At 43.7% G+C, this 71,505-nt stretch overlaps 6 protein-coding genes across 6 annotated transcripts; 5 read left to right on the top strand and 1 right to left on the bottom strand.

Annotated features, from left to right (window-relative positions):
* Positions 1-436: 436 nt before the first annotated feature.
* On the top strand, positions 437-1,399 carry LOC142004892 (olfactory receptor 10A4-like). The gene has a single exon (XM_074982571.1). The coding sequence runs from the start codon at positions 437-439 to the stop codon at positions 1,397-1,399; it is 963 nt and encodes a 320-aa protein (XP_074838672.1).
* A 12,463-nt stretch (positions 1,400-13,862) lies between these two features.
* Positions 13,863-14,822, top strand: LOC142005010 (olfactory receptor 10A4-like). The gene has a single exon (XM_074982688.1). The coding sequence runs from the start codon at positions 13,863-13,865 to the stop codon at positions 14,820-14,822; it is 960 nt and encodes a 319-aa protein (XP_074838789.1).
* Positions 14,823-23,361: 8,539 nt separating this feature from the next.
* Positions 23,362-24,321, top strand: LOC142004891 (olfactory receptor 10A4-like). Its single transcript, XM_074982570.1, has one exon. The coding sequence runs from the start codon at positions 23,362-23,364 to the stop codon at positions 24,319-24,321; it is 960 nt and encodes a 319-aa protein (XP_074838671.1).
* A 255-nt stretch (positions 24,322-24,576) lies between these two features.
* LOC142004890 (olfactory receptor 10A4-like) lies at positions 24,577-33,400 on the top strand. Its single transcript, XM_074982569.1, has 2 exons — positions 24,577-24,600; positions 32,381-33,400. Exons 1-2 carry the CDS (start codon positions 24,577-24,579, stop codon positions 33,398-33,400), a joined length of 1,044 nt encoding a protein of 347 aa, XP_074838670.1.
* A 5,762-nt stretch (positions 33,401-39,162) lies between these two features.
* Positions 39,163-40,125, top strand: LOC142004889 (olfactory receptor 10A4-like). Its single transcript, XM_074982568.1, has one exon. It carries the CDS (start codon positions 39,163-39,165, stop codon positions 40,123-40,125), a length of 963 nt encoding a protein of 320 aa, XP_074838669.1.
* Positions 40,126-69,557: 29,432 nt separating this feature from the next.
* On the bottom strand, positions 69,558-70,520 carry LOC142004888 (olfactory receptor 10A4-like). The gene has a single exon (XM_074982567.1). The coding sequence runs from the start codon at positions 70,518-70,520 to the stop codon at positions 69,558-69,560; it is 963 nt and encodes a 320-aa protein (XP_074838668.1).
* Between the last annotated feature and the right edge of the window lie 985 nt (positions 70,521-71,505).

Raw genomic sequence — 71,505 nt, 5'->3', positions numbered from 1 at the left:
AGGAGAAATTGTTTTTTAAGTTGACCTGCCACTCCCAGGTTCTGTTGTATCCTTCATTGATGTCATCTAATTTGCAACCGAACAGTAAGTCTGCAGTTTCCCTTTGGGGGACTGTTTTTGAAGGTCTTTTGTTTCAGAATGGCTACAGGGAGATGGAAGATTTCTCCTACAGGTACCTTTTCTGATATCTCATTTGTGTCCATTTATTCTTCTACACAGCGCGAGTCCAGTTTGGCCACTGTATATCTCGAAGAGGTATTGCTGGCACATGATGGCATATATTACCTTAGTAGATGTGCAGGTGAATGAGCCCTTGATGGTGTGGTTCATGAGGTTAATTTAATCATGGAAGCAACTGTCACTTATGCAAGTTGTAAGGACAGTGGAAACACTTGTTTTAGATTAAAGAAATAATTTCTTTTTGTGTCCCCTATAGATGATCCATTCTGCACAAGTCCATAATGAGAATGAGACCATCTCTGATGTCCTTATCTTGGTGGGGTTTTCATATCTTAACAAGCTGCAAATCCTTCTGTTTCTTGTGCTTCTGGTCATCTACTTGGCCACCCTGACAGGGAACGTGCTGGTTATCCTGCTGATAAAGATCACCTCCTCCCTCCACACCCCCATGTACTTCTTCCTGGTGAACCTCTCCTTCCTGGAAATTTGCTTCATTTCGAGTATGGTCCCTCAGCTGCTGGGTCACCTCTTGGTGGAGGAAAAGACCATCTCCATTGCTGGCTGTGCAGCCCAGATGTACTTCACCAATGTCACAGGCCTCACAGAGTGCTGTCTACTTGCAGCCATGGCCTATGACCGCTACGTCGCCATCTGCCACCCCCTGCACTACACAACCATTATGAGCAGCCAGGTGTGTGCACTGCTCGCAGGGGCTTCATGGTTCATCAGCATCTCAGAAGAACTTGCTCACACCTCGTGGATCTTCAGCCTGGGATTCTGTGGCTCCAACCAAATTCACCACTTCTTCTGCGATACCCCACCACTGCTAAAGATGGCATGTGCTGACACATCTCAGATTAACATTTTACGTTTAATTGTGACTGTGCTGTTTGTCTTGAGCCCTTTTTTACTGATACTCCTGTCCTATATCTGCATTATCTCTATTATCCTCAAAATGCCATCAAAAGAGGGGAGGCATAAAATCTTCTCCACCTGCTCCTCTCACCTCATGGTGGTGACTTTGTTCTACGGAACAGCCCTGATCACATACCTGGTGCCCAAATCTAGCTCTACCACAGACAGCGACCTATTCATTTCTCTCTTGAACAGAATTGTCTCACCCATGCTCAACCCCATCATATACACTCTGCGGAACAAAGAGGTAAAGGGAGCCTGGAAAAACACACTGAAGAAGAGCATCTTTTCACACAGCCAGTGAAATCAGAGAGTGAAGAGTTAGTCAAAAGGGCAGAATGAAGGGAAATCCGTATTTTGTTGAATTTCTCACAGCAGCTGTCTGTATTGTTACAGTAACTTCCTCACGTGACAGGCCTTGACCTGCTGAACATCTATTGGGATATTGAGAGACACGTTAAGAAAAAACTTCTAGATATAAAGTTGTCTGTCTGTGCAGTAGGAGGGCTCATTAGGCTAGCCCCCATTATCCATGAAGTGTAGATGTGCACAGTGGTAGCCCTTACCAGGTAACAATAATTTATACTGGGATCAATTACAAACAAAAGACTTTCGTTAAGCAAAACTGCAGGATTTAAGTGGTTGTAAATGAGAAGAAGCCAAGTGAAATGAGTTATGAAATCAAATAAAACGAGAATTCTAGTCTTGTGAGTGCTTACCCTTTAGATTGGTCTTTAGATCAGGTGTAATAGTCAGGTCAGCAATGATCTTACCTTGACCTGTGTCTCCAGTAAAGTTCTCTGTCTTTCTGAGGGTGTCGCAGGCCGTTGTAAGGATGAGGACAAAAGATGGAGGAACCCCTGGGCCCTTCTCATACCTTTCCCTTCTGGAGGGAATTTCATTGTTCTCTTTCTTTAAGAATGTTTTCCAAGATGGACCCTGTCCCATAATCAGGTCACTAGTTCAAGTCCCTTTTAGGGAATCCACCAGTGCCTATCTCTTTAGTTCCATGTTCAACAACAAGTTCCTCACCTGTGGATTGACACCCATGAATTCGGCTAAGTACCACCTTGTCTTTCCAAACTAGACTCTCACAATAGGGCAGACACACCTCCTCTTGAGGTCTTTCCAGAGATGAATTTTGGGAACACAAATATATGGACAATAGCTATAGCTTCTCCAAACCAAGTGTTCCATGCCCAAAAATGGGTTTTACAGATGCAGCATGGAATAACAATGAAAATAATCGGTCATAAGCACCATCTCATTAAAAGCATCTCTTCGTTATACATATATGTTCATAACCTGCTTCCCATAAAGAACGGATGGGAGTTGCTCACAAGTTTGTGTATTGTTTTGGTGAAATTCCACATATTGCAAACAGGAGGTAGGTAAGTATAACGTGGAAGTAAATTCAGGCAGAGATTTTATGAGTCTTTGACATGAGCACATGTGTGGTTTAACCAATATCATGGTAAATGAGAGATAAGCTAATGAGCTTGTGATAAAAGAATTAATGGCCTACGGATGAAGTCCATTGTGAGATGAACATGATGATGAAGTATAATAAGGGAAAGGATTGGGAACATCTGTTGAATATGTACAATAGCATCAGTGTAACACACTATAAACATGTATCCTTGGCTTTGTGGCTTGGGGGATCGTAGTTTATTAGTAAACGTGAAGGACATGATGCCTAACTGTTTGGGTTGCTTTGCAAGGGATGGAGTAAGTATGGACATAGGAGATGGACATGTTGAGAGTCTGTGGGTTAGTTTAAGAGGGGGTAAAAAACAAGGGTGATGTCCTGTTAGGAGTCTACTACAGGCCACCTAACCAGGTGGAAGAGGTGGATGATGCTTTTTTTAAACAACTAACAAAATCATCCAGAGCCCAGGATTTGGTGGTGATGGGGGACTTTAACTATCCAGGTATATGCTGGGACACTAATACAGCGGGGCGCAGACTATCCAGTAAGTTCTTAGACTGCATTGGAGACAATTTTTTATTCCAAAAAGTTGAAAAAGCCACCAGGGGAGAAACTGTTCTGGATTTGATTTTAACAAATAAGGAGGACTTGGTCGAGAATTTGAATGTGGGAGGCTGCTTGGGTGAAAGTGATCGTGAAATCATAGAATTCACAATTCTAAGGACTGGTAGGAGGGAAAATAGCAAAACAGAGATGATGGATTTCAGGAAGGCAGATTTTAGTAAACTCAGAGAGCTGGTAGGTAAGATCCCATGGGAGGAAAAACTGAGGGGAAAAACAACTGAGGAGAGTTGACAGTTTTTCAAAGAGACATTATTAAGGGCCCAAAAACAAGCTATTCCCCTATGTAGGAAAGATCGTAAATATGGGCAAAGACCAACTTGGCTTAAGAAGGAGATCCTGCATGATCTCAAACTCAAAAAGGAATCCTATAAAAAATGGAAACTAGGACAAATTACAAAGAATGAACATAGGCAAATAACACAGGAATGCAGGAGTAAAATTAGAAAGGCTAAGGTACAAAATGAGCTCCAACTAGCTACAGGCATAAAGGGTAACAAGAAGGCCTTTTACAAATATGTTAGAAACAAGAGGAAGACCAAGGACAGGGTAGGGCCATTGCTCAGTGAGGAGGGAGAAACAGTAACGGGGAACTTGGAAATGGCAGAGATGCTTAATGACTTCTTTGTTTCGGTGTTCACAGAGAAGTCTGAAGGAATGCCTGACATAGTGAATGCTGGTGGAAAAGGGGTAGAGTTAGTTTTTGAAATAAAAAAAGAACAAGTTAAAAACCATTTGGAAAAATTAGATGTCTGCAAGTCACCAGGGCCTGATGAAATGCATCCTAGAATCCTCAAGGAGCTGATAGAAGAGGTAGCTGAGCCATTAGCTCTCATTTTTGGAAAGTCATGGGAGACAGGAGAGATTCCAGAAGACTGGAAGAGGGCAAATATAGTGCCCATCTACAAAAAGGGGAATAAGAGCAACCCAGGAAATTACAGGCCAGTCAGCTTAACTTCTGTGCCAGGAAAGGTAATGGAGCAGGTAGTTAAGGAAATAATCTGCAAGCACTTGGAAGGTAGTAAAGTGATAGGGAACAGCCAGCATGGTTTTGTAAAAACAAATCATGTCAAACCAACCTGATAGCTTTTTTTGACACGATAACAAGACTCGTAGAGAAGGGAGAAGCAGCGGATGTGGTATACCTAGACTTTAGTAAAGCATTTGATACGGTCTCGCATAATATTCTTATCGACAAACTAGGCAAGTCCAACTTAAATCGCGCTGCAATAAGGTGGGTGCATAACTGGCTGGCTAATCGTACCCAGAGAGTAGTTGTTAATGGTGCTCAATCCTGCTGGAAAAGCATAACAAGTGGGGTTCCGCAGGGGTCTGTTTTGGGACCAGTTCTGTTCAATATCTTCATTAATGATTTGGATATTGGCACAGAAAGTACGCTTATTAAGTTTGCAGATGATACCAAGCTGGGAGGGGTTGCAACTACCTTGGAGGATAGGGTCATAATTCAGAATGATCTAGATAAATTGGAGAAATGGTCTGAAGTAAACAGGATGAAGTTTAATAAAGATAAATGTAAGGTGCTGCACTTAGGAAGGAATAATCTGTTTCACACATACAGAATGGGAAAAGACTGTCTAGGAAGGAGTACAGCAGAAATGGATCTAGGGGTTCTAGTAGATCACAAGTTAAATATGAGTCAACAGTGTGATGCTGTTGCAAAAAAAGCAAACATGATTCTGGGATGCATTAGCAGGTGTGTTGTGAACAAGACATGAGAAATCATTCTACCGCTCTACTCTGCGCTGGTTAGGCCTCTGCTGGAATATTGTGTCCAGTTCTGGGCACCCCAATTCAAGAAAGATGTGGAGAAATTAGAGAAGGTCCAGAGAAGAGCAACTGGAATGATAAAAGGTCTGGAGAACATGACATATGAAGAAAGGCTGAAAGAATTGGGCTTGTTTAGCTTGGAAAAAAGAAGATTGAGGGGGGACATGATAGCGGTTTTCAGATATCTCAAAGGGTGTCATAAGGAGGAGGGAGAAAACTTGTTCTTCTTGGCCTCTGAGGAGAGAACAAGAGGCAATGGACTTAAGCTGCAGCAAGGGAAGTTTAGGTTGGACATTAGGAAAAAGTTCCTAACTGTCAGGGTGGTCAAGTACTGGAATAAGTTTCCAAGGGAGGTTATGGAATCTCCCTTGCTGGAGATATTTAAGAACAGATTAGATAGATGTCTATCAGGCATGGTGTAGATAGTGGTCGGTCCTGCCGTCGGGGCAGGGGACTGGACTCGATGGCCTCTCAAGGCCCCTTCCGGTCCTAGTGTTCTATGATTCTATGATTCTATGTGGATGTTCAAATCATTCTGTTTTATCACCACTACCTAGGTAGAATGAAGTGTTTCAAAAGTTCCTAATTGTGTAAATGGAAGGGTTGTCAGTGTAGAGACTTAAGAACATAAGAACGGCCATACTGGGTCAGACCAAAGGTCCATCCAGCCCAGTATCCTGTCTGCCGACAGTGGCCAGTGCCACGTGCCCCAGAGGAGGTGAACCGAAGACAATGATCAAGCAATTTGTCTCCTGCCATCTGTCTCCAGCCTTTAACGAAAGGCTAGGGGCACCATACTTTACCCTTGGCTAATAGCCATTTATGGACCTAACCTCCACAAATTTATCAAGCTCTTTGTTAAACTGTGTTAGACGTCTGCTAAGTGTGGGTTTTTTGTCTGTGCTTTTGGGGTTTCCAGACCCTGATTGTGATAATATTGGGCCCAATTTTGGAAAATCACCTGACCAATTTTCAGAGGGAGGCTAGGGGAAAGAAAATCAACTCCACACACGGCAGCCCACCACACTCCCAGTATCACAGTTCACAAAGGTCCTGCTGGAGTAATCTCTCTTCTCTTCTCTTCTCTTCTCTTCTCTTCTCTTGGCGGGTCACTCACTAACGAGTAGGATGTCCTCATGTCTCCCTTCTGTTTGTAAGTCTGTTGATGGCTGATGAGCTTGATTCTGGAGTTGCAGGTCAGAAGGGGCAGGTGTTGGCAGCTGCTGGAGAAGTATGGGGCAGATTTTTTCTCTCTTTTCTCCCAGTAGGATAAAATAGGCTGGAGTCATGCAGGCAGTACTGTATGACAAATAAGAAAGGTCCCAATTAAGCCTAGTGGAATGGTTTGAGACCCCCTTGGGACAATCACCTGCTGTGCTGAGATACCATGCAGCCTGCTGCCCCTGGGAGCCTGGGTCCCTTTAAGCCTCTCTTGCTGAGCCCCACTGTCCAGCCTGCTCTAACGAAGAGACAAGTCCAGGGCCATAGCCCCAAGGCTGAAGACACCCACTATTAGCAGAACAGTGTGGGGCCTCCTCCCATCAACCAGTGCACAACACCTTTGGGAACCAAATCCCAGTTACATCCTTATCATGCTATGTGGAGAATTACATGGTGTGAGCTTGTGATTTTCACTCTCCTTCTCAAGGTAATGAAAGATGTCTACAGGACCCGGCTGCCTGCCCCCTCCCTGTGTAGTAACTGCATACATTGGGTTAATTACTAAACACAAGTGATTTTGTTTTACGTATGAAAGGTTGAATTTACTTGTTGATAATAGGGAGCAGACAGAACAAAGCAGGCAATTGAGCAAAATGCACAAATAACCCAGGTCAGAATAACACACCAAAGAAAGTCGTTACATGTAAGTTCTCAGCCTAATCATGGCTCTAACCATCTTCTTCGGATGCCAAAGGAAGTCTGTGCCCACTTCCTTCTCCCTTTTCATTCTGAGTTCTTCCCAGCTGCCATATCAGGTTGGGCCACTGGAGAAAGCTGCAGACCAGGATAACCTCAATGTAACATTGGGTGTGCATGAGGCAGGAGTCTTTTGTGTCAGAGGTTGACCCCTTCAGCTTCTCCTGGGAAATGACAGGAATCAAGATGGGTTCCCATGCCAGCTTACAGGAGACATGGTTTGGTAGCCACTCTGCATGGGCTAACCACGTTGTCTCTTCTCACTGGGCCATCCGAGATGTGGCCTCTGTCATTGTTGAGACTGAAGGGCCTGCAGTGGGTGGGATGCAAAGCACCAAGGAGGAAATTACAGATGTGCAGCCCCAATATCCCTAAAGTTCTCTACAATACTGACCTATGCATAACAGGGGACAATTGTATTCAGCCACTCACTACATTTCCTATGATACCTTACCTGACCCATCCTGCCTTCTGCATATGTAATTATGTCCTAAGCATATCAGAAGCACTTTTTCACACAGCACATGTAATGTCCTGTCACAGCCATCATCCTTCTGCCAGCAGCACCCGGCTCTCTAGTGCCACCTACCCCCCAGAGTTAATTTGAATACTCCAGGGAGCTTGTTCTGGGTCTGGCCCTACAGAAAACTGGCTGGAGCCAAAGGGAACTGTCCCAATGACTGCTCTGGGCTTTGGCTCTGAGCCTACAGGAGGGAAATGGGCCCTATGTTTAGGGCACTGGGGCCTGGAAGTGTGAGCTCCTGGGATCTGGTCCCAGCTTTGGAAGGAGAGTGGGATATAATGGTTAGAACAGGTGGGAGTGGGAGTCAGATCTCCTGGGTTCTCATCATGGCTCTGAGACAAGAGTAGGGCCCACGGTCTGAGCATCAGGAACCAGGAGCCATGAGCCCTGGGCGTTGTTCTTGCCCCTTCTACCTGATCTCTACATTGTTTTGGACTAATCATTTTTTCTTCTGAACAAAAATGGCATCACACAATTTTCCACAGTTACTAAATTCCTTTGCAATGTTCATCCAGAAAACATACATGATGATTAAGATAGAACTTCCTATACCATGATTGATCAACAACTTTTGTTTTGTTGCAGTTTGAAGCTGTGTTATTCTTCCTCCGAAGATTATTAAAGGAAATTTTCTCTGGGGACTTGGTCCCAGAAGACAGTGAATGTAATAAAAAATATGCCTGTTTCTTTCCAAAGCAACAGCTTCTTCAGCTAGGAGATGGACCTGCCCATCCTTAACATGGTAGGTGATAAAGCTATGGCTTCAGCCCCCAGACGTTATCCCATCAAAGTCCAGCACTGTTGTGTCCCACTCCGCAACCAGAGCTAAAGCAAGTCACGGGTTTCTTCATTTGAATTTATCATCCATGGATGGGGAACCTGATTGTGTGTCTGAGCATGTTGATTGTGACAGAGAGAGAGCCGTGTTAGTCTGTATTCTATCAAAGCAAAAAAGCAGTCCAGCAAGAAGAAAGCTGTCCCACGAAAGCTCCTCACCTAATAAATTACTTTGTTCGTCTCTAAAGTGCTACTTGACTGCTTTTTTTTGTTTTCGTGTTGATTGAGTGTGTTCACATGTATCTATCTGTCCATCTATCTATCTACCCCACACACCACAACTATCTATCTCTCAATCTCCATACACTGAATCTAGCTAGCTAGCTAGCTATCCCTACGCACCACATCTATCTATCTATCTCCACACACTGAATCAATCTGTCTATCTACCTATCTATTTATCTATCTAACCCCACACACCACATCTATCTGTCTAGTCAAACCCATCTGGCAGTCTGTCTATGTGTATACCATTTGATCTCATGCTCTCTGAATCTACCAGTAAGCATTTAATTAATTTAACAGTCATGGCTGAGGATACAAGCTTGACTTCATTGATTAGATGCTAATTCCTCTAGCAGCTTCAACACTTGCCCCCAGCTTCGAAGGGGGCATGTTAATCAGGGGGATGGGAGATTACTAATTAAGTGTTGCAGTGAATATGCAGCCCTTCTATATGCTAATCCCCTCCCCCCACGACAACTTCGAAGTATCAAACTGTGAAGTACCAGCATGCAGTGAAACCGAAGGCACTTTGAGTGCCTGCAGAACTTCGAAGTGCCTTTACTCTCCAAAATTCTGGGGAGTAAAGGCACTTTGAAGTAGCAGGGGGACTTCGAAATGCATGCGGCTACACGGCACGCCGGCACTTTGAAGTTTGACACTTCAAAGGTGCCGTGGGGGGAGAATTAGCCTAATGAAGTGCTGCATATTCACTGCAGCACTTCATTGGTTATCTCCCACCACCCTGATTAACGTGTCCCCTTCGAAGATGGGGGCAAGTGTAGACCCAGCCTAGGTGAAGCTCTGGTCTGAGGCACATGTAGTGCCCACCAGAGTGCTAGGGGAGCACCAGACATCTCTGATCGCATCCAATATTTTTGTGAGGTTCATGTTGGTGTTTTTCTCTCCTGTCTCAGCTCTTTACTGCCCTCCATTCCCCAACCCTCATCAGCATCCAGTGAGTTGAAATGGAAAGGTGGTTTCTTAAGGTGTGTGTCACATTTGGATCTGAATATTGTCAGCTGAGCATGGTCTGTCTGAGCATTTTTCACATGAGTATATGCTCAGCACTTGGTGCCCAACAGTAAAGTGTCTTTCAGATGAATTTACCTCATCTCTCTCGCCACTTAACGTCTGCTTCTTCTGATTCTCTAGATTCCTTGAAGACCTCTGAAAATATCACTCCACTGCTAGTGATAAATAACCTGTAGGGACCTTACTCCTAATGGTGAGTAAATTGCTGCATTTATTTGAAACTGTTCCCAATGTCAGCCCAGAAACAAATCAAAATCCCTTTGGAACTAATGAGTTCAACTTTATCAATGTTTTCCACAAGAAAACTTTGACTGGGCTGCAAGTTTACAGTTTTCCGTACAATTTTGCGTGTGGTCTTCTGCCTTCAAATTTGGTCTTTTGCTCTTTCCACTTTTCCTATCAATTTCCAGTGAAAGCAAATATTGGAACAACGGAATTTACCATGAGATGGATATTCCATTTCCCAGCCAGCTCTCAATTTACTGCAACGATCGTGCTGACAAAAATACTCGTCAATGTCCATGCACATTCCCTGATGTACATCTTAAAAGAGAAAGAATTCCCATCACTTTTCCAGAGTTCTGTATTTGGAGAATGTCATTGATTTTCCTCATGCCATTTTTTTTCCCTCAGGAACAGAGAGGTAGCAGTGTTGGTCTGTATTTAAAAAACAAAACAAAAAACAAAAATAAAAAAAAAACCCAAAACCAAAAAAACAACAAAAAAAAAACAAAAACCAGCAGTCATGTGGCACTCTAAAGATGAATAAAATAATTTAATAGACGATGAGCTTTTATGGGACACACCCACTTCTTCAGATCTCTAGCATTTCCAGCCCAGATTCAGTTACAAATCACAGAGGTCCAAAAAATTGTAATAAAACTGACTAATCAAATACATGGAATTGAAGGTGGAGGGTGAGGAGTGGGGAGTGTTAAGTGTGTTGCCTGAGATAATTATGAACATCAAAGGAAAAGAGACCATCCTTGTAATGTGCGAGATAATTGCTGTCTTTGGAGAGGTGTTTGCCTGGTTTGTCCAATGTATATCGCTGGATGGACTACTAGCAATCAGGGAATACCATCCCTGATGTTACCATGGCAAATCTGGTGTCTCACCTATGTAACTTTGTTGTCACCCACAATTATTTCCAATTTGGGGACAACCTATAGTTCCATATTAGCAGCCCTGTTCTGCGTACCCACCTGGCCCCACAGTATGCTAATGTTGTTATGGCAGACTTAAAACAATGATTCCTCAGCTCTCATCCCCCATTATCACTCCTTTCCTTATGTTACACCGGTGAAATCTTTATCATTTGGACCCACAGACTCTGGAAGAATTTCACAGAGATTTTAAGAACCTGCTCCCTACCATCAATCTCAGCCATGACCATTCCACATGACAGATACATTTCCTGGACACTGCAGTACAAATCACTGATGGCCAGATCACCATGACTCTCTACCAGAAACCCACTGACTGCTACACTTACGTACATGCCTTCAGCTGCCATCCACCGCACAATCCATGGTTTATAGTCAAGCCCTTAGATACAATCGCATCTGCTCTGCTCCTACTGACAGAGACCAAAAACTTCAAGATCTCTACCAAGCATTCATACAACCTAATTATTCAGTGGGAGAAGTTAAAAAAGAAACAAAAAAGATTGACGGGGCCAGATGAACACCCAGAAACCATCTGCTTTAAGACAGACCCAAGAAGGTCAATAACAGAATGTCTTTGCCAACAACGGTTATGCTCCAAAATATCTATTAGTTACTTCTTGTTGTTTTAGAATGCCACTTTTCAATACCTATAGCTCCCAACCCAAACACTGGCAACTCATCATTAAAAACCTACATCCTTTTCTAGATCATGATGCTACACTCTGGAAGGCCCAAGGTGATAGACCTGTTCTCTGCTATAGACTACCACCTAACCTAATAAAGATTATCTCTAGCAACCACAGGTTACACCACAATAATACTAATCCTAGAACTTTTCTTTGCAACAAACCCCACTGCCAACTTTGTCCTCATATTTATACGGGGGATACCAGCACTGGACCTAACCACGTGAATTACAAGATCAGGGGCTCATTCTCCTGTACCTCAACCAGTGTGATATATGCCAACATGTGCCAGCAATGCCCCTCTACAATGCACATTGGACAAAGCAGTCAAACACTTCACCAAAAATGAATGTTCACAGAGCAGACGTTAGGAATCTCAATACACAATCCCATCAGTGAGCATTTCAATGGACTGGGCCATTCTGTTAAAGACCTGAGAATATACGTTCTACAACAAACATACTGTAAAAGCAGATTGCATAAAGAGATTATTGATGTGGACTCCAAACTCAAATTCCAAACATTAGCACATGATATGAACCGGGATAACAAACATCTCACACATTACAAGGATTGCTGCCCTTACTTGATGTTCACAATTATTTCAGGCAATACACTTAAAATCCCTGACCCCTCACTCTCTTCCTTCCATAACATGTATTTGATTTGTCAGTTTCTAATGAAATTTTTTGGACCTCTTTGCTTTATGACTGAGTCTGGACTGGAAATGCTATAGATCTGAAGAAGTGGGTCTCTCCCACGGAAGCTCATCACCCAATAAATTATTTTCTTAGTCTTTGAAGTTCTAAATGAATGCTATTTTCTCATTTTTTTCAGTGCACTTGGCATAGTGCTCCACCAGAATTTCGTTAGGTTGTTTGTTTTAGTTTTCTGTCCATGATCGTCTCTATCGCTTCCCTGTTTCAGTGAAAGCCCCATAATAGGTGACATGGTGGTAAGTGATTTTCTCCATACGGGAGTTTTTGCACATAACGAGTGTGGAATCTTCTGGAAAACAGTGTTTGCTTCATGACAAAGTTTCAGGTATCAGAAGACTTCAATTTCCATTTCTGGAAATTGGGAAACCTCAGGCTCTTCTTTCAGTCATTCCCAATTTCTCACTCTGTAACCCACTGTGTTTTCATGCATTTCTCTTTACAGCCTCATAATGAAGGTGTTGAAGGTCTGAAAGTATGGTGGATGTTAATCTCATTTATATTTCAACACTTTCACTTCAGTTCTTATGAAGTTCCTTGTCGGTAAGGAACTTTGAAGTGAAACATTTGTGGAAAATGCCTTTTACATTGTGGTTCTTATTTCTTTCAGATTTCTGTCTAGCTAGGTTGTAGAACGAGGATGCATATCTGGTGCAAGTCAGTGTAGAACTTTTTCTACTCATTGAGGTGTTGAAATGTACTCCCAGCTAAGGATCTGGCCCACGGCTTTCTGTATCTATTGAGAGAATCTTATGTATTCTGGGAGTTGTTTAGTATGGGTAGAAGTGATTTCAATTGTTGTTTAATACTAAGCAAGAAACCCACATATTGTGGAACTCAGTGTAACTCTTTTTCTACCAATGGAGCTGTTAAGATTTACACCATCTAAGGAACTGGCCCAAGGTCTTTTCGTGTCTATGGAGGGAATGCATTCAGGGAGTTGATTTAGTAGAGTTAGAAATTATTTTAATTGTTCACTAAAAATAAGGAAGAATGTTATGTCACAGAATGCATAAATATTGCCCATCATTTTCAACATTCATGGTGTTTCTCATTCTTCAAAGAGATTCTGACAAGTTAGGCTCAGCAGCATCAGTTTACTCATGAAAAAACAAAAAGAATTCCTGTGACATTTTCTAGACAAACAGATATTTTGGAGCATAAGCTTTCGTGGGCAAAGATCCGCTTCGTCAGATACAATATAGTAGAGATTTCAGAGGCAGTTCTAATTATACAGGCTGATGAAAAAGTTGGAGTCCCAATCAAGAGGAAGGCCATACTTGACACGGTTAATTAAATCTGGGAGGATGTGGTCCACTTCCAGCAGCTGATGTGGAGGTGTGAACATCGAGAGAGGCGAAACTCCTTTTGAAGTTGGCCAGCCACTCCTGGTCTTTGTTCAGACCTTGACTGATGGTGTGAAATTTGCAAACGAATTGTAGCTCTACAGTTTCTCTTTGTATTCTGTTTTTGAAGGTTTTCTCTTTCAGGATGGCTACTTTTAAATCTGTTACTGATTGTCCAGGGAGATGGAATTGTTCTCCCATAGGTTTTTGTAGATTACCTTTCCTGATATCTGATTTGTGTCCATTTATACTTTCACGTAGAGACTGTCCACTTTGGCCATTGTATATGGCAGAGCGGTACTGCTGGTACATGACGGCATATATTACATGTATAGATATGCAGGTGAATGAGTCTCTGATGGTGTTCTTCATGAGGTTAGTTTACTCATGGGAGCAGCCTTCACTTACATGAGTTGTAAGGACAGTGGGAATACTTGTGTTAGTTTAAAGAAAGAATTTCTCTTTGTCTCTTCTACAGATGGTCCATTCTACACAAGTCCCTGATGGGAACGAGACCATCTCTGATTTCCTCATCTTGGTGGGGTTTTCATATCTTAACAAGCTGCAAATTCTTCTCTTTCTGGTGCTTCTGGTCATCTACTTGGCCACCCTGATGGGGAATCTGCTGGTTATTCTGCTGATAAAGCTGAACCCCTCCCTCCACACCCCCATGTATTTCTTCCTGGTAAACCTGTCTTTATTGGAAATTTGCTTCACTTCGAGCATGGTCCCTCAGCTGCTGGTTCACCTCTTGGTGGAGGAAAAGACCATCTCCATTGCTGCATGTGCAGCCCAGATGTACTTTTTCAACATCTCAGGCCTCACAGAGTGCTGCCTACTTGCAGCCATGGCCTATGATCGCTATGTGGCCATCTGCCACCCCCTGCACTACACAACTATTATGAGTGGTCAAGTATGTGCTCTGCTCGCGGGAATTTCATGGTTCATCAGCATCTCAGAAGAAGTCGCTCACACTAAATGGATATTCAGCCTGCCCTTCTGTGGCTCCAACCGCCTCCACCATTTCTTCTGTGATGCCCCACAAGTGATGAAGATGGCTTGTGCCGACACATCTGAGATTAAGATTTTACGTTTAATTGTGACTGTGCTGTTTATTTTGAGCCCTTTTTTATTGATACTCCTGTCTTACATCTGCATTATCTCTACTATCCTCAAGATGCCATCAACAGAGGGGAGGCTTAAAGCCTTCTCCACCTGCTCCTCACACATCATTGTGGTGACTTTGTTCTATGGAACAGCCTTGATCAGCTATCTGATGCCCAAATCTAGCTCCACCACAGAGAGTGACCTACTCATTTCTCTCTTGAACACAATTGTCTCACCAGTGCTCAACCCCATCATATACACTCTGAGGAACAAAGAGGTGAAGGGAGCCTTGAGAAACACATTCAGGAAGAGCATCTTTTCCCACAGCTGAAGAAATCAGAGAATGAAATGTAGAGTTAGTCAAAATGGCAGAATGAAGTGAAATCCATAAATATTTTGTCAAATTTCTCACACTGACTCTTAGTGTTGTTACTCCAATTCCTCATTTGACAGGCTTTGACCTGTTGCAATCCTGTCGGGATATAGCGAGGCATATTAAGAAAAAACCCTCATGATATCGATTTGTCTTTCTATACACAAGGATGGTTAATTAAGTCATCCCTCTTCGTTGATGAAGGAGACATATGCAGAGCGGTAGCTCTCTTCAGCTAATATCAATTTACACCAGGCTCAGGAATAAATAAAACATTTTTTTAAGCAAAATAGTAGGATTTAAATGGTTATAAAAGGAAAGATGTAAACAAAGTGAATTACCAAATCAAAGAATAAGGAAAACACACAGTTAATTCTCTTCCTGGGAGTTCTTACACTAAAGATTGGTCTTTATATCAGGTGAACTCTTGAGGTCAGAAATGATCTCATCCTGAATTCGGTCTCCAATAAAATTCTCTATCTTTCTTAGGGGCCATGTCTCCACTACAGCCCCCTTTCAAAAGGATGGCTTTCAAAACAGAGCGTCAAAAGCAGTCCTTTCGAAAGGGAGCATCCACACAGACAAACAGGGCCCAAAGGTGCAACCTGATCTTTTGAAAGTCTGAGTGTAATTTCAAAAATAAGCATCCACACTGCACAGGGGTCTCTTTCAAAAGTATAGGTGCAGGAAGCCTCACAGACAGGGTTGACACCAACGGTGGGTTCTGGGACATCTGTGTGGGCTGGTCCAGTAGTGCCCTCAATGCCAGGATGTTCCAGAACTCGGGGCTGGGCCGCTGCATGGCCGAGGGGACCTTCATCCCCCACCAGAAGCTCCCCATTGGGGACATCACAATGTCACCCTGCATTGTGGCGGACGTGGCCTACTCCCTTCAGGTCTGGCTCATGAGGCTGTACACCGGACACACACAGCCCAGCCAGGATGTTTTTCATGAGTGACTGAACTGGGCTTACAACACGGTGGAGAGGGCATTTGGCCGCTTGAAAGGGAGCTTCAGATGCCTCCTCACCAGGCTGGAGGTTGGCCTCCCCAGCATTCCGGCGGTGGTTCGGGCTTGCTGTGCCCTGCACAACCTCGTGGAGGCAAAGCACGAGCCATTCGTACACTGGTGGGCCATTGTGGCGGGTGGCAGGTATGAGTAGCCCCCCGATACTTCGTGCCACCAGGCGCAGCAGTTAGGGGTGCAGGTGTGGGAGTCCCTGCACCAGGCCTTTGAGTGGGGACCACAGTAACCACCCCACCCCACACATGCACACCCCACCACCACCTCCATGCACACATACCCCACTATCCCCACACATGCACAGAGGAACCACAAAATAAACACTTTACTTAACACTGCTAGTACTGCTTTGCCTTTGTACAGGGAGGGGTATTGCAAAAAGGAGGGCTGGGGGAGAACTATATACAGGGGGTATTGCAAAAAGGGGGGCAGGGGAGACGATATACATGGGCATTTCGGCTCCAGGAAATCACCCTCCAGGCGCTGGGAGGGCCAAGGGTAAGGGTGGGAGACCCTAATCATTTACAGGGGTCGAGGGCCGGGATCCATTGCAGCTGGGCTGGGGTGGGTGGCACAGGGAGGTAGGGGTGCTGCTGGGGTGGGGCCCCTGCGGGCTCCCTGGAATCGGCATGGGAGGACTGGGGGGTCAGGGGGATGGCCTCACTCTGGCCAGCCCTGGCCAGCAACATATGGGCCAGCTGTATCAGGGCAGCCGGGCTCAGGTGGGTTGGGACCAGGGCAGAGGGGTCAGGTTCGTAGGGGAGTTTGCTGAAGTATGTGGGTAGGGGATCGGGGGAGGTCAGAGGAAGGGAGGCTGACAGTGTGACCAGGGGGGTGGGGGAGGTCAGGGGGAAGGTGGTGGTCTTCTGGGCGACGGTGGATGAGGGATGTGGGGTGGGGGGAGTGGCTTGTGATGGGGCAATGGCTGGGTCTGCATGGCCCACCACAGCCTGGGTCAGGGCATCCATGTTTGCTGCTACCCAGTCCCAGGCCTGCGGCTCCATGGCAAGCCACTCCTGCAGCACGCCAGTACAGTCCCGAAGAGCTGTGGTATGGGAAGCATCCCCCCGGCCTGGTCGCCATGCTGGTGGCACTGGTGGATGGCCCGGCGGTGAACCCGCACGGTCCCTGCTTGGGATCCGGGCCGCTCCCCCTTGCCTTCAGTGGGGGGGCTGGTCCAGCCACTGGTTGCAGGAGCTGTGAAGACAGAAGGGGAGGGGAAAATGGGCCATTCGTCCCAGGCACAGGTCCCCATGTCCCTGCCCACCCTCCCTGGGTCCATGTCCCTGGCTGCCCTGCATGCCCCCCCACACTGTTCCCCAGTCCCTCCATGGCTGGCTGGCCCATGGTGCTGTCCCATCCATGTGATTCTGAGTGCTGCGCATTGTCCCCCTGAGCCTGGAGAGCATAGCCATCTGGGGTCCACATGCACCAGGGCTGACACTCCCTCTCTGGGCACTAGGGAGGCTGGTGTGCATGCCACCTATCTATGGATCCCTCCGGAAAGTCAGTCAAGGCATGGTTGGATGGGGCCTGACTGGGCAGCCCAGATGGTAAGTTGATGACGAAGGCCCCCCTCACTTGAGCCCTTGCCATCACTGGTGGGGTAGAGTCACTGTGATGTTTGAGGTCGCCTGATGCTGCCTGATGGTCCCAGGTGCTCCTCCCCCTCCATCGCTGTCTCCGGCTTAGTGTCAGCTACAGACGTGTTGAGGAGGACGATGGAGGGGTCCAGCCTCCTTTGGCCCCAGGAGGCTTTGGAGCTCCTTGTAGTAGGGGCAGCTTGTGGGGGCTGCCCCCAACCACCCAGCTGAGTCCCTGGCCCTGCAATACCCCTGCCGCAGTTCTATGACCTTCAGCCGGACCTGGACCGGTGTGTGGGTGGGGTGGCCATGGACGAGCAGCCCCTTTGCCAGCCACTCAAATGGCACAGCACTGGGGCAATGGACCCCTGTTTGTTGGAAGACCTCCTCATCCTCCCAGAGGGAGAGGAGGTCTTGGATCTCGGCCTCTGTCCAGGAGGGGGCTTGGTGCTTCTTCCATTACTCAGTGCATAGTCTCTCTGAGAACAGAGTTACATGGTGTGAATTCATGTTATTCGCTCTTTTTCTTACAGTAATGAGAAATAAGCTCAGGATATGGCTGCCCGCCCTATTCCCAATGTAGCAATTGCATACTTTGGGTTAATCTCTGAACATGTGATTTATTTACAAATGAAAGGTTGGTTTTACGTGTTCATAACACAGAGCAAAATGAACAAATTTGGCAATTGAGAAAAATGACAAAAAGCCTGAGGTCAGATTAACACACCAGAGAAACTAGTCGCATCTAAGAGCTTAGCCTGCTCATGGTTCTAACCATCTTCAAAGGCCAGACACACAGGCAGTCTGGGCCCAGTTCCTTCCCCTATTTTGGTCTGAGTACTTCCCAGTTGCCAGCTGGGATTGTGTCACTGGGGAAAGCTGCAGACCAGGATCTGCTCAATCTAACATCGGGTGTGAAGGAGGCAGAAGTCCTTTATGTCAGAGTTTGAGCCCTCCCAACTTCTCCTGAGAAATGACAGAAATCAAGATGGGTTCCAGGGTCAGATGACAGGTGAGTTGGTTTGGTAACCATTCTGCATGGGCTGACCCTCGACTCCCAGGAAGGTTTAGCTCTTACACAGCTAACTGTCTCTTTCCACTGGACCACCGGCGTGGTAGCCTCTGTCATTGTTGAGCAAGAAGGATCAGCAGAGGGTGGGATGCAAAGCACTAGAGAGGAAATTACACACATGCAGCCCAATTTTCCTGATGTTCTGTGCAAAAATAACATATGAGTACCCAGGGGATAATTTTATTCAGCCAATCACAGCCGTTCCAAAGATACCTTACCTGACCCATACTGCCCACAGCATATTTCAGTTATCTCCTATCCATACCAGAAGCACCTTTTCACTGAGCACATGGAATGTCCTGACACATCCATCATCCTTCTGACAGCAGCACACGGCTCCCTAGTGCCACCCAACTATCCGTGTTTATTTGAATGCACCTTGGAGCGCCTCCTGATTCTGGTCCTCCTACAAACTGACTGGAGCATGTAGTAGGCATCCTTCAGTCTACGTAGACTATGGATCGTGCCCTTTGTAGTTCCATTTGGAATCATCATTTGCAGCATCGACTGTGACTGTGAAGGCCCACACGAGAGTAACAGTCCTTGTTGCATCTGTTGCATGTGTAATGGGTGTCTGGCAGGTCCTTACTGTGCTTTCTGTGGGCTCGCTTCTCCTCTGCTAGCTGTCTGATCCTCATCTCAACGTTCTGAAGGCCCTTGTGTAGTCCCTGTCTCCATCTGCTGCGATCATCTGCCAGCTTCTCCCAGCTGTCCGGCTCGATGTCTCCCGCCCTGAGGTCCCTCTTGCAAACATCTTTGTAGCACAACTGGGGGCGTCTGGGAGGTCTTTTGCCAGAGGCTAGCTCGCCATACAGGATGTCTTTTGGGATCCTTCCATCATTCATCCCATGGATGTGGTCAAGCCAGTGGAGCCGCCGCTGCCTCAGGAGGATGGGCATGGTTGGGATTCCTGCTTGCTCAAGGACGGCAGTGTTGGACACTGTCCTTTCATGATATTCCAAGGATGCGCCTGAGGCAGCGCAAGTGGAAGACGTTCAGCCTCTTTTCCTGGCAGGCGTACAGGGTCCAAGACTCACTGCTGTAAAGGAGGGTGCTGAGGATGCAGGCTCTGTAGACTTGCATTTTGGTGTGGGTGTACAACTTGATGTTATTCCGCTCTCTCTTGCTGAGTCTGGACAGAGTTGTGGCTGCTTTTCTGAAAAAGCAATAGGGAACCATGCCACTAACTGCTCTGGGCTTTGGGTCTGGGTCTCCAGGAGGGAAATGGGCCCTATGGTTAGGGCAGTGGGGTCTGGGAGTGAGGGTTACTTGAGTCTCTCCAAGCTTTGGCAGGGAAGAGGGGTGTCATGCCAGAGGAGGTGGGAGCGGGAGTCAGAGCTGCTGGGTTCTCATCATGGCTCTGATACAAGAGTGAACCCCACAGGCTGAGCCTCAGGGCCTGAGTCATGAGCCCTGTGTGTTGTTCTGGCCTCTGTTACTTAATCTCTGATGTGTGTTGTCTAGGACAAATCATTCCTCCTTCTAGACAAAAACTCCATCACCCAATTTACCACAGTTAGTAAATCTCTTTGCAGTTCTCATCCAGAAAACACATAAGTTGATGAAGATAGAACTTCCTATGAAATGATTAAGCTAATGACGATTGCTTTGTTGCCGTTTGAGGCTGTGCTATTCTGCCTCCAGGGATCAGTAAAGGAAATCTTCTCTGGGGACTTGTTCCCAGAAGAGAGTTAATGTAATAAAAAACCCTCTGTTTCTTTCCAAAGGAACAGCTTCTTCAGCTAGATGGAACTGCATGTGCTTAACATGGTACGTAATAAAGCAATGACTTCAGCCCCCAGCTGTTATCCCACCGATGTCCATCAGTGTTGTGTCCCACTCTGAAACTGGATCAAAATCATGTCATGGGTTTCTTCAGCTGAACTTGTCAGCCTTGTGTGGGAAACCTATGTGTGTGGCCTAGCACTTTGATAGTGTGTGTGTGTTCACAATCTACCTACCTATCTATCTATCACCATATACCATATCTATCTATCCCCATACACCATATCTATCTATCTATCTATCCCCATACACCATATCTGTCTATCTATCTATCTATCTATCTATCCCCATACACCGTATCTATCTATCTATCTATCTATCTATCTATCTATCTATCGATCTATCTATCTACTGGAATCCATTTGGCAGTCTGTCTGCTACTATATCATTTGCTCTCATAGTCTGTGAATCTATCCGTCAGCACTTAATTAATTTAACTATAATTGTTGAGGATAGAAGCCTGACTTCATTGGTAAGGTGCTAATTGCATTAGGAGAATGTCTGGCCTCAAACTCCTGTACGCCCACCGGAGTGACAGGTGAGCACCAAACAACCCCAGCTTCCATCCAATAGTTTTGTTCTAGTGCTGCTGGTGTTTTTTTCCCCCAGCCTTTCATCTTTACTCCCCTTTGTTCCCCAACCCTCATCAGCATCCAAGGAATTGAAATGGAAATGTGGTTTCGTAAGGTGTGTGTTGTATTTGGATCTGAATACTGTCGGTCGGGTGCATTCCCTATGATGTCAGTGGAATAAATAGCCGAGGGAGGTTGTGGAATCTCCATCGCTGGAGACATTTAAGAACAGGTTAGATAGATGTCTATCAGGGATGGTTTAGACAGTATTTGGTCCTGCCATTGGGGCAGGGGGCTGGACTTGATGGTCTCTCGAGGTCCCTTCCAGTCCCAGTGTTCTATGATTCTATGATGTCTTGTCATACAAGTAAATGTTCTACACATGGTGCTCGTGATATTAGTGTCATTCAGCTCAATTTACCTAAAACCTCTCACCATCTAATGTCTGCTTCTTCTGACTCCCTAGATTCCTTGAAGGCTTCTGATGATATCACTCCACTGCTAGTGATAAATAATCTATATGGAACTTACATCTAAGGGTGAGTGAATTGGTACATTTAGTTGAAACCGTTCCAAATGTCAGCCAAGAAAACTATCAAAATACCTTCTGAACAAAGGAGTTCCACTATATCTGAGTTTTCTTTGAGAAAACTTTGGCAGTGCTAGAAGTTTTCAATTTTCTCTTCAATTTCAAATGAGTTATTCCACACTGAAACTCGGTGTTTTCTCTCTTTCCACGCTTCATATCAATTCCGGGTGAAAGCAAATGTTGGAACACAGGAACGTGCCATGAGTTGAAATTTCCGTTTCACAGGCAGCTCTCAATTAACTGCTATAGATGTGCTGAAGAAAATATTAATAAATATCCATATGGATTTTCCATATTAGCTCTTAATAGAGAGAAAAGAATTCTCACCACTTCTCCAGGGGTCCCTATTTGTCCTCATACCTTTCTCTCTGCCATGCACTTAGCTGAGTGCTTCAGCAGAATCTCCTTAGATTGTTTACTTTAGTTTTCTCTCTGCAACCCTCTCTCTCTGTCTTTCTCCCTGTTTCGGTGCCTGTCCCCGTAACGGGAGCAAGGGGGTAAGCAATTTCCTCTGTTTGTGAGTGTTGTACACAGTGAGTGTGTAATTTCCTGGAAAGTGGTGTTTATCTTATGACAGTGTTTTGGGTATCAGGAGACCTCAGTTTTCATTTCTGGAAGTGCCCACTGAATGAGAAACCTCAGGCTCTTCTCTCAGTCACTCCCAATTTCTCGTGTTGTAGCCCACTGTCCTCTCATGCACTGCTCTTTAGACACCCATAGCGAAAGCGCTGAAAGTCTGTGAAGTATGATGTGTGTTAATTGTCATTTTATTTCAGCTCTGTCACTTCAGGTCTTGTGATGTTCCTTCTCAGTAAGGAACTTGGAAGTAAAGCATTTGTGGAAAACGTCTTTTATATTGTAGGCTCTTTCTTCTTCCAGCTTTCCCTCTAGCCAGGTTATAGAATATGGGTGTACATATGGTGAAGCTGTTAAGATTTACACAAGCCAAGGAACCTGGGCCAAGGTTTTTTTTTTGTCCTTACCTAGAAACTAATACTTTCCGGCAGCTGCTACATTAGAGGCAGAAGTGATTTTAATTGTTCTCTAACATTAAGGAAGAAAGTCAAATCACAAAAAGCACAAATATTCCCTTGTTTTCAACATTCATGGTGCTTCTCATTCTTCAAAGGGCTTTGGACATGTTGGACTGATCAGCGGCAGGTTACACAAGAAAAACCAACGAGAAGTCCTATGGCGTCTTACAAAGGGAGAGAGATTTTGTAGCATAAACTTTCATGGGCAAAGACATGCTTTGTCAGAAGTGATGTAGTGGAGACTGCAGAGGCAGATCTAATTATACAGGCTCAAGAAAAGGACGGAGTCCCGATCAAGAGGGAGACCAAAGTTGATGAGGTCATGTCAGTCAGGGAGGGCGTGGCCTACTTCCAGCAGCTAATGTGGTGGTGTGAACAGCAAGAGAGGAGAAACCGTTTTGGAAGTTGGCCAGCCACTCCTGGTCTGTGTTCAGTCCTTGATTGATGGTGTGAAATTTGCAAATGAATTGTAGCCCTGCAGTTTCTCCTTGGAACCTATTTTTTTTTTTTTTTTTTTGTTGCAGGGCAGCTACTTTTTAAGCTGTTGCTGAGTGTCCAGGGAGACTGAAGCGTTATCCTGCAGGATTTTGTATGTTACCATTCCTGATCCCTAATTTATTCTTTTACACAGAGACTGTCCACTTGGGCCAATGTCAGTGGCAGAGGGATATTGCCGGCACATGATGGCATATATTACAAGAGTAAATGTACAGGTGACTGAGCACTGGTTGAAGTTTTTCGTTTACTCATGGGAGCAGCCCTCACTTATGTGAGTTGTAAGGACAGTGGGAATATTTGTGTTATTTTAAGAAAGACCTTTTTGTTGTCTCCCCAGTAGATGAACCATTCTGCAAGAGTTCCTGATGGGAACAAGACCATTTCTGATGTCCTCATCTTGGTGGGGTTTTCATACCTTAACAAGCTGCAAATCCTTCTGTTTCTGGTGCTTCTGATCATCTATTTGGCTACCTTGATGGGGAACCTGCTGGTTATCCTGCTTATAAAACTGAATCCCTCCCTCCAAACCCCCATGTATTTCTTCCTGATGAATCTCTCTTTCTTGGAAATCTGCTTCACTACAAGTATGGTCCCTCAGCTGCTGGTTCACCTCTTGGTGGAGGAAAAGACCATCTCCATTGCCAGTTGTGCAGCCCAGATGTTCTTCTTCAACATCATGGGCCTCACAGAGTTCTGTCTACTTGCGGCTATGGCGTATGACCGCTACGTGGCCATCTGCCGCCCTCTGCACTACACAACCCTTATGAGTGGCCAAGTGTGTGCTCTGCTCGCCGGGGCTTCATGGTTTATTGGCATCTCAGTAGAAGTTGCTCACACTACATGGACCTTCAGCCTGCACTTCTGTGGCTCCAACCGCATCCACCACTTCTTCTGCGATGCCCCGCAAGTGTTGAAGATGGCATGCGCCGACACAACTCATATTCAGATTTTACGTTTAGTTGTGACTGTACTATTTATCATGAGCCCTTTTTTATTGACACTCCTGTCCTACATCTGTATTATCTCCACTATCCTCACATTGCCATCGGCACAGGGGAGGCATAAGGTCTTTTCCACCAGTTCCTCACACCTCATGGTTGTGACTTTGTTCTATGGAACAGCCCTGATCACATACCTGGTGCCCAAGTCAGGCTCCACCACAGAGAGTGACCTACTGATTTCTCTCCTGAACACACTTGTTTCACCAGTGCTCAACCCCATCATATACACTCTAAGGAACAATGAGGTGAAGAGAGCTTTAAGAAACACACTCAAGAAGAGCATCTTTTCATACAGCTGAAGAAATCAAAGAATAAAGAGTGGAGTTAGTTAAAATGGTGGAATGAAGTAAAATCTATAAACAGTTTATCAAATTTCTCACAGTGACTATTAGAATTCTTTCTCCTGTGTCCTCATTTGACAGGCTTTGACATCGCAAACCTGTTGGTACAATGAGGGACATATTACAAAAAAAAAACCCCTCCAAATATTAATTTATCCTTCTGTGCACAAGGAGGACTCATTACATAAGCCCCCCTTTCAATGAAGAGTCGATATGCACCGTGGTAGTCCTTCCCAGGTAATAAGAATTTACACTGGGCTCAATAATAACAGCATTTTATTAAGCAAAACAGTAGAATTTAAGTAGTTATAATTGAGAAGAAGCCAATCAAAGTGAATTCATAGACTAATAGAATCATAGAACACTAGAACTGGAAGTGACCTCAAGAGGTCATCAAATCCAGTTGCCTATCCTTTTGGTAGGACCAAACTCAACTAGATCATCCCTGATAGGTGTCTAACAAACCTGCTCTTAAATATCTCCAGTGATGGAGATTCCATGGCTCCTCTAGGCAATTTATTCCAGTGTTTAACCACCCTGACAGTTAAGAAGTTTCTCATAATGTCTAATCTAAACCCCTCTTTCTGCAATCTCCCTCCTCCTTGTAACCCTCTGAGGTACCTCAAAACCATTACCTTTTCCCCTCTGTCTTCTCTTTTCAAAACTAAACAAGCCCCATTCTTTCAATCTTCCCTCATAGCTCATATTCTCTTGACCTTTCATCATTCTCATTGCTCATCTCTGGACCTTCTCCAATTTCTCCACATCTTTCTTGAAATGTGGTACCCACAATTGGGCACAATACTCCAATTAAGGCCTAATGAGCACTGAATAGAGCGGAAGAATGACTTCTTGTGTCTTGCTCACAACATTCCTGTTAATATATCCCAGAATCATGTTTGTTATTTTTGCAAAAGCATCATGCTGTTGACTCATATTTAGCCTGTCGTCCACAACGACCCCAAATCCCTTTCTGCTCTACTCCTTTCTAGACCGTTGCTTCCAATTCTGTATGTATGAAGCTGATTGTTTTTTCCTAAGTGGAGCACTTTGCATTTGTCCTTATTAAACTTCATCCTGTTTATCTCAGATCATTTCTCCACTTTGTCCAGCTCATTTTGAATTATAAGCCTATCCTTCAAAGCAGTTGCTACCCCTCCCAGCTTGGTATCACCTGCAAACTTAATAAGCATACTTTCTATGCCAATATCTAAATCATTGATGAAGTTATTGAATAAAACCAGTCCCAAAAGTGATCCCAGCTGAAAGCCACTTCTTATGACCATTCAGCAAACCTGAACCATTAATACCTATTCTCTGAGGATGATTATCCAGCCAGTTATGTACCTGCCTTATAGTGGCTCCATTGGAGTTGTATTTGTTCAGTTTATCGATAAGGAGGTCATGCAATACCATGTCAAATGCTCTATAAAGTCTAGGTATACCACATCCACTTTCTTGCCATTATCCATAAGACTTGTTATCATGTCCAAAAAAGCTATCAGACTAGTCTGGCATGATTTGTTCTTTACAAATCCATGCTGGCTGTTCCCTATCACCTTATTTTCTTCCAGATAATAATGCACATGAATTCCTTAATTATTTGTTCCATTATCTTTCCCAGAATAGTAGTTAAACTGACTGGTCTGTAGTTTCCTGGGTTGTTCTTGTTTCCCTTTTTATAGATGGGCACTTTGCTTGCCCTATCTCTCGGGACTTTTCAAAGATGATAACTAAAGGCTCAGAAACCTCCTCTAGCAGCTCCTTCAGTATTCTAGGATGGATTTCATCAAGCCCTGGTGACTTGAGAACATCTAATTTTTCTAAGTAATTTTTAACTTGTTCTTTATGTATTTTATCCTCTAAATCTACTCCCTTCCCACTTGCAAGCATTATGTTAGGCATTTCTGCATTGGCCTTCTGGGGGAAGACTGAAACAAAGAAGTCATTAAGCCATTTCCAAGTTTCCTGGTATTGTTTCTCCCTCCTCACTGAGTAGTGGTCTTACCCTGTCCTTGGTCTTGATCTTGCTTCTAATATATTTATAGAATGACTTCTTGCTACCCTTTAGGTCTCTATATAGCTTGAGTTTGTTCCGTGCCTTGGCCTTTCTAATCTTGCCCCTGCATACATGCATTGTTTGCTTATATACATGTTGTGTAATTTCTCCTACTTTCTGTTGAATAAGTGTCTGCATTTGGCCAGGCCATGCTCGCGAGGCAGGCATTGCCACACACTCTGATTGGACCACAAACCACATCCTGTTGTCAGGCAGAATATCAAAGTTATTCCCGCCAAAATTTCGTGCCTCAATCTCAGACTCTAACCTTAAAAAAGCAAACTCAGGTAGCAACCCAGCACGTCACCTAAATTGTTTCCCTGATTGGCTTATCAAAATCACCCCACTTTCATGAGGCAAGGGGGCAGTTTGGAAGGGTATAAAAGACCCCGCCCTACCGGTGCTCAAGGAGGTAGCAGTGCACGTACCTCCAAGCGCCAGTCAAGCAGACTGATCACCTGTCTGACCACCTCCCCTGGAATTCCAGGCGTAACTCAGGCCTCGTAACCGAATCCATTGTGCCACGTAATGTTTCTGCTGATTAGCATAGGACTAGTAAGTATAAGTTTGTAAGTATACATACAATAGAGTGATAAGTTTCAGTTCATAGTTACAGGAAGAGTTTAGTAATTCTAATAGTATAAGTTGTTAACCATAGAATTTGCTCTTTTTCTGTATTTCAAGAGAGTTCAGAAAAGGTTCCTGCTCCCTGCCCATTCACCAAGGAAGTAATTGCTGGCATTGGGCTTACTTTAAAACACAGGTGATTTTATTAAGGAAAATAGGCTGGATTTCTGTTTAGGGAGCAGACAGAACAAAGCAGGAAACGGAGTAAAATAAACCAACCCACCAGGTCAGAGTAACACACTAAAGAAAATAAAGTCATTATTTGATCTCATCCTGGTTCTTCCCAGCAGCCATCTCAGGTGGGGTCTCCAGGGAGATCTACAGGCCAGGCCTACCTCACTTGAGTTTCACCTCTCCAAACTTCTGGTGCTAAATGACAGACAAGAAGATGGCTTCCTGCATCAGTTGACAGATCACATAGCTTGGTAGTCATTCCTCACGGCAGACCAACCCTCCCCAGGAAGGTTCAAATCTTTCACAGCTCCTTGTCTCTTCCCACTGATTGCTGTGGACTCTGTTCTTGTTCATCCGGAAGGGTCAGCAAAGCACTAGAGCACCACATAGGAAATTACTGACACACAGTCAATATTCATAACGTCCCTTTGGAAAAATGACATATGCACGTGCAGGGGATAATCGTATTCAGCCAATCACAGCCTTTCCAATGATACCTTACCTGACCCATCCTGCCTACAGCACATCTCATTTATGTCATGTCCGTATCATAAGCACCTTTTCAGAGAGCACACAAGTCTCCCATCACACCCTCACATGGTGTGGAGCACACGGCTCCCTCTTGCCTCCAAGCTCCTAAAGTTAATTTGAATGCTTCTGGGAACTTTTCCTCAGTCTGGCCCTGAAGCTTACTGACTGGAGACAAAGGGAACTGTCCCACTGACTGCTCTGGGCTTTGGCTCTGGACCTCCAGAAGGGCAATGGGTCCTATGATCAGGGCAGTTATGTCTAGGAGTGGGGACTCCTTGTGTCTCTTCTGAACTCTGACAAAGGAGTGGGGTGTATTGGTTAGAGCAGGTGGGACTGTGAGTCAAAACTGCTGGATTTTCATCATGGTCCTGAGAGAATTTTGCGGCCCATTGTCTGAGCATCAGGGAAGTGGAGATATGAGCCCTGCATGCTTTTGCTGCCTCTGTAACTGAATCTCTGCATTGTCTTGTTATTGAACAAATCATTCCTCCTTCCAGATAAAAAGGTGTCATGCAGTTTGCTACAGCTGGTAAATCCTATCAGGACTTTCATCCCAAAAACTCACGTGATGATGAAGATAGAACTTCCTATGAAGTGATTGACCTCTTATTTTTTCTGTATGTGTAACGGTTATTCTTCCGATGAGGATTATTACAGGAAGTTTCCTTTGGGGAATTGTTCCCAGGGGTCAATGAATGCAATAAAAACACCTGTTTTCCTTAACAGGTACATTGTGTGTAGCTGGGAGATCCAACTGCACATCCCTCACGTGGTAGGCCATAAAAGACGCACTGAAGCTACCAAATATATTCCTGCTGAAGCCCATCAGCGTTGTGCCCCAAAAGGGAACTGGAGCAAAACCTCGTTTTTCATTCACATTCATGTGTAGATTACCTCAATATGTCTTTGTGCACATGGGTTGTGTCTGCATTCACATCTATCTATCTATCTATCTACTGAAATCCACCTGGCAGTCTGTCTACCAGTATATCATTTAATTTCATGGTCTCGGAATTGATCAATAAGCATTTACTTAATTTCCTCATTTGATTGAGGACAAAAGTGTGACTTCATTGGTAAGGTGCTAATTGCCCCAGGTGCATTTCTCATCTGAGAATCCTGTAGTGCCCACCAGACTGATTGGAGAGAAGCAGATTATCTCCTGATTCCATTTGGAATTTTGTTGCCGGGCTGGCGGTGGCATTTTTCTGGCATCTCTCATCTTCCCTTTCCTCAGCTGTTATCAGCATGCAGTGACTCGAAATGGAAATGTGGTTTCTTAAGCTATGCGTTGTGTTTGGATCCACATCCTGTTGGCTGGGTGGGCTCCATCTGATCTCTTTCCCTAAGAGTAAATGCTGTAGACATGGTGACCCAGAGTTAAATGTGTTTCACTTAAATTTGTCTCAACTCTCTCTCCACACGTCGGCTTCTTCTGATTCCCTGGATTCCCTGAAGCTCTCTGAAAATCTCAGTCCGCTGTCAGTGACAAAAATCTAAATGGACCTTATTCCAAATGGTGAGCGAATCTCTGTATTTATTTGAAACTGTTTCCAATGTCAGCTGATAAACATATCAAAATCCCTTCTAAACAAGCAAGTTCAACTCTGTCGATGTTTTCCATGAGAAAACTTTGAAGCTGCTGGAAGTTTTCAATTTTCTATTCAATGTCGCATGAGGTCTTCTTCATTGAAAGTAGGTCTTTAGCTCTTTCCACTTTTCATATCACCTCCCGGTGAAAGAAAATATGGAAACAATGGAATTTGCCATGGGAAAGAAATTTCATTTTCCAGCCAGCTCTCAATGAACTGCAATCGTTGTGTCGACAAAAGAAACGTCCGTGCAGATTCCTCAGGGGTTCATGTTTGGAGAATATCACTGTTTTTGTCTGACATTTTTTCTCTGCAGTGCACTTATAGAGTGCTCCCCCAGTGTTTACTGAGGTTTTTGGTTTTATTTTTCTCTCTTTGACTGTCTGTCACTCTCTTCCTGTGTCAGTGGAAGTTTCTGAAAGAAGGGTGGTGGAGTAAGCGATTTCCTCTCTCAGTGAATTTTTGGGCACAGTGAGTGTGCAATTTGCTGGAAAACGGTGCTTTGGTCATGACAGAATTCCAGCTACCAAGAGACTTCAATTTCCATTTTTGGAAGTGTCCACTCAAAGAGCAACCTCAGGCTCATCTTTCAGTCACTCCCAATTTCCTGCTGTGTAGAGCACTGTGCTTTCATGTATTACTCTTTAGAGCTCCTTAGTGAAGGTGCTAAAGGTCTGCAAAATATCATGTGTGTTAATTCGCCTTTGAATTTCAACTCTGTTGCTTCAGTTCGTATGAAGTTCGTATTCAGTAAGGATCTTTGAAGAGAAATATTTGTGGAAAATATCTTTTACCTTGTAGGCTCTTTGTTCTTTCAGATTTCTGTCTGGCCAGGCTATAGAACGAGGACGCACGTAGGGTGCAAGTCATTGTAGCTCTTTTTCCACTCAAGGAGCTGTGAAGATTTACAGTGGCTCATAGTGTCATAGACATATAAATAGTGGTAGTTTTTTAACGTGCTTTTACACAAATGCTAGGAGTCTGTCTAATAAGATGGGTGAACTGGAGTACCTCATATCAAAGGAGGAAGCTGACATAATAGGCAGCTCAGAAACATGGTGGAATGAGGACAATCAGTGGGACACTATCATACCGGGATATAAATTATATCGGAAAGACAGAACAGGTCGTGCGGGTGGCGGAGTGGTACTATATGTGAAGGATAATATAGAATCAAATGAAGCAAAAATCCTAAAGGAATCAAAATGTTCCATAGAATCATTATGGATAACAATTCATTCCTCTAATATGAATATGGCGTTAGGAATATATTACCGACCACCTAACCAGGACAGTGATAGTGATGCTGAAATGTTGAGGGAGATTAGAGAGGCTATCAAAATAAAAAACACAGTAATAATAGGAGATTTCAGTTATCTCCATATTGATTGGGTGCATGTCACCTCAGGACGGGATTCAGAGATTAAATTTCTTGATGCCTTAAATGACTGCTTCTTGGAGCAGCTAGTACAGGAACCCACAAGGGGAGAGTCAATTCTCGATCTAGTCTTGACTGGAACGCAGGAGCTGGTCCAAGAGGTAACTGTTACTGGACCGCTTGGAAATAGTGACCACAATATAATAACTTTTAATATTCCTGTGTTGGGAAGAACACCGCAGCGGTCAAACACTCTGGCATTTAATTTCAAAAAGGGGAATTACACTAAAATGAGGAAGCTAGTTAAACAGAAACTAAAAGGTAGAGTAACTAAACTAAAATCCCTGGAAGCTGCATGGAAACTGTTTAAAGACACCATACTAGAGGCCCAACTTAAATGTATACCCCAAATAAAAAAACACAGTAAGAGACCTAACAAAGAACCACCATGGCTAAACAACCATGTTAAAAAGGCAGTGAGAGAGAAAAGGGCAGCTTTTAAAAAGTGGAAGTCAAATCCTAGTGAGGAAAATAGAAAGGAACATAAACACTCCCAAATTAAGTGTCATAATGTAATAAGAAAAGCCAAAAAAGATTTTGAGGAACAGATAGCCAAAAATTCAAAAAACGATAGTAAAATGTTTTTTAAATACATTAGAAGCAGGAAGCCTGCTAAAAAAGCAGTGGGGCCCTTGGACGATAAAGATATAAAAGGAGCGATCAAGGAAGACAGTGCCATTGCGGAGCGATTAAATGATTTCTTTGCTTCAGTCTTCACGGCTGAGGATGTTACAGAGGTTCCTAAATCTGAGCCAGCCTTTTTAGGTGACAAATCTGAGGAACTCTCTCAGATTGAAGTGACATTAGAGGAGGTTTTGGAGTTAATTGATAAGCTGAATAGTAACAAGTCTCCAGGACCAGACGGTATTCACCCAAGGGTTCTGAAAGAACTCAAATGTGAAATTGCGGAGTTATTAACAGTGGTTTGTAACCTATCCTTTAAATCCACTTTGGTACCAAATGACTGGAAGACGGCCAATATAACGCCAATATTTAAAAAAGGCTCTAGAGGAGACCCTGGCAACTATAGACCGATAAGTTTAACATCAGTACAAGGCAAATTAGTAGAAACACTAGTAAAGAATAAAATTGCAAGGCACGTAGAAGAGCACGAATTGTTGGGCAAAAGTCAGCATGGTTTCTGCAGAGGGAAGTCGTGTCTAACTAATCTATTAGAATTCTTTGAAGGGGTTAATAAACATGTGGACAAGGGGCACCCAGTGGACATAATATACCTAGATTTCCAGAAAGCCTTTGACACGGTCCCACACCAAAGGCTTTTATGTAAATTAGGTGGTCATGAGATAGGAGGAAAGATCATTTCATGGATCGGGAATTGGTTAAAAGACAGAAAACAAAGGCTGGGAATAAATGGTAAATTTTCACAATGGAGGAGGGTAACTAGTGGTGTTCCCCAGGGGTCAGTCCTGTATATGGGAGAGGACATGAGTAGATGTGCAGGTGAATGAACCCCTGATGGTGTGGTTGATGAGGTTAGTTTACTTATGAGAGCTGCACTCACTTTTGCAAATTATAAGGACAATGGGGATACTTGTGTGAGTTTAAAGAAATAATCTCTTTTTGTCTCCTTTACAGATGGTCCCTTCTTCAAAAGTCCCTCATGGGAACGAGACCATCTCAGATGTCCTCGTCTTGGTGGGGTTTTCATATCTTAACAAGTTGCAAATCCTTCTTTTTCTGGTACTTCTGGTCATCTACTTGGTTACCCTGATGGGAAACCTGCTGGTTGTTCTACTGATAAGAATAACCCCTTCCCTCCACACTCCCATGTATTTCTTTCTGGTGAACCTCTCTTTTGTGGAAATCTGCTTTACTACGAGTATAGTACCTCAGCTGCTGGTTCACCTCTTGGTGGAGGAAAAGACCATCTCCATTGCTGGCTGTGCAGCCCAGATGTACTTCTTCAACATCACAGGCCTCTTACAGAGCTGCATTCTTGCAGCTATGGCATATGACCGCTATGTGGCCATCTGCCACCCCCTGCACTACACAACCATTATGAGTGGTCAGGTGTGTGCGCTGCTCGCGGGGGCTTCATGGTTCATCTGCATTTCTGAAGAAGTTGGTCAAATTATGTGGATCTTCAGCTTGCCCTTCTGTGGCTCCAATCGCATTCACCACTTCTTCTGCGATACCCCACCAGTTCTGAAGAAGGCATGCATTGACACATCCCATATTAACATTTTACGTTTAATTGTGATAGTGCTGTTTATTATGAGTCCTTTTTTGCTGATACTCCTGTCCTACATCTGCATTATCTCCACCATCCTCAAGTTGCCATCCCGAGACGAGAGATGTAAAGTCTTCTCCATCTGCTTCTCCCACCTCATGGTTGTGACTTTGTCCTACGGAACAGCCCTGATCACGTACCTGGTGCACACATCTAACTCCACTACAGAGAGTGACCCACTCATTTTTCTCTTGACCATAGTTGTCTCACCAGTGCTCAACCCCATCATTTACACTCTGAGGAACAAGGAGGTGAAGGTAGCCCTGAGAAACACACTCAGGATGAGCATCTTTTCACAAAACTGGAGAAATCAGGCAATGACAAGTAGAATTAGCCAAAGTGGTGGAATGAATGGAACTCCATAAACATTTTATTGAATTCCTCATGGCGAGTCTCAGTGTTGGTACTACAATTTCCTCATTTGATGGTCTATGACTTAATGAAAAACTATTGGGATAACGAGAGGTATGTTGTAAAATGAACCCTCCCGATATTAATTTGTCTTTCTCTGAACAACGAGGGCTCATTACGTCATCCCCCTTTATCAATGAAGAGCAGCGATGCACTGTGGAAGACTTTCCCACCTAAGAATGGTTAAACTGGGATCAATCTTAACAAAAGAATTTTTATTAAGCAAAACAGTCGGATTTAAATGGTTGTAATTGAGAAGAATCTGATCAAAATGTATTACAAAATCACATAAAAGAGAAAAAACACAGCCAATTCTGTTCTTGTGAGTTCTTTCCCTAAAGATCCGTCTTTATATGAGATATAAGCATCAGGTCAGAAACAATCTGATCCCGAACTTCATCTCCAGTAACGTTCTATGTGTTTCTTAGGGTGACTCAGGCCATTTCTGGGGCTAAAGACAAAACCTCTGGGCCCTTTTCATTCCTTTCCTCTATGGAGCCTACGCCATTGTTCTCTTTGTTTCAGAGCGTACTCCAAGGTGGAGCCTTTCACATCAGCAGGTCACTTGTCCACGTTCTATTTAGGCAATCAGCCATTGCCTGTCTGCTGGCTTCACAAAGTTCCTGCCATGTGGCATAACACCCATTAAGTTGGTGAAGTACTGCTATCTCCTCCCAAGCCAGACTCTCAAAACAGGGCAGCCGCACCCCAGTTGAGATTTTCCCAGAGATTTATTTGGGGAACACAAATACATAGACAATAGCTATAACTCCTCTAAGGCAAACGATACATGCCCTAGAAAGGGTTTTAGAGATGCAGCATGTCATAACAGAGCAGGCAGGGTTCATCTTTTGCACAGCTCATTGTCTTTTCCCACCGTGCCATCTCAGCTGTGGTCTCGTTTATTGTTGAGCCTGAAGGGTCAGCAGTGGGTGGGATGCAAAGTACCAAAGATCAAATTACAGATACGTGGTCCAATATTCCAATTGTTCTCTACAAAAATGAGATGAATAGTATTCAGCCAATCACAGCCTTTCCAATCAAAACAAAAAAGCAGTCAAGTAGCACTTTATGGACTAACAAACTAATTTAATAGGTGAGCTTTTGTGGGACAGACTCGCTTCTTAAGACCATAGCCACTGAGTCTTTTCTGGTCTGGCTATGGTCTGAAGAAGGCGTCTGTCCCACGAAAGCTCACGCATTAAATTCGTTTGTTAGTATTCAAAGTGCTACTTGACTGCTCTTTTGTTTTGATCGTGTATAGACTAGCACGGCTCCCTTTCTGTTACTAGCCTTTCCAGTGATACCTTATGTGAACCATCCTGCCTACAGCATACTTCCATTATGTCCCAGCCATATCAGAAGTACCTTTTCATAGAGCACATGGAATGTCCCATCACAACCACCATCCCTCTGCCAGCAGCGCACAGCTCCTTAGTGCCACCCAGCTCCCAGAGTTTATTCGAATGCATCTTGGAGCTCCTGCTGCTTTTGGTCCTCCTACAAACTCAGTAGAGCCATAGGGAAGGATCTCACTGACTGCTCTGGGCTTTGGATCTGGGCCTCCAGGAGGGAAATGGGCCCCTGGCTAGAGCAGTGGGATCTGGAAGTGGGGGCTCCTAAGGTCTCTTCCCAGCTTTGGCAGGGAAGTGAGGTGTAATGCTAGAGGAGGTAGGAGTGGGAGTTAGAGCTCCTGGGTTCTCACCATGGCTTTGAGACAAGAGTGGGCACCACAGCCTGAGCATCAGGGACTGGAGTCATCAGTCCTGAGTGTTGTTCTGGCTTCTGCTTAATTAATCTCTGATTTGTGTTGCCTTGAGCAATTCATTCCTCCTTCTAGACAAAAACTTCATCACCCAATTTACCACAGTTAGTAAATCCCTTTGCAATGTTCATCCAGAAAACACACGCGATGATGAAGACAGAACATCCTATAAAATGATTTGCTCATGACTTTTACTTTGCTGCAATTTGAGGCTGTGTTGTTTTCCCTCTAAGGAACATTAAAGGAAATTTCCTCTTGGGACATGTTCCCAGAAGGCAGTGACTCTAATAAAAAACACCTGTTTCTTTCCAAAGGAACAGCTTCTCCAGCTGGGATATGGAACGGCACATCCTGAACGAGGTACGAACTATAGCAATGACTTCAGCCCCAGGTGTTATGCCAACAAAGTCCAGCATTGATGTGCCCCACTCTGCAACTGGAGTGAAATCATGTCACAGTTTTCATCAAGTGAAATTACCACCTATGCGTGGAGAACCTGTGTCTGTGCCCTAGCACTTTGATAGTGTGTGTGTGTGTTCATATCTATTTATCTATCCCCATACACCGTATCTATCTATCTATCTATCCCCATACACCGTATCTATCTATCTACCTATCCCCATACACCGTATCTATCTATCTATCTACTGGAATCCATCTGTCAGTCTGTCTGTGACTAGATCTTTTGATCTCATAGTCTGTGAATCTACCCATCATCCCTTAATTAATTTAACAATGGTGCTTGAGGATAGAAGCTGGACTTCATTGGTTAGGTGCGAATTGCACGAGGTCAACTTCTGGCCTGAGACTCCTGTCGTGTGCACCAGAGTGACGGACGACCCCCAGACATCCCCGGCTTCCAGACAATGGTTTGGTTCTCGTGCTGATGCTGGTTTTTTCCCCGTCTCTCATCTTTATTCCCCTTTGTTCTCCGACCCTCCTCAGCTTCCAGGGAATTGAAATGCGAATGTGATTTCTTACGTGTGTTGTATTTGGATCTGAACACTGTTGCTCGAGGCACCGTGCATGATCTTTTCTCATAAGAGTAAATGCTGCACACCTGGTGCTCATGAGATAAGTGCCATTTCGCCGAATTTATCTCAACCCTCTCTCCACGTCACTTCTGCTTCTTCTGACTCCCGAGACTCCTTGAAGACCCCTAATGGTATCACTCCACGGCTAGTGATAAGTAATCTGCAGGGAACTAATGTCAAAGGGTGAGTTCAGTGCTGCATGTATTTGAACATTCCCAAGGTCCACCCGGAAACATTTTAAAAACCCTTCTGAACAAATGAGTTCCACTTTATCTTTGTGTTCATTCAGAAACCTTACACAGAGCTGGAAGTTTTCAATTTTCCCTTCAGTTTCCAATGAGGTCTTCCGCTCATTCTGCGTTTCCTGTCCATTCCTGCTGAAAACAAATAGTGGAAGCTGAGAAAGTGCCATGAGATGGAATTTCCATCTCCCAGACAGCTCTCAATTTATTGCTGTGGTTGTGATGACTACAAATGCTAATAAAGATCCATGTAGATTCCCCAAAGTAGCTCTTTACAGAGACAGAAGAATTCTCACCACTTCTCCAGAGGTCTGCATTTGTCCTCATATCTTTTTCTTCGCAGTGCACTTAGCAGAGGGCTCCAGCAGAATTTCTTGAGACTGGTTGTTTTCATTTTCTCTCTGCGACCCTCTCGCTCCCTCTCTCTGTCTTCCTGTTTCAGTATCTGTCCTGTAACGGGTGCAGGGGGTGAGCAATTTCCTCTGTTTTTGAGTTTTTGTAAATAGTGAGTGTGTAATTTCCTGGAACGTGGTGCTTTAGTTATGACTCACTTTTGTGTATCAGGAGAGCTCAACTTCCATTTCTGGAAGTGTCAACTGAAGGACAAACCTCAGGTTCTGCCCTCAGTCACTCCCAATTTCCCGTGATGCGGGTTTCCATTTCCCACCCACCTCTGAATTTACTGCAATAGTCATGCAGACAAAATGCTAATAAATATCCATGTCGATTTCACAGAATAGGTCTTAACAGAGACAGAAGAATTCCAACCACTTCTCCAGGTGTCCGTCTTTGTTCTCATACTTTTCTCTCTTCAGTGCACTTAGCAGAGATCTTGAACCGAATTTCCTTATATTGTTTGTTTTAATTCTCTTTCTGTGACTCACTCTCTCTTACTTTCTCCCTCTGTCCATGCCCACCCCCATAACTTTTGCTGAGGGGATAAGTCGTTTCCTCTGTGTGTGTGAGATATTGTACATGGAGAGTGTAATTTCCTGGAAAACGGTGTTTTGGTTATGACAGAATTTCAGCTGCAAGAAGACCTCAATTTCCATTTCTGGAAGTGTCCGCTCAGTGAGCAACCTCAGGCTCTTCTCTCGGTTCCTCTCAATTTCCCACTTTCTAACCCACTGTGCTTTCATGCATTGCTCTGTACAGTCCCCTGGTAAAGGTGCTAAAGGTCTGGAAGTGCGATGTGTATTAATTCTCATTTGTATTTCAACTCTGTCACTTCAGTTTCTATGAAGTTCCTTTTCAGTCTGGTTCTCTACGGGAATGGTGCTCAGAGGTCCAATCTGCTCCTTCTGATATTAATCATTTTAGCCATGCGCATGTGATCTCTTTGGACAGCAGTGTAGACTCCATGGTTAGCCACCAAAGCAGACCTCGGAGAGCCCCCAAGAACCACATACCAAGCGAGGTACGAAGGCCTTGGAGCCAGGTTAATTGTCGTTGATGTCTGGTCTCCAACACCCGCATGAGTCTCCAATATGATTCAACAGTTTACATTAGTTCATGCTTATGCCTTGAAAATGGAAGCAACTCAGTGGATGGCAAGGGGGCCCTGTCATCCCCTAGGTCGCTTGACAAAGTCCCTGGTACACGCACTTTCATACACAGCTATAAACAAGTTACGCATCCAGGTACAGCCCCCTCATTGTAATACATTGACAGCCCCCCAAATAAATTAGAGTTACCCATTAACTTGGGGGATAATGGTGCTACCATCAAAACAACACTATCTATCATGCTGTCATTGTAACCTGCTCCTGAACATGGGTGGGAATGTACTTGATGCTTAGCTCTTATCTATGGGGAGGGGATCAGGAGTGCATGGTACCAAGCCAGATGTGTTTATGTGTATCACTCAGTGCCTGGCTCTGGGTGCTTTTAGGCCCTGTGACTTATCAGCTCTGTTTCTTGCTGCATTTTTCTGGGCAGAATGCACCTCGCAAAGTTTCTGCTTTAACCTATTGTTGTTCAGGCTTGAGGCCTTTAGCTTTGCTGTACGTTAACAAAACTTCGACCGTTGTTCAAGGCCGTTAGCCTTACACCAAGCATCTCATGACGACAGTCAGGAAGGAACTTTACAAGGAATCCTTTGTGGAAAATGTGTATTACATTGTAGGCTCTTTCTTCTTGTAGATTTCTGGGTGGCCAGGCTATAGAATGAGGATGCACATATAGTGCAAATGAGTGTACCTCTTTTTCTACACACGGAGCTGTTAAGATTTACAGTGGCTAAGAGAATCAAGGAATGTGAGGGCTGGAAGAGACCTGAAGAGATGAAAGCCCCGCCTAAAGCAAGATCTACCCCAACTAATTAGTCCCAGCCATGACTATAGCAAGCCAGTCTTACAAATGTGCTGAGGAACTGTCCAAAGGCCTTTTCGTCTATTGAGAGAAATTAATGCATTGTGGGAGTTGTTTTAGTAGAGGCAGAAGTGATTTTAATTGTTCTCTCTTACTAAGGAAGAATGTCATATCACAAAAACCATAAATATTCTCCATTATTTTCAACATTCATGGCATTTCTCTGTCTTCATCATGCTTCAGCCATGTTGATTTCAGAAGCATAAATTTACTAATGGGAGCAGCTCTCACTTATGTGTGTTGCAAAGACAATGGGAATATTTGTGTTAGACTGAAGAAAGAATCTCTTTTTGTCACCCCTACAGATGACCCATTCTGCAAGAGCCACTAATGGGAATGAGACCATGTCTGATATCCTCATCTTAGTGGGATTTTCGTACCTTAACAAACTTCAAATCCTACTCTTTCTGTTCCTTCTGGTCATCTACTTAGCCACCCTGATGGGGAACCTTTTGGTTATCTTGCTTATAACACTAAGCCCCTCTCTCCACACCCCAATGTATTTCTTCCTGGTGAACCTCTCTTTCCTGGAAATCTGCTTCACAACAAGCATGGTTCCTCAGCTGCTGGTTCATCTCTTGGTGGAGGAAAAAACCATCTCCATTGCTGGCTGTGCAGCACAGGTGTACTTCATCGACATCATGGGCGTCACAGAGTGCTGCCTACTTGCTGCCATGGCCTATGACCGCTACGTGGCCATCTGCCATCCCCTGCACTACACAACCATCATGAGCAGCCGCGTAAGTGCATACCTCACAGGGGCTTCATGGTTGATCGGCATCTCGGTGGTAGTAGCTGTCACCACGTGGATCTTCAGCCTGCCTTTCTGTGGTTCCAACCTCATCCAACACTTCTCCTGTGATCTCCCTCCAGTCATGAGGATGGTATGCACAGACACGTCTCAGATACAAATTTCAGTCTTCATTTTGTCAGTGCTGTTTATCATGAACCCTTTCTTATTGATACTCCTGTCCTACATCTGTATTATCTCCACCATCTTCAAGATGCCATCGACAGAGGGCCGGCATAAAGTCTTTTCCACCTGCTCATCCCACCTCACCGTAGTGATTTTGTTCTATGGAACAGCCCTGATCACATACCTGATACCTAAATCTGGCTCCACCACAGAGAGTGACCTACTCATTTCTCTCTTGAATAAAATTGTCTCGCCAGTGCTCAACCCCATCATATACACGCTGAGGAACAAAGAGGTGAACGGAGCTTTGAGAAACATTCTCAAGAAGAGCAGCTTTTCACACAGATGGTGACATCAGAGAATGAAGAGTAGACTTGCAAGCTAAATATCAGTCAACAGTGTGATGCTGTTGCAAAGAAAAAAAAGAAAACATGATTCTTGGATGCATGAACAGGACTGTTGAGAGCAAGTTCTACTCAATGCTGATTAAGTCTCAGTTGGAGTATAGTGTCCAGTTCTGGGACCCACATTTCAAGAAATATGTGGAGAAATTGGAGAAGGTCCAGAGAAAAGCAACAAGAATGATGAAAGGTCTAGAGAGCGCAAACTATGAGGGAAGACTGAAAGAACTGGGCTTGTTTAGTTTGGAAAAGAGAAGACTTAGAGGGGACATGTTAGTGGCTTTGAAGTACCTCAAAGAGGGTTACATGGATGAGGGAGAAACATTGTTCACCTTGGCCTCTGAGGACAGGTCAAGGAGCAATGGGCTTCAACTGTAGCAAGGAAGGTTTAGGCTGGACAGCAGGAAAAAAGGGTTCGTAACTGTCAGAGGGGTTAAACACTGGAAGAAACTATCTTTGGAGCTTGTAGAATTTCCATTACTGGAGATATTTAAGAGCAAGTTTGATAGGCATCTGTTAGCGATGGTCAACAGGGTGCTTGGTTCTGATGAGAGGGCAGCGAACTTGAATCAATGACCTGTTGAGGTCCCTTCTAGTTGCACTGTTCTATGACTCTGCCTTATGAAAAAATCCTCCAAATATTAATTTGTCTTTCTGTGCACAAGGAGGACTTATTAGGTCATCCTTTTTTCTTAGTGAAGTAGAGATATGCAGAGGTTAGTCCTCCCCAGCTAATAACTTGTGTTGGGCTCAAATATAAATTGATGGATAATTGTAAAGCAAAACTGTAGGATTTAAAACAAAAAAGCAGTAAAGTAGCACTTTGAAGACTAACAAAATAATTTATAAGATGAGTTTTCGTGGGACAGACCCACTTCCTCAGAACTTGGCCATACCAGAACTGACTCAATATTTAAGGCACAGAGAGCCAAAAATAGTTGCCATCCTGCACACATAACTAGATTCATTGTTTATAGTGAAGCCCTTAGGTACAATTGCATTTGCTCTGATCGCACTGACAAAGACCAAAAACTACAAGATATTTACCAAATATTCATAAACCTGAATTACCCACCAGGAAAAATAAAAAACATATTGACGGGCCCAGACAAATACCCGGAGACCAACTACTCAAAGATAGGCCCCAAAAAGCCAAGAACAGAACACAGATGGTCATTACCTCCAGTCCTCAACTCAAACCACTGTAAGGCATCATTAAAGACCTACAACCTATCCTTAATCAGGATGCCACACTCCAGAAGGGCCTAGGTGACAGGCCTGTTCTCTCCTAGAGACAACCTCCCAACCTCATGAAGATCCTCACCCACAACCACAGTCTATACCACAGGAACACCAGTCCTGGAACGTTTCCTTGCAGCAAAGCCCGCTGCCAGCTTTGTCCACATATCTATTCTGCAGATACCATCACTGCACCTAACCAGCTTAGTCACAGAATCACAGGCACGTTCTCATATTCCTCAACTAATGTCATATTTGCCATCATGTGCCAACAATGCCCAGATGCTTTGTATATTGGACAGACTTCAAACTCTCTTAGACAAAGAGTTAATGGGCACAAAACAGACATCAAAACACTCGTCATCCCACTCATCCAGCATTTTAATTACCTCAACTTTTGTGTCTTACTGAAGAGAAATTTTCACCTCTTAGTAGAGGAAAAGACCATCTCTATTATTGCCTGTGCAGCCCACATGTACTTCATGAACATCATGGGGCTCACAAAATGCTTCCTACTTGCAACCATGGCATATGACTGTTACGTGGCCGTCTACCACCCCCTGTACTACACAACAACAACGTGCAGCCTGTTGTGTGCTCTGCTCGTGAGGGCTTCATGGTTCATCAGCATCTCAATAGAACTGCTAACACCACATGGACCTTCAGCGTGCTCTTCTGTGGCTCCAACCTCATCCACCATTTTTGCTGTGATGCCCCTCAAGTGTTGAAGATGATATTCACCGACACTGCTCAGATTCATATTTTAGGTTCAGTTGTGTACGTGCTATTTATCATGAGCCCTTTTTTATTGGCACTCTTATCCTACATCTGTGTTATCTCTACCATCCTCAAGCCGCCATCGACCGAAGGGCGGCGTGAAGTCTTCTCCACCTGCTCTTCGCATCTAATTGTGGAGACTCTGTTCAAAAGAACAGCCCTGATCACATACCTGGTGCCCAAATCAAGCTCCACCACAGACAGAGACCTACTCATTTCTTTTTTGAACACAATTGTTTCACTAGTGCTCAACCCCATCATATACACTCTGAGGAACAAAGAGGTGAAGGGAGCCTTGAAAAAGACATTAAGGAAGAGCATCTGGAGAAATCAGAGAATGAAGAGTACCGTCAGTCAAAATGGTAGTATGAACTGACATCCATAAATAGTTTCTTGAATTTCTCACAGTGACTCTCAGTATTGTTACCCCAATTTCCTCATATGACAGGCGTTGACCTGTTCCAAACCTCTTGGGATAACAAGAGGCATGCTTTGAAAAAGAAAAAAAACCCTCAAGGTATCAATTAGTCTTTCTGTACATGAGGAGGGCTCATTAGTTCAGCCCCCACGTATAAATGAAAAGTAGGTCTGCTCAGTGGTAGTCCTTCCCAGGTAATAACAATTTATATGTAACCCCTCCTGTTCACTCGCCCAGTGTGAGGTTAATCAGCATCGGGCAAGCCTTGCAATTTCTTGCATAACTTGGGAGACTAGGCTGGAGGCTCCTTGGTGTATTCTGCGTTGTGGGTTAATGTGTGTGTACCTCAGACCAGACCACTCAGACAAACCACGAAGGACAGGTTTTATTCTGCAGAAAAACACAAAACAGGATCACAGTTCAGCAGCCCCGCTCCTCTGCCTGCAGCCTGCACACTGCTTCAGCTCAATCTCTGCCGAGACCCTGATGGGGGCAGGGTGCACGACCTGGCAGGAACTAGGGAGTCCTCCCAGAATGCTGCAGTTTGTAGTCCACGACTTCTAGTTCCCAGGGCTGGGGCTGAAATGCTCTGGTCCTTGGGCTACACCCTTCCCCCACATCGCCCTTAGCAACAGGGGTCCCAGGCTACTACATATAGTAGGCTCAATTATATATAAAAAGAGGTGTTATTGAGCAAAACAATACGATTTAAGTGGTTCTAAGCGACAAGAAGCTGATCAAGCTGAATTATCAAACCAAAGAAAAGGGAAAATGTTCAGTTAATTGTATTCTTGTGAGTTTTTACCCTGAAGACTGGCTTTACGTGAGGTGAAATCTTCACGTCAGAAATGATCTTATCCTGACCTGGGTCTCCAGTAAAGTTCTCTGGGCTTCCTTGAGTGTCTCAGGCCATTTTTAATGTACAATGAAGAGAAGAGACAGAGGAAACTTGGGCCCTCTTTATGCCTTTGCCCTGTGGGGACAATTCCAGTGTTCTCTTTAGGCAAAAGAAAACCCTAAAATGAACATAAGAACTTAGGGACATAAGGACGGCCATACTGGGTCAGACCAAAGGTCCATCTAGCCCAGCATCCCGTCTGCCGACAGTGGCCAGTGCCAGGTGCCCCGGGGAGGTGAACCAAAGACAATGATCAAGTGATTTGTCTCCTGCCATCTGTCTCCAGCCTTTGACTAAAGGCTAGGGGCACCATACTTTACCCTTGGCTAATAGCCATTTATGGACCTAACTTCCAAAAATTTATCAAGCTCTATTTTAAACTCTGTTAGAGTGCTGGCCTTCACAGCCTCCTCTGGCAAGGAGTTCCACAGGTTGACTGTGCGCTGTGTGAAGAAAAATTTTCTTTTCTTAGTTTTGAACCTACTACCCATTAATTTCATTTGGTGTCCTCTAGTTCTTATATTATGGGAACAAGTAAATAACTTTTCTGTATTCACTTTCTCCACAGCATTCATGATTTTATATACCTCTATCATATTGCCCCTCAGTCTCCTCTTTTCTCGACTGAATAGTCCCAGTCTCTCGAGACTTTCCACATATTGGACCCTTTCCAAACCCTTAATCATTTTAGTTGCGCTTTTCTGAACCTTTTCTAATGCCAATATATCTTTTTTGAGGTGACGAGGCCACATCTGCACGCAGTAGTCAGGATGTGGGCGAACCATAGTTTTATGTAGGGGAAGTAAGATATTCTTTGTCTTATTTTCTACCCCCTTTTTAATTATTCCTAACATCCTTTTTGCTTTACTGACTGCCGCTGCACACTGAGTGGATGTGTTCAGAAAACTAGCCACTATAATTCCAAGACACCTTTCCTGATACGTTGTATCTAAATTTGCCCCCATCATATCATATGTATAATTGGGATTATTTTTCCAATGGAGACTGTCCCTTAAACAGGTCACCGATGCAAGTGCTTTTTAGGCAGTCAGCCATTGTCCGTCTGCTGGGTTCCATGTTCATACACAAGTTCCTCCCATGTGGATTGACCCCCAGTGAGTTTTCGAAGCACTGCTATCACCTCCCAAGCCACTCTCACAATACGACAGCCACACCTGCTGTTCACATCTTCACTGAAGCCAATATTGGGAACAGAAATATGTAGACCAAACTATAACTTCACAAACCCTAATAATCCAAGTCAGAGAACGAGTTTTGATTTTCTTTCCCTGCTTCTCCCTCTGAAATTTGGTAAGATAATTTCCCACGTTTAGGCCCAATATTATCACAAGCACAGTCCTGGGCCCCCCCAACAAACAGCTGAAACATTCACACAAAGGAGATGACTCTATATTGTCAACACCATTAGAAAATTCACAAATTGTCCATCCTACCTAGAAGAAGGTGATCATACAGAAAGAGCTGGGCATCGAGATCCTTGCATAGACCTTGCAGGTTTTGTCAATCCAGTGTGTAAGAACAATAAAAATGATTGGTCAGAAGCCACATCTAATTCAAAATGTTTCTGAGTAGTTTAAATTTATATCCACATTCCACATTCCATAAAGCATGGGTGGTGGGTAGGTCACACTAAGCTCAGCACCCCACTCTTGGCAACACAGTCCCCCTTGGCTCTGCTGGATTAATTTTTCTTGTCTTCTCTCGGCTGTCTTCATGTCCCCATTGTATTTGTTATTCTGTTGATGGCTAATCACCCCACTTCAGGAGCTGCAAGTCTTATCACAGAAGGGGCAGGTGTTGGTAGCTGTTGATGAGGTGTGGGCATTTTTTTCCATTCTTCTCTTCTTCACCACCTTCCCTCAGCTGCCCTGTAATGGGACCTCTCAAACTCTGCCTTGAGCACGTCTTCAAATTGCTTCCTCTGGTCCCCAGTGATCCCAGGGAGTCCTTCCTCCAACTCCGAAACCAGAATCTGTTTTGGGAGGCGCTGCCCAGACATCCAACCCACATGACCAGTCCAATGAAGTTTTTGGTAAATGATAAAAGCTTCAATGCTGGTCATGGTTGACTCTTCCAGGATGCTAGTGTTTGTGCCCTATCCTCCCAATAGGAAAGAGTAGACTGGAGTAATGGGGACAGTACTGTATAACAAACTAGTGGGTTCCCAATGGGGCTTTCTGTGATTATTCCTGTTTGGAGTGTCACCTGCTGTTACTCCTATGTAACTGGCTGTCCCGGCTGCCTGAGCACCCTATAAACGTGTCTTCCTGAGTTCAGCTCTCCAGCCTGCATCAACCAAGAGACAGAGACAGGCCACAGCCCAAAGACTGCAGACACATTCTGTCAGCAATGCAAGGTGAGACCTTCTCCCATCACGCAGTGCACAGCTCCTCTGGAGGTGGAACTCCAGTTACAACCCTTTCATCCTGTGTGGAGTGTAACATGTTGTAAAGGCATGAAGTTTGCTGTGCTTCTGAATTTGAAGAGAGAATAGCAAAGGACCCTGCTCCCTCTCCATCCTCCCAAGAAGTAATGACTGAGATTGGGTTTATCACTAAACACTAGCGATTTTATTAAGAATAAAAGTTTGGATTTATGCGCAGAGAGCAGACAGAACAAAGTTGGTAACTTGAGTAAAATAAACCAATCCATCACGTCAAATTAACACAGGAAAGAAAGTAATTGCATGGGTCTTCCCAGCAGCCACCTTGCGTAGATTCACTGGGGAGAGCTGCAGACCAGGATCGCCTCATTCTAATTTGACCCCTCCCAGCTTCTGGTGGTAAATAACAAAAAAGAAGATGGGTGCCAGCATCATGTGGCAGGTCATATGGCTCGGTAGCCATTGTTCACAGGCTGACCCACCCTTCCCCAGCAAGGTTCAGCTCTTGCACAGCTCATTATATCTTTCCAAAGGCAGTAACCACTGTGACCTCTGTCATTGCTGAGCGTGAAGGGTCAGCAATGGGTGTGACCCAGAGCACCACACAGGAAATTACAGACACACAGCTCAATATTCCTAACTTCCCCTACGAACATGACATATGCATAGCCATGGAATAATCGTACTTACCCAATCACAGCCTTTCCATTGACACCTTACCAGACACACCCTGTCCACAGCATATCCCAGTTATTTCATGTGCACGATAAGCACCTTTTCATATGGTACATGGAATGTCCCATCCCATCCATCATCCTTCTGACAGCAGCAAATGTTTCCTAATGCCACCCATCCCCCCAAGAATTAATTTGACTGCTCCTGGGAGCTTGTCCTGGGGCTGGCCCTGCAGCAAACAGACTGGAGCCAAAGGGCACTGTAGCACTGACTGCTCTGGGCTTTGGGTCTGGTCCTCCAGAAGGGCAATGGGACCTAGAGCCAGGGCAAAGGAGTCTGGGAGTGAGGACTCTTTGGGTATCTTCCCAGCTCTGGCAATGACTCTCTGTGTTGTGTTGTCATTGGAGAAATCATTCCTCCTTTCAGACAGTTAGTAAATCCCACGATGACTTTCCACCTAAAAACACACATGATGATGAAGATAAATATTTCTGGGAAACAGTTGGACTATATTTTTTTGTTTGTTTGTTTGTTTGTTTGTTTGTTTGTTGTTTTTTGGTCTGAGCACTGTTATTCTTCCTATGAGGATAATTACAGGAAATTTACACTGGGGAATTGGTCTCAGAAGCCACTGAATGTAATAAAAACAACTGTTTCCCTTAAGAGGTACAGTGTCGGTAGCTTGGAGATCCTTCATGAGGTAGGCTATAACTGCTTTACTGAATCTACCAAACATATTCCTGCTGAAGTGCATTGGCATTTTACCCCACACTAGAAGTGGAGGAAAAACAAGTTCTTCATTTGAATTTTCCGTCCATGTGTAGGTTACCTCAATGTGTCTCTGATCACATGGGTTGTGTGTGTATTCACATCTACCTATATTTCTATCTATCCCCATAAACTGTATATGTATAGGTAGTCCATTGTGTCCGACAATGACATCTTCAGCTTGCACAGGCTCATCAGTTGTCTATATATCTATCGATCTATTTTTCAGTCTGCTTATTAGAATATCATTTGATTTCATGGTCTCTCAATCCATAAGTTGGCATTTAAAAAAATTCATTATGATGGTTGAGGATAAACGCCTGACTTCATTGGTAAGGTGCTAACTGCACCAGGTGAAGTTCTCATCTGAGACTCCTGAAGTGCCCACCAGAGTGATGGGTGAGCACCAGACATCTCCTGATTCCATCCAGTAATTTTGTTGTAGTGCTGGTGGTGGAATTTCTTTTCCCTGTCTTCCGTCTTTCTTTTCCTCAGCCCTTATCAGCATCCAGTGAATCGAGATGGAAATGTGGTTTCTTACGGTATGTGTTGTATTTAGAACTGAATGCTGTCAGCTGGGTGGGATCCATCTGATCTCTTCACATAAGAGGAAATGCTCTGCACCTGGTGCCCAAGAGTTATGTGTCTTTTAGTTGAATTTATGTCAAACCTTTCACCACATAACGTCTGCTACTTCTGATTTCCGAGATTCCTTGAAGCTCTCGACTGCTGGTGACAAAAAAATCTATACGGACCTTATTCCTAAAGGTGAGCGAATTGCTGCATTTATTTGAAACTGTTCCCAATGTCAGCCCATAAACCTGTCAAAATCCCTTCAGACAGAATGAGTTCAACTTGTTGATGTTATCCATCAGAAAACGTCGAAGCTGCTGGAAGTTTTTCACTTTTCCACTCCATGTCCCGTAAGATCTTCTGCACTGAAATTAGGTCTTTTCCTCTTTCCACTTTTCCGATCATTTCCCAGTGAAAGCAAATATTGGAACACAGGAATTTGCCAGGAGATGGAAATTCCATTTTCCAGCCAGCTGTTAATTTACTGCAATCATTGTGCTGACAAAAGTACTAATAAATGCCAATATGGATTCTCCAAAGTAGCTCTTAACAGAGACAGAAGAACTCTCGCTTCTTTTCCAAGGGTTCATATTTGGAGAATATCACTCGTTTTCTTCTTCCATTTAGCTCGGCAGCACATTTACAGAGTGCTCCACCAGCATCTCCTTAGCTTGTTGTTTTTAGATTTCTCCCTGTGACCCTCTGTCTTTCTCTGTGTGTCAGTGCAAGCTTCCATAATGGGTGCAGCGGGGTAGGAGGTTTTCTCTTTGTGTAAATTTTTGTGCATAGTGAGCTTATAATTGCCTGGAAAATGGCGGTTTAGTCATGACTGTGTTTTAGCTATCAGGCGACCTCAGTTTCCATTTCTGGAAGTGTCCACTCCATGAGCAACCTCAGGTTCTTCTCTCGGACACTTCCAATTTCCTGCTTTGTAGCCCACTGTGCTTCCATGCAGTGGCCTTTAGACCACCCTCCTGAAGGTACTAAAGGTCAGCAAAGTATGACATGTTCATTCTCATTTGTATTTCAACTGTGTCTCTTTAGTTCATATGAAGTTCCTCCTCAGTAAGTAACTTGGAACTGAAACATTCTTGGAAAATGTGTTTTACATTGGAGGCTCCTTCTTTTTACAGACTTCTCTGTAGCCAGGCTACAGAACGGGGATGCTGCAACTCAGGGTAGCTCTTTTTCTACTCATGGAACTGTTAAGATTCACACTGGCTTATAGAATCATAGAATTCTAGGGCTGGAAGGGACCTCAGGAAGGCATCTTTTCCAAACCCCTGCCTAAAGCAGGATCAACACCAACTTAACCATTTCAGCCATGACTATGTCAAGCCAGGATTTAAAATTAAGCTAAGGAACTGGCCCATTGTTTTTTTGCATCTCTTCAGAGAAACTAAGGCATTCTGGGAATTGTTTTAGTAGAGGCGGAAGTGATTTTAATTGTTCCCTAATACTAAGAAAGAATGTCATATCACAAAAGACATACATGTTCCCCTTTGATGATGAAGATAGAACTTCCTATGAAGTGATTGACCATATCTTTTTTTTTATGTGTAACTGTTATTCTTCCGATGAGGATAATTACAGGAAGTTTCCTTTGGGGAATTGTTCCCAGGGGTGAATGAATGCAATAAAAACACCTGTTTTTCTGTACAGGTATATTGTGTGTAGCTTGGAGATCCAACTGCACATCCCTCACGTGGTAGGCCATAAAAGATTCACTGAAGCTACCAAATATATTCCTGCTGTAGCCCATCGGTGTTGTGCCCCACAAGGGAACTGGAGCAAAAGATGGTTTTTCATTCACATTCATCTGTAGATTACCTCAATATGTCTTTGTGCATATGGGTTGTGTCTGTATTCACATCTATCTATCTATCTATCGATCTATCTATCGATCTAACTACTGAAATTCACCTGGCAGTCTATCTACTCGTATATCATTTAATTTCATGGTCTCAGACTTGATCAGTAAGCATTTACTTAATTTCCTCATTTGATTGAGGACAAAAGCGTGACTTCATTGGTAAGGTGCTAATTGCCCCAGGTGCATTTCTCATCTGAGAATCCTGTAGTGCCCACCAGACTGATCAGTGAGAAGCAGACATCTCCTGATTCCATTTGGAATTCTGTTGTAGGGCTGGCGGTGGCATTTTTTCTGGCATCTCTCATCTTCCCTTTCCTCAGCTGTTATCAGCACACAGTGACTTGAAATGGAAATGTGGTTTCTTAAGCTATGTGTTGTGTTTGGATCCACATCCTGTTGGCTGGGTGGGCTCCATCTGATCTCCTTCCCTAAGACTAAATGCTGTGGACCTGGTGACCCAGAGATAAATGTGTTTCAGTTAAATGTGTTTCAACTCTCTCTCCACATAACGTCGGCTTCTTCTGATTCCCTAGATTCCCTGAAGCTCTCTGAAAATCTCAGTCCGCTGCCAGTGACAAAAATCTAAATGGACCTTATTCCAAATGGTGAGCGAATCTCTGTATTTATTTGAAACTGTTTCCAATGTCAGCCCATAAACATATCAAAATCCCTTCTGAACAAGCGAGTTCAACTCTGTCGATGTTTTCCATGAGAAAACTTTGAAGCTGCTGCAAGTTTTCAATTTGCTGTTCAATGTCGCATGAGGTCTTCTGCATTGAAATTAGGTCTTTAGTTCTTTCCACTTTTCATATCACTTCCCAGTGAAAGCAAATACTGAAAGGAAATTTCATTTTCCGGCCAGTTCTCAATAAACTGCAATCATTGTGTCAACAAAAGAAACATCTGTGCAGATTCCGTAGGGGTTCATGTTTGGAGAATATCACTGTTTTTGTCTGACATTTTTTCTTTGCAGTGCACTTATAGAGTGCTCCCCCAGTATTTACTGAGGTTGTTGGTTTATTTTTGTCTCTTTGACACTCTGTCACTCTCTTCCTGTGTCAGTGGAAGTTTCTGTAATAAGTGTGGTGGAGTAAGCGATTTCCTCTTTGAGTGAATTTTTGGGCACAATGAGTTTGCAATTTGCTGGAAAACGGTGCTTTGGTCATGACAGAATTCCAGCTACCAAGAGACTTCAATTTCCATTTTTGGAAGTGTCCACTCAAAGAGCAACCTCAGGCTCATCTTTCAGTCACTCCCAATTTCCTGCTGTGTAGAGCACTGTGCTTTCATGTATTACTCTTCAGAGCTCCTTAGTGAAGGTGCTGAAGGTCTGCAAAATATCATGTGTGTTAATTCACCTTTGAATTTCAACTCTGTTGCTTCAGTTTGTATGAAGTTCGTATTCAGTAAGGATCTTTGAAGAGAAATATTTGTGGAAAATATGTTTTACCTTGTAGGCTCTTTCTTCTTTCAGATTTCTGTCTGGCCAGGCTACAGAACAAGGACGCACATAGGTGCAAGTCACTGCAGCTCTTTTTCTACTCAAGGATCTGTGAGGATTGACACTGGCTGATAGTATTGTAGAATCCAAGGGCTGGAAGGGACTTCAATAGGTCATCTGCTACATGCCCCCTTCCAAAAAGCAGGATCAGCCCCAATTATACCATCCCAGCCATGACTATGTCGAGCTGGGTCTTAAAAAGTAAGCTAAGGAACTGTCTTGAGTTGTTTGTATGTGCATTGAGAGAAACTAATGCATTCTGGGAGTTGCTTTAGTTGAGGCAGAAGTGATTTTAATTGTTCTCTATTACTGAGGTAGAAAGTCGTACCAGAAAAAGCATAAATATTCCTCCTTGTTTTCAACATTCATGGTGCTTCCCATTCTTCAAAGGGCTCCAGATATGTTGAGCTCAGCAGAATAAGTTTACTCATGAAAAAATAAGGGGAAGTCCTCTGGCACCTGATAGACTTACAGATATTTTGGAGCATAAGCTTTCATGGGTAAAGATCCGCTTTGTCAGATGTAATGCAGTGGAGATTCCAGAGGTAGGTCTAATTATACAAGCTCATGGAAAGGAGGGAGTCACAATCAAGAGGAAGGCCAGAGTTCAGCAGGACTATTCAACTGAGGAGGATGTGGTCCACTTCCAGGACCTGACGTCAAGATGTCAACACCAAGATTGGATAAATTGCTTTTGAAGTTAGCCAGCCACTCCCAGTCGCCGTTCAATCTTTGACTGATGGTGTTAAATTTGCAAATGTATCATTGCTCTGCAATTTCTTTTGTGTCTTTTTCTGAAGTTGTTTTAAATTTCTGGATGGCTAATTTTAAATTTATTACTGAGTGCCCAGAGAGATGGAATTGTTCTCCTACAAGCTTTTGTATGTTACCTTTCCTGAGATCTAATTTGTGTCCATTTCTTCTTTTACGTAGAGATTGTCCAGTCTGGTCACTGTATATGGGAGAGGACATGAGTAGATGTGCTGGTGAATGAACCCCTGATGGTGTGGTTGATGAGGTTAGTTTACTCATGAGAGCAGCACTCACTTTTGCGAATTATAAGGAGAATGGGGATACTTGTGTGAGTTTAAAGAAATAATCTCTTTTTGTCTCCTTTACAGATGGTCCCTTCTTCAAAAGTCCCTCATGGGAACGAGACCATCTCAGATGTCCTCGTCTTGGTGGGGTTTTCATATCTCAACAGGCTGCAAATCCTTCTCTTTCTGGTACTTCTGGTCATCTACTTGGCTACCCTAATGGGGAACCTGCTGGTTATTCTGCTGATAAAGATAACCCCTTCCCTCCAAACCCCCATGTATTTCTTCCTGGTCAACCTCTCTTTTGTGGAAATCTGCTTTACTACGAGTATAGTACCTCAGCTGCTGGTTCACCTCTTGGTGGAGGAAAAGACCATCTCCATTGCTGGCTGTGCAGCCCAGATGTACTTCTTCAACATCACAGGCCTCTTAGAGTGCTGCCTTCTTGCAGCTATGGCGTATGACCGCTATGTGGCCATCTGCCACCCCCTGCACTACACAACCATTATGAGTGGTCAGGTGTGTGCGCTGCTCGCAGGGGCTTTATGGTTCATCTGCATTTCTGAAGAAGTTGGTCAAATTATGTGGATCTTCAGCTTGCCCTTCTGTGGCTCCAATCGCATTCACCACTTCTTCTGCGATACCCGACCAGTTCTGAAGAAGGCATGCACCGACACATCCCATATTAACATTTTACGTTTAATTGTGATAGTGCTGTTTATTATGAGTCCTTTTTTGCTGACACTCCTGTCCTACATCTGCATTATCTCCACCATCCTCAAGTTGCCATCCCCAGAAGGGAGATGTAAAGTTTTCTCCACCTGCTTCTCCCACCTCATAGTTGTGACTTTGTTCTACGGAACAGCCCTTATCACGTACCTGGTGCACACATCTAACTCCACTACAGAGAGTGACCCACTTATTTTTCTCTTGACCATAGTTGTCTCACCAGTGCTCAACCCCATCATTTACACTCTGAGGAACAAGGAGGTGAAGGTAGCCCTGAGAAACACACTCAAGATGAGCATCTTTTCACAAAACTGGAGAAATCAAGCAATGAAGAGTAGAGTTTGCCAAAGTGGTGGAATGAATGGAACTCCATAAACATTTTATTGAATTCATCACGGCGAGTCTCAGTGTTGGTACTACAATTTCCTCATTTGATGGTCTAACGAGAAGTATGTTGCAAAATGAACCCTCCCGATATTAATTTGTCTTTCTGTGGACAACGAGGGCTCATTAGGTCATCCCCCTTTATCAATGAAGAGTAGCGATGCACAGTGGAACCCTTCCCACCTAAGAATGGTTAAACTGGGCTCAATCTTCACAAAAGAATTTTTATTAAGCAAAACTGTCGGATTTAAGTGGTTGTAATTGAGAAGAATGTGATCAAAATGTATTTCAAAATCAAATAAAAGAGAAAAAACACAGCCAATTCTGTTCCTGTGAGTTCTTTCCCTAAAGATTTGTCCTTACATCAGATGTAAGCATCAGGTGAGAAACAATCTGATCCCGACCTTCATCTCCAGTAATTTTCTATGTGTTTCTTAGGGTGCCTCAGGCCATTTCTGGGGCTAAAGACAAAACCTCTGGGCCCTTTTCATTCCTTTCTTCTATGGAGCCAATGCCATTGTTCTCTCTTTAAGAGCATACTCCAAGATGGAGCCTTTCACATCAGCAGGTCACTTGTCCACGTTCTATTTAGGCAATCAGCCATTGCCTGTCTGCTGGCTTCACAAAGTTCCTGCCATGTGGCATGACACCCGTTAAGTTGGCGAAGTACTGCTATCTCCTCCCAAGCCAGACTCTCAAAACAGGGCAGCCACACCTCCTGGAGAGATTTTCCCAGAGATTTATTTGGGGAACACAAATACATAGACAATAGCTATAACTTCTCTAAGGCAAACGATACAGGCCCTAGAAAGGGTTTTAGAGATGCAGCATGTCATAACAGAGTAGGCAGGGTTCATCTTTTGCACAGCTCATTGTCTTTTCCCACAGTGCCATGAGATGAATAGTATTCAGCCAATCACAGCCTTTCCAATCAAAACAAAAAAGCAGTCAAGTAGAACTTTATGGACTAACAAAATAATTTAATAGGTGAGCTTTTGTGGGACAGATTCGCTCCAAAAGACCATAGCCATTGAGTCTCTTCTGGTCTGGCTGTGGTCTGAAAAAGGCGTCTGTCCCACGAAAGCTCACGTATTAAATCAGTTTGTTAGTCTTCAAAGTGCTACTTGACTGCTCTTTTGTTTAGATCGTGTATAGACTAGCACGGCTTCCTCTCTGTTACTAGCCTTTCCAGTGATACCTTATCTGAACCATCCTGCCTACAGCATATTTCCCTTATGTCCCAGCCATATGAGAAGCACCTTTTCATAGAGCACATTGAACGTCCCATCACAACCACCATCCCTCTGCCAGCAACACACGGCTTCTTAGTGCCACCCAACTCCCAGAGTTTATTCGAATGCATCTTGGAGCTCCTGCTGCTTCTGGTCCTCCTACCAACTCAGTGGAGCCATAGGGAAGGATGCCACTGACTGCTCTGGCCTTTGGATCTGGGCCTCCAGGAGGGAAATGGACCCTTGGCTAGAGCAGTGGGATCTGGAAGTGGGGGTTCCTAAGGTCTCTTCCCAGCTTTGGCAGGGAAGTGAGGTGTAATGTTAGAGGAGGTAGGAGTGGGAGTTAGAGCTCCTGGGTTCTCACCATAGCTTTGAGACAAGAGTGGGCACCACAGTCTGAGCATCAGGGACTGGAGTCACCAGTCCTGACTGACGTTCTGGCTTCTGCTTAATTAATCTCTGATTTGTGCTGCCTTGATCAATTCATTCCTCCTTCTAGACAAAAACTCCATCACCCAATTTACCACAGTTAGTAAATCCCTTCTCAATGTTCATCCAGAAAACACACACGATGATGAAGATAGAACATCCTATAAAATTATTCGCTAATGACTGTTTCTTTGCTGCAGTTTGAGGCTGTGTTGTTTTGCCTCTAAGGATCATTAAAGGAAATTTCCTCTTGGGACATGTTCCCAGAAGGCAGTGACTCTAATAAAAAACACCTGTTTCTTTCCAAAGGAACAGCTTCTCCAGCTGGGATATGGAACGGCACATCCTGAACGAGGTACGAACTCTAGCAATGACTTCAGCCCCAGGTGTTATGCCATCAAAGTCCAGCATTGATGTGCCCCACTCTGCAACTGGAGTGAAATCATGTCACAGTTTTCATCAAGTGAATTTACCACCTATGCGTGGAGAACCTGTGTCTCTGCCCTAGTACTTTGATATAGTGTGTGTGTGTTCATATCTATCTTTCTATCCCCATACACCGTATCTATCTATCCCCATACACCCTATCGATCTATCTATCTATCTATCTATCTATCCCCATACACCCTATCGATTGATCTATCTATCTATCTATCTATCAATCTATCAATCTATCCCCATACACCGTATCTATCTATCTATCTATCTATCTATCCCCATACACCGTATCTATCTATCTATCTACTGGAATCCATCTGTCAGTCTGTTTGCGACTAGATCTTTTGATCTCATAGTCTGTGAATCTACCCATCAGCCCTTAATTAATTTAACAATGATGCTTGAGGATAGAAGTTGGACTTCATTGGTTAGGTGCGAATTGCATGAGGTCAACTTCTGGCCTGAAACAACTGTAGTGTCCACCAGAGTGACGGACGACCCCCAGACATCCCCGGCTTCCAGACAATGGTTTGGTTCTCGTGCTGATGCTGGTTTTTTTTCCCGTCTCTCATCTTTACTCTCCTTTGTTCTCCGATCCTCCTCAGCCTCCAGAGAATTGAAATGCAAATGTGATTTCTTACATGTGTTGTATTTGGATCTGAATACTGTTGCCCAGGGCACCCTGCATGATCTTTTCTCATAAGAGTAAATGCTGCACACCTTGTGCTCATGAGATTAGTGTCATTTAGCCGAATTTATCACAACCCTCTCTCCACGGAACTTCTACTTCTTCTGACTCCCGAGATTCCTTGAAGATCCCTGATGACATCACTCCACGGCTAGTGATAAGTATTCTGTATGCAACTCATGTCAAAGGGTGAGTTTAGTGCTGCATGTATTTGAAAATTCCCAAGGTCCACCCGGAAACATTTTAAAAACCCTTCTCAACAAATGGGCTCCACTTTGTCTTTGCGTTCATTCAGAAAACTGAGACAGAGCTGGAAGTTTCCAATTTTCCCTTCAGTTTCAAATGAGGTCTTCCGCTCATTCTGCGTTTCCTCTCCATTCCCGGTGAAAGCAAATATTGGAAGATGAGAAAGTGCCATGAGATGGAATTTCCATTTCCCAGACAGCTCTCAATTTATTGCTGTGGTTGTGCTGACTACAAATACTAATAAAGATCCATATAGATTCCCCAAAGTAGCTCTTTACAGAGACAGAAGAATTCTCACCACTTCTCCAGAGGTCTGCATTTGTCCTCATATCTTTTTCTTCGCAGTGCACTTAGCAGAGGGCTCCAGCAGAATTTCTTGAGACTGGTTGTTTTCATTTTCTCTCTTCGACCCTCTCGCTCCCTCTCTCTGTCTTCCTGTTTCAGTACCCATCTTGTAACGGGTGCAGGGGGTGAGCAATTTCCTATGTTTGTGAGTTTTTGTAAATAGTGAGAGTGTAATTTCCTGGAAAGCAGTGCTTTAGTTATGAGTCACTTTTGGGTATCAGGAGAACTCAACTTCCATTTCTCGAAGTGTCAACTGAAGGAGAAACCTCAGGTTCTTCCCTCAGTCACTCCCAATTTCCCGTGATGCGGGTTTCCATTTCCCACCCACCTCTGAATTTACTCCAATACTCATGCAGACAAAAATGATAATAAATATCCATGTAGATTTCACAGAATGGCTCTTAACAGAGACAGAAGAATTCCAACCACTTCTCCACGTGTCCGTCTTTGTTCTAATACCTTTCTCTCTGCAGTGCACTTAGCAGAGATCTTGAACAGAATTTCCTTATATTGTTTGTTTTAATTCTCTCTCTGTGACTCACCCTCTCTTCCTTTCTCCCTCTGTCCATGCCCACCCCCATAACTTGTGCTGAGGGGATAAGTCGTATCCTCTGTGTGTGTAAGATATTGTACATGGAGAGTGTGTAATGTCCTGGAAAATGGTGCTTTGGTTATGACAGAATTTCAGCTACAAGAAGACCTCAGTTTCCATTTCTGGAAGTGTCTGCTCAGTGAGCAACCTCAGGCTCTTCTCTCGGTTCCTCTCAATTTCCCACTTTCTAACCCACTGTGCTTTCATGCATTGCTCTGTACAGTCCCCTGGTAAACGTGCTAAAGGTCTGAAAATGAGATGTGTGTTAATTCTCATTTGTATTTCAACTCTGTCACTTCAGTTTTTATGAAGTTCCTTGACTGTGTGGTTCTCTACCGGAATGGTGCTCAGAGGTCCAATCTGCTCCTTCTGATGTTAATCATTTTGGCCATGTGTATGTGATCTCTTTGGACAGCAGTGCAGACTCCATCGTTAGGCATCACAGCAGACCTCGGAGAGCCCTCAAGAACCACATATCAAGCGAGGTACGAAGGCCTTGGAGCCAGGTTAATTGTCATTCATGTCTGGTCTCCAACACCCTCATGAGTCTCCAAAATGATTCAACAGTTTACATTAGTACATGCTTATGCCTTGAAACTGGAAGCAACTCAGTGGATGGCAAGGGGGCCCTGTCATCCCCTAGGTCGCTTGACAAAGTCCCTGGAACACACACTTTCATACACAGGCATAAACAAGTTATGCATCCAGAAACAACCCTCTCATTGTAATATATTGACACAACCCTCCACTTAAATAAGAGCTACCCATTAACTTGGGGGATAACGGTGCTACCATCAAAACAACACTATCCATCATGCTGTCATTATAACCTGTTCCTGAACTTGGGTGCGAACATACTTGGTGCTCAGCTCTTATCTATGGGGAGGGGATCAGGAGTGCATGGTACCAAGCCGGATGTGTTTATGTGTTTCACTCAGTGCTGGCTCTGGGTGCTTTTAGGCCCTGTGACTTATCAACTCTGTCTCTTGCTGCATTTTTGTGGGCAGAATGCACCTATCAAAGTTTTTACTTTAACCTATTGCTGTTCAGGCTTGAGGCCTTTAGCTTTGCTGTACGTTAACAAAGGATGGACTGTTGTTCAAGGCTGTTAGCCTTACACCAAGCCTCTCATGACGACTATAGAATGAGGATGCAGATATGGTACAAATGAATGTACCTCTTTTTCTACACTGAGAGCTGATAAGATTAACCGTGGCTCATAGAATCAAAGAATGTGAGGCATGGAAGAGACCTGAAGAGATGAAACCCTTGCCTAAAGCAATATCTACCCCAACTAAATAGTCCCAGCCATGACTATATCAAGCCAGTCTTAGAAATATGCTTAGGAACTGTCCCAAGGCCTTTTTGCAATTGAGAGAAACTAATGCATTCTGGGACCTGTTTTAGTAGAGGCAGAAGTGATTTTAATTGTTCTCTCTTACTAAGGAAGAATGTCATATCACAAAAACCATAAATATTCTCCATTATTTTCAACATTCATGGCGTTTCTCTTTCTTCATCATGCTTCAGCCATGTTGATTTCAGAAGCATAACTCTTCTAATGGGAGCAGCGCTCACTCACGTGAGTTGCAAAGACAATGGGAATACTTGTGTTAGACTGAAGAAAGAATCTCTTTTTGTCACCCCTACAGCTGACCCATTCTGCAAGAGCCACTAATGGGAATGAGACCATCTCTGATGTCCTCATCTTAGTGGGATTTTCGTACCTTAACAAACTTCAAATCCTACTCTTTCTGTTTCTTCTGGTCCTCTACTTAGCCACCCTGATGGGGAACTTTTTGGTTATCTTGCTTATAACACTAAGCCCCTCTCTCCACACCCCAATGTATTTCTTCCTGGTGAACCTCTCTTTCCTGGAAATCTGCTTCACAACAAGCATGGTTCCTCAGCTGCTGCTTCATCTCTTGGTGGAGGAAAAAACCATCTCCATTGCTGGCTGTGCAGCACAGGTATACGTCATCGACATCATGGGCGTCACAGAGTGCTGCCTACTTGCTGCCATGGCCTATGACCGCTACGTGGCCATCTGCCATCCCCTGCGCTACACAACCATCATGAGCAGTCGCGTAAGTGCATACCTCGCTGGGGCTTCATGGTTCATCGGCATCTCGGTGGTAGTAGCTGTCACCACGTGGATCTTCAGCCTGCCTTTCTGTGGTTCCAACCTCATCCAACACTTCTTATGTGATCTCCCACCAGTCATGAGGATGCTATGCACAGACACGTCTCAGATTAAAATTTTAGTATTCATTTTGTCAGTGCTGTTTATCATGAACCCTTTCTTATTGATACTCCTTTCCTACATCTGTATTATCTCCACCATCCTCAAGACGCCATCGACAGAGGGGAGGCATAAAGTCTTTTCCACTTGCTCATCCCACCTCACCGTAGTGATTTTGTTCTATGGAACAGCCCTGATCACATACCTGATTCCTAAATCTGGCTCCACAACAGTGATCGACCTACTCATTTCTCTCTTGAATACAATTGTCTCACCAGTGCTCAACCCCATCATATACACGCTGAGGAACAAAGAGGTGAAGGGAGCTTTGAGAAACATTCTCAAGAAGAGCAGCTTTTCATACAGATGGTGACATCAGAGAATGAAGAGTAGAGTTAGTGAAAATAGAGGAATGAAGGGAAATACTTAAATATTTTGTCAAATTTCTGACCAACTTTCGCCATTGTAACACAGATTTCCTTATTTGATAGGCTTTGACCTATTCCACAATGGTTGGGATAATGAGAGATATTATCTCAAAATCAGAAAGGAGTCTTATAAAAAGTGGAATTCAGGAAAAATTACAAAACATGAATAAAAGCAAACAGTACATATACGCAGAGGCATGATTAGAAAGGCCAACTTGTAAAATGAGCTGAAACTAGCTAGAGACATAAAGGAAAACAAGAAGGCATTTTGTAAATATATTAGAAACAAGAGGAAGCCCAAGGACAGGGTCGGCTGATTACTCAGTGAGGAGGGAGAAACAATATCAGAAAACCTGGAAATGGCAAAGTTGCTTCATGACTTCTTTTTTTCAGTCTTCACCAAGAAGGCAGATGTAGAAATGCCTAAAATAATGCCTGCACATGGGGAGGGGATAGCTTTAAAGGGAAAAAAAAAGAATAAGTTAAAAATGACTTAGAAAGATTAGATGTCTGCAAGTCACCAGGGCCTAATGAAATGTATCCTCGAATACTTAGGGAGCTGCTAGAGGAAATTTCCAAGACTTTTGCTATCATCTTTGAAAAATCCTGGAAGTAGGGAGAGATTCTGGAAGACTGGAAAACAGCAAACATGGTGACCAACTATAAAAAGGGGAAAAAGAACAAGCCAGGAAACTATGGACCAGACAGTATAATCTCTGTGCCAGGAAAGATAATAGAGCAAATAATTAAGGAATTAATGTGCCAGCTTCTGGAAGACAATAAGGTGATAGGTAGAAGTGAGCATGGATTTGTAAAGAACAGATCATGCCAGACCAATCTCATAGCTTTTTCTGACAATATAACAAGACTTGTGGATAAGGGAGAAGCGATGGATGTGGTACACCTAGACTTTAGCTAGGCTTTTGAAATAGTCTGTCACGAACTTCTTATAAATAAACTAAGCACATGCAACCTAGATGGAGCCACTATAAGGTGGAAGCATAACTGGTTGGATAACCACTCTTAGAGAGTAGTTATTAATGGTTTGTAGTCATGCTTGAAGGGCATAACAAGTGGGGTTCCACAGGGATCTCTTTTGGAACTGGTTCTGCTAAATATCTTCACCAAAGATTTAGATATTGGCATAGACAGTACACTTATTAAGTTTGCAGATGATACCAAGTTAGGAGAAGTTGCAACTTCATTAAAGAATAGGGCCATAATTCAAAATGATCTGGACAGACTGGAGAAATGGTCTCAGCAAACAGGGTGAAGTTTAATAAGGACAGATGCAAAGTACTCCACTTAGGAAGAAACAAGCAGCTTCATACATATGGAATGGGAAGCGACTGTGTAGGAAGGAGTAGTGAGAAAATGGACGTAGGGGTCATAGTGGACTGCAAGCTAAATATCAATCAACAGTGTGATGCTGTTGCAAAGAAAAAAAGAAAACATGATTCTCGGATGCATTAACAGGACTGTCGAGAGCAAGTTCTACTCAATGCTGATAATGTCTCATTTGGAGTATATTGTCCAATTCTGGGCCCCACATTTCAAGAAATATGTGGAGAAATTGGAGAAGGTCCAGAGAAATGCAACAAGAATGATGAAAGGTCTGGAGAACACAAACTATGAGGGAAGACTGAAAGAACTGGGCTTGTTTGGTTTGGAAAAGAGAAGACTTAGAGGGGACATGTTAGTGGCTTTGAAGTACCTCAAAGAGGGTTACATGGATGAGGGAGAAAAATTGTTCACCTTGGTCTCTGAGGACAGGTCAAGGAGCAATGGGCTTCAACTGTAGCAAGGAAGGTTTAGGTTGGACATCAGGAAAAAAAGCTTCGTACCTGTCAGAGGGGTTAAAAACTGGAAGAAACTATCTTGGGAGCTTGTAGAATTTCCATTACTGGAGATATTTAAGAGCAAGTTTGATAGGCATCTGTTAGCGATGGTCAACAGGGTGCTTGGTTCTGCTGAGAGGGCAGCGAACTTGAATAAATGACCTGTTGAGGTCCTTTCTAGTTGCAGTGTTCTATGATTCTGTCTTATGAAAAAATTCTCCAAATATTAATTTGTCTCTCTGTGCACAAGGAGGACTCATTAGGTCATCCTTTTTTCTCAGTGAAGGAGAGATATGGAGAGGTTTGTCCTCCCCAGCGAATAACTTGTGTTGGGCTCAAATATAAATTGAAGAATAATTGTAAAGCAAAACTGCAGGGTTTAAAACAAAAAAGCAGTAAAGTAGCACTCTAAAGACTAACAAAATAATTTATAAGATGAGTTTTCATGGGACAACCCACTTCCTCAGATCTTGGCCATACCAGAAAGGACTCAATATTTAAGGCACAGAGAGCCAAAAATAGTTGCCATCCTGCAAACATAACTAGATTCATTGTTTATAGTGAAGCCCTTAGGTACAATTGCATTTGCTCTGATCCTACTGACAGAGACCGAAAACTACAAGACCTTTACCAAATATTCATAAACCTGAATTAATCACCAGGAAAAAATAAAAAACAAATTGACGGGCCCAGACGAATACCCAGAGACCAACTACTCAAAGAGAGGCCCCAAAAAGTCAAGAACAGAACACAGCTGGTCATTACCTCCAGTCCTCAACTCAAACCACAGTAATGCATCATTAAAGACCTACAACCTATCCTTAATCAGGATGCCACACTCCAGAAGGGCCTAGGTGACAGGCCTGTTCTCTCCTAGAGACAACCTCCCAAGCTCATGAAGATCCTCACCCACAACCACAGTCTATACCACAGGAACACCAGTCCTGGAACTTTTCCTTGCAGCAAAGCCCACTGCCAGCTTTGTCCACGTATCTATTCTGCAGATACCATCACTGCACCTAACCAGCTTAGTCACAGAATCACAGGCACGTTCTCATGTTCCTCAACTAATGTCATATTTGACATCATGTGCCAACAATGCCCAGATGCTTTGTATATTGGACAGACTTCAAACTCTCTTATACAAAGAGTTAATGGGCACAAAACAGACATCAAAACACTCATCATCCCACTCATCCAGCATTTTAATGGAGTGGGCCATTCTGTTAATTACCTGAAAGTTTGTGTCTTACTGAAGGGAAATTTTCACAACTCTTTGGAAAGAGAGGCTGCCGAACTCTTTTTTATTTTCAAATTTGACACATTAACACCTGGCTTCAACTGAGATGGGAATTTTCTGGATCATTATAGGGACCCTTTTGCATACTTGGCTAAATCTAATTCTTCACTCCCCCTGCTTCCTTCTGCCCCTCTAGTCTCTGATTTGTTCAACTTGATATTTTTTTTTCTGATTTGTCAACCTCGATTACTATTTTTGATTCTCTGTGTTACAATATTGAATCTGTTCTGCTATGGCTATGATCTGAAGAAGTGGGTCTGTCCCATGAAACTCACCTAATAAATTACTTTGTTAGTCTTTAAAGAGATACTTTCCTGCTTTTTTGTTTTGATAGGATATAGACTAGCATGGCTTTCTCTCTGTTACTGAAGCATTTAAGTCATTAGAAATGAGAAAAAGTGGATCAAATGAATTGCCAAGTATACAACATTGCAAACTCACAGATAATTCTACTGTGAATTCTTTCCCTAAAGCTTGTTTTTATATGAATTTTCTGCCCATGTGTAGATTACCTTTGTGTCTCTGTGCACATGGGTTGTGTGTGTATTCACATCTATCTATCTGTCTCTCTATCTAGCTAGCTAAATCCACCTGGCAGTCTGTCTACTAAAATAAAATATGATTTTGTGGTCTCAGAACCCATCAGTCAGCATTTAATTAAGTTTATTATCCTGGGTGGAGACAAAAACGTGACTTCATTGGTAAGGTGCTTATTGAACTCCAGGAAGTTCTCATCTGCAGTGCCCTCCAGAGTGATAAGTTAGCACGACATATCTACTGCTTCCATCCAATGTTTTTGTTGTAGTCCTGGTGGTGGCATTTGTCCCCCCATTTTTCGTCTTTTTTTTGTTCCTCACCTGTTATCAGCATACAGTGAATCGAAATGGAAATATGGATTCTTAAGCTATGTGTTGTATTTGGATCTGAATCCCGTTGACTGGGTGGGATCCATCTGGTCTCTTCTTATAAGAATTAAAATTCCGCACCTGGTGCCCAAGAGTTAAATGTCTTTTAGTTAAATATGCCTCAACTCTCCCTCCACATAATGGCTCCTTCTGATTCTCTGGATTCCCTGAAGCTCCACTCCACTCCAATGCCGGTGATGAATCTCTATGGACCTTATTCCAAATGGTGAGTGAATTACTGTATTTACTTCAAACTGTTCTCAATGGCAGCTCACAAACATATCAACATCCCCTTGGAACTAATGAGTTCAACTTTATCAATGTTTTCCATGAGAAAACTTTGAACCCGCTGGAAGTTTTCATTTGTCTATTCAATTTCACATGAAGTCTCCATTGTAATTTGATCTTTTTCTCTTTCCACTTTTTATATCACTTTCTGGTGCAAGTGAAATATTAGAACAACGGAATTAGCCAAGAAATGGAAATTTCCTTATTCAGCCAGCCCTCAACAAGGCAGCGGACTTCACACTTCTATCCCTGGACCTACTATTTGGAGAATATCACTGGTTTTCCTCCTATGTTTTTTCTCTGCATTGCATTTACACAGTACTCTACCCGAATTTCCTGAGGCTGTTGGTTTTACCTTTTCTCTCTGTGACTCTCAGTCTCCTCTCTTTGTCAGGGCAAGTTCCCATAACAGGTAGAGCGGGGTAAGAGGTTTTGTTTTGTCGTTGTCTGAATAATTCAGCCTAGGGAATGTGTAACTTCCTGGAGAATGGTGCTTTGTTCATAACAGAATTTCAGCTACCTGGAGGCCTCAGTTTCAATTTCTGGAAGTGGCCCCTGAAAGAGTGACCTCAGATTCTTCTCTCAGTCACCTTCAATTTCGCTCTTTGTAGCCCACAGTGTTTTCATGCATTGCCCTTAAGAGTCCCTTAGAGAAGGTGCGAAACTTCTGCAAAATATGAGGAACGTTAATTTAATTCTCATTTGTATTTCAGCTCTGCCACTTCCGTTCGTATGAAGTTCCTTGGCAGTAGGCAATTTCGAAGTGAAACATTTGTGGGAAATGTCATTTACATGGTAGGCTCTTTTTTCTTGCAGATTTCTATCTGGCCAGGCTATCGAATGAGGATGTACATACATATGGTTCAACTCATTGTTGCTCTTTTTCTACTCACAGAGCTTTGAAGATTGACATTGGCTCATAGAATCATAGAATTGAAGGGCTGGAAGGGACTCAGGAGACCTTCCCTTCCAGCCCCCAGCGCGAAGCAGAATCAACCTCAGCCAAATCATCCCAGCCTTGACTTTGTCAAGACAGGTCTGAAAAGGAACTGACCTGAGGTCTTTTTGTGTCTATTCAGAGAAACTAATGCATTCTGGGAGTTGCTTTAGTAGAGGCAGAAGTGACTTTAATTGTTCTCTAAAATGAAGGAAAAATGTCATATCACAAAAGGCATAAATATTCTTCTTTTTTTTCAACATTCCTGTTGTTTCTCATTCTTTGAAGTACTTCAGACATGTTGAGCTCATTCGTGTCAGCTTACTCCTGGGAGCAGCCCTCACTTACATGAGTTGTAAAGACGTGGGAATACTCGTGTTAGACTACGGAAGGAATCTCTTTTTCTCACCCCTACAGATGACTCATTCTGCGCCAGCCCCTAACGGAAATGAGACCATCTCCGATGTCCTCATCTTGGTTGGGTTCTCATATCTTAACAAGCTGCAAATCCTTCTCTTTCTGGTGCTTCTGGGCATCTACTTAGCCACCTTGCTGGGGAACCTTCTGGTTATCTTGCTAATAATACTTAACTCCCCCCTCCAAACACCCATGTATTTCTTCCTGGTGAACCTGTCTTTCTCAGAAATCTGCTTCACTACAAGTATGTTCCCTCAGCTGCTAGTTCAACTCTTGGTAGAGGAAAAGACCATCTCTATTACTGCCTATGAAGCCCAGATGTACTTCATGAACATCATGGGCCTCACAAAATGCTTCCTACTTGCAACCATGGCGTATGACTGTTACGTGGCCGTCTGCCACCCCCTGTACTACACAACAGTTACGTGCAGCCTTTTGTGTGCTCTGCTCGTGGGGGCTTCATGGTTCATCAGCATCTCAATAGAACTGCTAACACCACATGGATCTTCAGCCTGCCCTTCTCTGGTTCCAACCGCATCAATCATTTTAATGTGATGCCCCTCACGTGTTGAAGATGACATGCACCGACACTGCTCGGATTAATATTTTACGTTCAGTTGTGTATGTGCTATTTATCATGAGCCCTTTTTTATTGACACTCTTATCCTACATCTGTGTTATCTCTACCATCCTCAAGCTGCCATCGACCGAAGGGCGGCGTGAAGTCTTCTCCATCTGCTCTTCACATCTAATTGTGGTGACTCTGTTCTATGGAACAGCCCCAATTACATACCTGGTGCCCAAATCAGGCTCCACCACAGAGAGTGACCTACCTTGGGCCCCCTTTATACCTTTGCCCTGTGGGGCAATTCCAGTGTTCTCTTTGGACAAAAGAATACCCTAAAATGAACATAAGAACTTAGGAACATAAGAACGGCCATACTGGGTCGGACCAAAGGTCCATCTAGCCCAGTATCCTGTCTGCTGACAGTGGCCAGAGCCAGGTGCCCCAGAGGAGGTGAACCGAAGACAATGATCAAGCGATTTGTCTCCTGCCATCTGTCTCCAGCCTTTGACTAAAGGCTAGGGGCACCATACTTTACCCTTGGCTAATAGCCATTTATGGACCTAACCTGCAAAAATTTATCAAGCTCTATTTTAAACTCTGTTAGAGTGCTGGCCTTCACAGCCTCCTCCGGCAAGGAGTTCCACAGGTTGAGTGTGCGCTGTGTGAAGGAAAAATGTTCTTTTATTAGTTTTGAATCTACTACCCATTAATTTCATTTGGTGTCCTCTAGTTCTTAGATTATGGGAAGAAGTCAATAACTTTTCTGTATTCACTTTCTCCACACCATTTATGATTTTATATACCTCAATCATATCGCCCCTCTGTCTCCTCTTTTCTAGACTGAAAAGTCCCAGTCTCTCTAGCCTTTCCTCATATGGGACCCTTTCCAAACCCTTAATCATTTTAGTTGCCCTTTTCTGAACCTTTTCTAATGCCAATCTATCTTTTTTGAGGTGATGAGACCACATCTGCACGCAGTACTCAAGATGTGGGCGAACCATAGTTTTATGTAGGGGAAGTAAGATATTCTTTGTCTTATTTTCTACCCCCTTTTTAATTATTCCTAACATCCTATTTGCTTTACTGACTGCCGCTGCACACTGCGTGGATGTTTTCAGAGAACTAGCCACTATAATTCCAAGACCCCTTTCCTGATATGTTGTAGCTAAATTTGCCCCCATCATATTATATGTATAATTGGGATTATTTTTCCCAGTAGAGACTGTCACTTAAACAGGTCACCGATGCAAGTGCTTTTTAGGCAGTCAGCCATTGTCCGTCTGCTGGGTTCCATGTTTATACATGAATTCCTCGCATGTGGATTGACCCCCCGTGAGTTTTCGAAGCACTGCTATCACCTCCCAAGCCACTCTCACAATACGACAGCCACACCTGCTGTTCACATCTTCACTGAAGCCAATATTGGGAACAGAAATATGTAGACCAAACTATAACTTCACAAACCCTAATAATCCAAGTCAGAGAACGAGTTTTGATTTTCTTTCCCCGCTTCTCCCTCTGAAATTTGGTAAGATAATTTCCCACGTTTAGGCCCAATATTATCACAAGCACAGTCCTGGGCCCCCCCAACACACAGCTGAAACATTCACACAAAGGAGATGACTCTATATTGTCAACACCATTAGAAAATTCACAAATTATCCATCCTACCTAGAAGAAGGTGATCATACAGAATGAGCTGGGCATCGAGATCCTTGCGTATACCTTGCAGGTTTTGTCAATCCAGTGTGCAAGAACAATAAAAATGATTGGTCAGAAGCCACATCTAATTCAAAATATTTCTGAGTAGTTTAAATTTATATCCACATTCCACAAAGCATGGGTGGTGGGGTAAGTCACACTAAGCTCAGCACCCCACTCTTGGCAACACAGTCCCCCTTGGCTCTGCTGGATTAATTTTTCTTGTCTTCTCTCAGCTGTCTTCATGTCCCCATTGTATTTGTTATTCTGTTGATGGCTAATCACCCCACTTCAGGAGCTGCAAGTCTCATCACAGAAGGGGCAGGTGTTGGTAGCTGTTGATGAGGTGTGGGCATTTTTTTCCATTCTTCTCTTCTTCACCACCTTCCCTCAGCTGCACTGTAATGGGACCTCTCAAACTCTGCCTTGAGCACGTCTTCAAATTGCTTCCTCTGGTGCCCAGTGCTCCCAGGGAGTCCTTCCTCCAACTCTGAAACCAGAATCTGTTTTGGGAGGCGCTGGTCAGACATCCAACCCACATGACGAGTCCAATGAAGTTGTTGGTGAACGATAATAGCTTCAATGCTGGTCATGGTTGACTCTTCCAGGATGCTAGTGTTTGTGCCCTATCCTCCCAATAGGAAAGGGTAGACTGGAGTAATGGGGACAGTACTGTATAACAAACTAGTGGGTTCCCATGGGACTTTCTGTGACTATTCCTCTTTGGAGTGTCATCTGCTGTTTCACCTATGGAGCCGGCTGCCCCGGGAGCCTGAGCAAACTATAACCATGTCCTGCTGAGCTCAGCTCTCCAGCCTGCATCAACCAAGAGACAGAGACAGGCCACAGCCCAAAGACTGCAGACACATACTGTCAGGAATGCAAGGTGAGACCTTCTCCCATCACACAGAGCACAGCTCCTCTGGAGGTGGAACTCCAGTTACAACCCTTTCATCCTGTGTAGAGTGTAACATGGTGTAAAGGCATGAAGTTTGCTCTGCTTCTGAATTTGAAGAGAGAATAGCAAAGGACCCTGCTCCCTCTCCATCCTCCCAAGAAGTAATGACTGAGATTTGGTTTATTATGAAACAGAAGCAATTTTATTTAGCAGAAAAGTTTGGATTTATGTGCAGAGAGCAGACAGAACAAAGTTGGTAACTGAGTAAAAGAAACCAATGGTAATGGTTAGAGTGTGTGGGACTGTGAGTCATATGTTCTCATCTTGGCCATGGGACAAGAGTGGTGCCCACATTCTGAACATAAGGGAACTGGAAATTACTGTTTGCTTTTATGTATGTTTTGTAATATTTCCTAAATTCCACTTTTTATGAGAGTCCTTTCTGATTTTGAGATAAAATCTGTCATTATCCCAAACATTATGGAATAGGTCAAAGCCTATCAAATAAGGAAATCTGTATTACAATGGCAAAAGTTAGTCAGAAATTTGACAAAATATTTAAGTATTTCCCTTCATTCCTCTATTTTCACTAACTCTACTCTTCATTCTCTGATTTCACCGTCTGTGTGAAAAACTGCTCTTCTTGAGAATGTTTCTCAAAGCTCCCTTCACCTCTTTGTTCCTCAGCGTGTATATGATGGGGTTGAGCACTGGCGAGACAATTTTATTCAAGAGAGAAAAGAGTAGGTTGCTCTCTGTGGTGGAGCTAGATTTGGGTGTATCGTATGTGATCATGGCTGTTCCATAAAACAAAATCACTACGGTGAGGTGGGATGAGCAAGTGGAAAAGATTTTATGCCTCCCCTCTGTCGATGGCGTCTTGAGGATGGTGGAGATAATACAGATGTAGGACAGGAGTATCAGGAAGAAAGGGTTCATGGCAAACAGCACTGACAAAATAAAGACTAAAATTTGAATCTGAGACGTGTCTGTACATAGCATCCTCATGACTGATGGGAGGTCACAGAAGAAGTGTTGGATGAGGTTGGAACCACAGAAAGGCAGGCTGAAGATCCAAGTAGTGACAGCTACTACCACCGAGATGCCGATGAACCATGAAGCCCCTGCGAGGTATGCACTTACGCGACTGCTCATGATGGTTGTGTAGCGCAGGGGATGGCAGATGGCCACGTAGCGGTCATAGGCCATGGCAGCAAGTAGGGAGCACTCTGTGACGCCCATGATGTCGATGAAGTACACCTGTGCTGCACAGCCAGCAATGGAGATGGCTTTTTCCTCCACCAAGAGATGAACCAGGAGCTGAGGAACCATGCTTGTTGTGAAGCAGATATCCAGGAAAGAGAGGTTCACCAGAAAGAAATACATTGGGGTGTGGAGAGAGGGGCTTAGTATTATAAGCAAGATAACCAAAAGGTTCCCCATCAGGGTGGCTAAGTAGATGACCAGAAAGAATACAAAGAGTAGGATTTGAAGTTTGTTAAGGAACGAAAATCCCACTAAGATGAGGACATCAGAGATGGTCTCATTCCCATTAGTGGCTCTTGCAGAATGGGTCATCTGTAGGGGTGACAAAAAGACATTCTTTCTTCAGTCTAACACAAGTATTCCCACTGTCTTTGCAACTCACGTAAGTGAGAGCTGCTGCCATTAGTAAAGTTATGCTTCTCAAATCAACATGGCTGAAGCATGATGAAGAAAGAGAAACACCATGAATGTTGAAAATAATGGAGAATATTTATGGTTTTTGTGACATGACATTCTTCCTTAGTAAGAGAGAACAACTAAAATCACTTCGCCCTCTACTAAAACAACTCCCACAATGCATTAGTTTCTCTCAATAAACAAAAAGGCCTTGGGGCTGTTCCTAAGCATATTTGTAAGACTGGCTTGCTGTAGTCACGGCTGGGACTCTTTAGTTGGGGTAGATCTTGCTTTAGGCAGGGGTTTCATCTCTTCTGGTCTCGCCCAGCCCTCACATTCTTTGATTCTATGAGCCACTGTAAATCTTAACAGCTCCGTGTGTAGAAAAAGAGGTACACTCATTTGCACCACATGTGCATCCTCATTCTATCACCTGGCTAGCGTGAAATCTACAAGATGAAAGAGCCTCCAATGTAATACACTTTTTACACAAAGGATTCCTTCTAAAGTTCCTTAATGACTGTCATCATGAGAGGCTTGGTGTAAGGCTAACAGCCTTGAACAACGGTCAATGCTTTGTTAATGTACAGCAAAGCTAAAGGCCTCAAGCCTGAACAAGAATAGGTTAAAGCAAAAACTTTGCTAGGTGCATTCTGCCCACAAAAATGCAGCAAGAGACAGAGCTGATAAGTCACAGGGCCTAGAAGCACCCAGAGGCAGCACTGAGTGATACACATAAACACATCCGGCTTGGTACCATGCACTCCTGATCCCCTCCCCGTAGATAAGAGCTAAGCACCAAGTACATTCCCACCCAAGTTCAGGAACAGGTTATAATAACAGCATGATGGATAGTGTTGTTTTGATGGTAGCACCATTATCCCCCAAGTTAATGGGTAGC

Source organism: Carettochelys insculpta, chromosome 32 (assembly GCF_033958435.1).
Source record: "Carettochelys insculpta isolate YL-2023 chromosome 32, ASM3395843v1, whole genome shotgun sequence".
Lineage (NCBI taxonomy): Eukaryota > Metazoa > Chordata > Testudines > Carettochelyidae > Carettochelys > Carettochelys insculpta.
Note: the sequence above shows the minus strand (reverse complement) of the source record. Positions and strands in the feature narration are given on the sequence as shown.

Bases quoted from the DNA above. Each gene is read 5' to 3' on its own strand.
- LOC142004892 (XM_074982571.1), top strand. From the start codon at position 437: ATGATCCATTCTGCACAAGTCCATAATGAGAATGAGACCATCTCTGAT.
- LOC142005010 (XM_074982688.1), top strand. From the start codon at position 13,863: ATGGTCCATTCTACACAAGTCCCTGATGGGAACGAGACCATCTCTGAT.
- LOC142004891 (XM_074982570.1), top strand. From the start codon at position 23,362: ATGAACCATTCTGCAAGAGTTCCTGATGGGAACAAGACCATTTCTGAT.
- LOC142004890 (XM_074982569.1), top strand. From the start codon at position 24,577: ATGCACCGTGGTAGTCCTTCCCAG. The intron at 24,601-32,380 runs GTAATAAGAATT...TCTCCTTTACAG, and splicing joins ACCGTGGTAGTCCTTCCCAG to ATGGTCCCTTCTTCAAAAGT.
- LOC142004889 (XM_074982568.1), top strand. From the start codon at position 39,163: ATGACCCATTCTGCAAGAGCCACTAATGGGAATGAGACCATGTCTGAT.
- LOC142004888 (XM_074982567.1), bottom strand. From the start codon at position 70,520: ATGACCCATTCTGCAAGAGCCACTAATGGGAATGAGACCATCTCTGAT.